The sequence below is a fragment of the Oncorhynchus tshawytscha genome, linkage group LG33 (assembly GCF_018296145.1).
Source record: "Oncorhynchus tshawytscha isolate Ot180627B linkage group LG33, Otsh_v2.0, whole genome shotgun sequence".
Taxonomy (NCBI): Eukaryota; Metazoa; Chordata; class Actinopteri; order Salmoniformes; family Salmonidae; genus Oncorhynchus; species Oncorhynchus tshawytscha.
In genome coordinates this window covers 44,759,455-44,824,647 of record NC_056461.1, presented here as the reverse complement: position 1 = coordinate 44,824,647, position 65,193 = coordinate 44,759,455, and the positions used below count along the sequence as shown (strand labels likewise).

Below are 65,193 nucleotides of genomic sequence, written 5' to 3'. Positions count from 1 at the left end.
GGAGTCTCCGACTGACCTCTGAAGACCGAAACTCTGACCTACCATCTCCGACTGACCTCTGAACACCTAAACTCTGACCTGCAGTCTCCGACTGACCTCTGAATACCGAAACTCTGACCTGCCGTCTCCGACTGACCTCTGAAGACTTAAACTCTGACCTGCCGTCTCCAACTGACCCTTTGGAGAGTCACCTTCATCAAGACTCTAAGTAACACCCCTTGTCCTCCTAACCCTAGTCCTCCTCTTCCTCCTTCTCTTCTGCTCCTCCTCCTCTCCTCCTCCTCCTCTTCCTCCACTCCTCCTCTTTCTCTCCCTCCTCCTCTTCCTCCTCGTCCTCCTGCTCCTCCTCTTTCTCCTCTCCTGCTTTTCCTCTCCCTCCTCCTCTTCCTCTTCCTCAACCTTCTTCCTCCTCTTCCTCCTCCTCCTGGTACCTCCTCCTATTCCTCCTCCTCTTCTTCCTGCTCCTCCTCTTTCTCCTCTCCTGGTACCTCCTCTTCCTCCTCCTGCTCCTCCTACTCTTCCTCTTCCTCCTCCTGCTCCTCTTCCTCCTCACCCTCCTCCTGGTCCTTCTTTCTCCTGCTTCTGCTCCTCCTTTTCACCCTCCTCCTGAGATTCATCCTCTTCCTCCTCCTCAATTCAAACTGTATAGTCCTTGTGGGAAATCTGTTGTTCAGCCAGGAGTCCAAGACATTTCCAGATCCTCTAAACACAGTGGTTGATTTTGTGCTGGATAACCCTGAAAGAGAACACTTTGAATTCTCTACTGCTTGACTTCCTGCACCTCTAATCGAATATTAGTTTCCAAAGTTCCAACGCCTAAATATAAACATTACTGGCACCCAAAATGAGTACTGTCACCTAGTTCAGTCCAAGTCAAAAGCACAGTGTAGGGGAGGGAGAGTGGGGTAATTTGAGCCTAAGGGTTAGTTGAGTAACCCCTGTTTTCTAGGAAACCAAACACAAAATTATTAATTTGACCAAATATTTAGGAAGAGGTCACCATTTCATGGAGTCTGTGAAAAAAAACTCATGGAAAAAAGGTAGGTCCAAAAAACAGACTTTCACCAAGTCTTGTGTTAGAGGTTACATGATGCTTGGTTATAGTCAGAATATACAAGACCTCAACCAGGGTTGTCTTGTGTTAGAGGTTACATGATGCTTGGTTATAGTCAGAATATACAGGACCTCAACCAGGGTTGTCTTGTGTTAGAGGTTACATGATGCTTGTATCTAAACCGAAGTAGATAATTGTAAGATTGTTCTATACAGGACCTCAACCAGGGTTTTAGTCAGAATATAAGACCTCAACCAGGGTTTTAGTCAGAATATACAGGACCTCAACCAGGGTTTTAGTTTTAATCAGAATATACAGGACCTCAACCAGGGTTTCAATCAGAATATACAGGACCTCAACCAGGGTTTTAGTCAGAATATACAGGACCTCAACCAGGGTTTTAGTCAGAATATAAGACCTCAACCAGGGTTTTAGTCAGAATATACAGGACCTCAACCAGGGTTTTAGTTTTAATCAGAATATACAGGACCTCAACCAGGGTTTCAATCAGAATATACAGGACCTCAACCAGGGTTTTAGTCAGAATATACAGGACCTCAACCGGGGTTTTAGTCAGAATATACAGGACCTCAACCAGGGTTTTAGTCAGAATATACAGGACCTCAACCAGGGTTTTAGTTTTAGTCAGAATATACAGGACCTCAACCAGGGTTTCAATCAGAATATACAGGACCTCAACTAGGGTTTAAGTCAGAATATAAGACCTCAACCAGGGTTTTAGTCAGAATATACAGGACCTCAACTAGGGTTTAAGTCAGAATATAAGACCTCAACCAGGGTTTTAGTCAGAATATACAGGACCTCAGCCAGGGTTTTAGTCAGAATATACAGGACCTCAACTAGGGTTTTAGTCAGAATATAAGACCTCAACCAGGGTTTTAGTCAGAATATACAGGACCTCAGCCAGGGTTTTAGTCAGAATATACAGGACCTCAACTAGGGTTTTAGTCAGAATATAAGACCTCAACTAGGGTTTTAGTCAGAATATACAGGACCTCAACCAGGGTTTCAGTTTTAGTCAGAATATACAGGACCTCAGCCAGGGTTTTAGTCAGAATATACAGGACCTCGGCCAGGGTTTTAGTCAGAATATACAGGACCTCAACCGGGGTTTTAGTCAGAATATACAGGACCTCAACCAGGGTTTTAGTCAGAATATACAGGACCTCAGCCAGGGTTTTAGTCAGAATATACAGGACCTCAACTAGGGTTTTAGTCAGAATATAAGACCTCAACTAGGGTTTTAGTCAGAATATACAGGACCTCAACCAGGGTTTCAGTTTTAGTCAGAATATACAGGACCTCAACCAGGGTTTCAGTTTTAGTCAGAATATACAGGACCTCAACCAGGGTTTTAGTCAGAATATACAGGACCTCAACCGGGGTTTTAGTCAGAATATACAGGACCTCAACCACGGTTTTAGTCAGAATATACAGGACCTCGGCCAGGGTTTTAGTCAGAATATACAGGACCTCAACCGGGGTTTTAGTCAGAATATACAGGACCTCAACCAGGGTTTCAGTTTTAGTCAGAATATACAGGACCTCAACCAGGGTTTTAGTCAGAATATACAGGACCTCAGCCAGGGTTTTAGTCAGAATATAAGACCTCAACTAGGGTTTTAGTCAGAATATACAGGACCTCAACCAGGGTTTCAGTTTTAGTCAGAATATACAGGACCTCAACCAGGGTTTTAGTCAGAATATACAGGACCTCAACCAGGGTTAAAAGCCTCTAAATGCTGTTTGGAGAACAGCAGAAAGAAGCCGAAATGAGCCCAGCCATTATCACCTTGGCAGCTGTATGTTCGTTCAACTCAGTCCATCTACACACACATAGCCTATTAGCTATACATATGTAATGTCATACCCCTGAACACATAGCCTATTAGCTATACAGCTGTAATGTTATTAAAACCTCTTGAGGCTAGGGGGCAGTATTTTGATGTTTGGATGAAAAAAGTGCCCAAATACGTGCCTCTTTCTCAGACCCAGAAGCTAGAATATGCATATAATTGGCAGATTAGGATAGAAAACAATCTAAGTTTCCAAAACTGTCAAAATATTGTCTGTGAGTATAACAGAACTGATATTGCAGGCGAAAACCTGAGGAAAATCCAACCAGGAAGTGCTGCTTTTCTGAACCCTCTCTTTTCCATTGCAAGCCTCCATTTAAAGGGATATCAACCAGATTCCTTTCCCTATGGCTTCCACAACAGTCTTTAGGCATAGTTTCAGGCTTTTATTCTGAAAAATGAGTGAGAGTGATCACATCGCGTCAGTGGATAGCCAGATGTCCTTAGATTTGTTCATGCGCGCGCCTGGAGCGAGACCTTTTCTTTCTCTCTTCTATTGAAAAAGCTACCGTCCGGTTGAAATATTATCGATTATTTATTGTAAAATATTTTATTGTATAAAAACATTTGACACGTTTCTACGAACTTTACGGATACTATCTGGAATTTTCGTCTGCCCGTCGTGACCTGCATGAGCAGATTACTAAACAAAATGCGCCAACCAAATGGAGGTTTTTGGATATAAAGAGAATCTTTATGGAACAAAACAATATTTATTGTCTAACTGGGATTCTCGTGAGTGCAAACATACGAAGATCATCAAAGGTAAGCTATTAATTTTATTGCTTTTCTGACTTTCGTGACCAATCTACTTTGCTGCTAGCTGTTTGTAATGTTTTGTCTGCTGAGAGCTGTCCTCACATAATCGCATGGTTTGCATTCACCGTAAAGTTTTTTTAAAAATCTGACACGCCAGGTGGATTAACAACAAGCTAAGCTGTGTTTTGGTATATTGCACTTGTGATTTCATGAAAATTAAATATTTTTAGTAATTTCTGCAATTCACCGGATGTTGAAGAAAATGATCCCGCTAAAGGGATCGGTGCGTCAAGAGGTTTTAATGTCATACACATAGCCTATTGGTTATACAGCTGTAATGTCATACCCCTGAACACATAGCCTATTAGCTATACAGCTGTAATGTCATACCCCTGAACACATAGCCTATTGGTTATACAGCTGTAATGTCATACCCCTGAACACATAGCCTATTAGCTATACAGCTGTAATGTCATACCCCTGAACACATAGCCTATTAGCTATACAGCTGTAATGTCATACCCCTGAACACATAGCCTATTAGCTATACAGCTGTAATGTCATACCCCTGAACACACAGCCTATTAGCTATACAGCTGTAATATTATTAATGTCATACCCCAAAAAGAGGGGAAAATATGAGACAAGATTCACACTGACACATAGCCTGTAGGACTGTTGAAGAATTGCATAAAATCATCAATTCTTTACATACAGTACCAGTCAAAAATTTGGACACACCTATATTTTTTACTGTTTTCTACATTGTTGAATAATAGTGAAGTCGTCACACCTATGAAATAACACATGGAATCATGTAGTAACCAAAAAAGTGTTAAACAAATCAAAATATATTTTCTACTTTAGATTCTTCAAAGTAGCCACCCTTTGCCTTGATGACAGCTTTGCACACTTTTGGCATTCTCTCCACAAGCTTCATGAGGAATGCTTCCCACATATGCTGAGCACTTGTTGGCTGCTTTTCCTTCACTCTGCAGTCCAACTCATCCCAAACCATCTCAATTGGGTTGAGGTCGTGTGATTGTGGAGGTTAGGTCATCTGTTTCAGCACTCCATCATCAGCAATTAGACCATGAAGGCCTGATTCATGCATTCTCCTCTGAAAAGTTGATGTTGAGATGTGTCTGTTACTTTAACTCTGCAAAGCATTTATTTGGGCTGCAATCTGAGGTGCAGTTAACTCTAATGAACTTATCCTCTGCAGCAGAGGTAACTCTGGGTCTTCCTTTCCTGTGGCGGTCCTCATGAGAGCCAGTTTCATCATAGCGCTTGATGGTTTTCGCGACTGCACTTGAAGAAACTTTCAAAGTTCTTCAAATGTTCCGTATTGACTGACCTTCATGTCTTAAATTAATGATAGACTATAATTTTTCTTTGCTTATTTGAGCTGTTATAATATGGACTTGGTCATTTACCAAATAGGGATATCTTCTGTAAACAACCCCTACCATGTCACAACACAACTGATTGGCTCAAACACATTAAGAAAGAAAGAAATTCCACAAATTATCTTTTAAGAAGGCACACCTGTTAATTGAAATGCATTCCAGGTGACTACCTCATGATGCTGGTTGAGAGAATGCCAAGAGTGTGAAAAGTTGCCATCAAGGCAAAGGGTGGCTACTTTGAAGAATCTGAAATATAAAAAAGATTTTGATTTGTTTATAATTTTTTTGGTTACTACATGATTCCATATGTGTCATTTTATAGTTTTGATGTCTTCACTATTATTCTACAATGTAAATTAAAAAATTAAAACTTGAATGAGTAGGTGTTCTAAAACTTTAGACTGGTACTGTAGTACATATATCTTTTCTCTAATTTACCTAGCATTCACATTTGTATTTTTAGGCATTACTAATCAAGCTCCGCACAAACAGACATCAATGGATGATCGTATTATCAAATTCACATGAATTCTTAGAATACACCCAGACATCGTCATTTCCGGTCACAACTTGTAGACTTGTTTACGTGCTGCTGTGCGGTTTGTTGCTGACGTTTCTTTGCGGCCTGCCAACTTTACGATTTGTACTTTTTAATGACCGTTTTATTTTTATTTACTTTTTCCTCTTTGTTTATTGAACTTTTTCACCTTGGACGCTTTATCTGGACATGGGCAGACTAAATAACAGGCAGACTAAATAACAGGCAGACTAAATAACTTTTTTGCCCGCTTTGAGGACAATACAGTGCCACTGACACGGCCTGCAACGGAAACATGCGATCTCTCCTTCACTGCAGCCGAAGTGAGTAAGACATTTAAACGTGTTAACCCTCGCAAGGCTGCAGGCCCAGACGGCATCCCCAGCCGCGCCCTCAGAGCATGTGCAGACCAGCTGGCCGGTGTGTTTACGGACATATTCAATCAATCCCTATACCAGTCTGCTGTTCCCACATGCTTCAAGAGGGCCACCATTGTTCCTGTTCCCAAGAAAGCTAAGGTAACTGAGCTAAACGACTACCGCCCGTAGCACTCACATCCGTCATCATGAAGTGCTTTGAGAGACTAGTCAAGGACCATATCACCTCCACCCTACCTGACACCCTTGACCCACTCCAATTTGCTTACCGCCCAAATAGGTCCACAGACGATGCAATCTCAACCACACTGCACACTGCCCTAACCCATCTGGACAAGAGGAATACCTATGTGAGAATGCTGTTCATCGACTACAGCTCGGCATTCAACACCATAGTACCCTCCAAGCTCGTCATCAAGCTCGAGACCCTGGGTCTCGACCCCGCCCTGTGCAACTGGGTACTGGACTTCCTGACGGGCCGCCCCCAGGTGGTGAGGGTAGGCAACAACATCTCCTCCCCGCTGATCCTCAACACTGGGGCCCCACAAGGGTGCGTTCTGAGCCCTCTCCTGTACTCCCTGTTCACCCACGACTGCGTGGCCATGCACGCCTCCAACTCAATCATCAAGTTTGCGGACGACACAACAGTGGTAGGCTTGATTACCAACAACGACGAGACGGCCTACAGGGGAGTTGAGGGCCCTCGGAGTGTGGTGTCAGGAAAATAACCTCACACTCAACGTCAACAAAACTAAGGAGATGATTGTGGACTTCAGGAAACAGCAGAGGGAACACCCCCCCATCCACATCGATGGAACAGTAGTGGAGATGGTAGCAAGTTTTAAGTTCCTCGGCATACACATCACAGACAAACTGAATTGGTCCACTCACACAGACAGCATCGTGAGGAAGCAGCGCCTCAGGAGGCTGAAGAAATTCGGCTTGTCACCAAAAGCACTCACAAACTTCTACAGATGCACAATCGAGAGCATCCTGGCGGGCTGTATCACCGCCTGGTATGGCAACTGCACCGCCCTCAACCGTAAGGCTCTCCAGAGGGTAGTGAGGTCTGCACAACGCATCACCGGGGGCAAACTACCTGCCCTCCAGGACACCTACACCACCCGATGCTACAGGAAGGCCATAAAGATCATCAAGGACATCAACCACCCGAGCCACTGCCTGTTCACCCCGCTGCCATCCAGAAGGCGAGGTCAGTACAGGTGCATCAAAGCTGGGACCGAGAGACTGAAAAACAGCTTCTATCTCAAGGCCATCAGACTGTTAAACAGCCACCACTAACATTGAGTGGCTACTGCCAACACACTGTCAATGACACTGACTCTACTCCAGCCACTTTAATCATGGGAATTGATGGGAAATGATGTAAATATATCACTAGCCACTTTAAACAATGCTACCTTATATAATGTTACTTACCCTACATTGTTCATCTCATATGCATACGTTGATACTGTACTCTATATCATCGACTGCATCCTTATGTAATACATGTATCACTAGCCACTTTAACTATGCCACTTGGTTTACATACTTATCTCATATGTATATACTGTACATCGATATCATCTACTGTATCTTGCCTATGCTGCTCTGTACCATCACTCATTCATATATCCTTATGTACATATTCTTTATCCCCTTACACTGTGTATGACAGTAGTTTTTTTGGGGGAATTGTTAGTTAGATTACTTGCTCGTTATTACTGCATTGTCGGAACTAGAAGCACAAGCATTTCGCTACACTCGCATTAACATCTGCTAACATCTGCTAACCATGTGTATGTGACAAATAAAATTTGATTTGATTTGATTTGGTTTGTCAGGACCTCCACCAGCTGAAGCTAAGTAGTACATTATGCCTTCTAATTGCAGTCGCTGTACTCATAATATACAGGAGAACAATCTCCTTATGTCGAGGATAGCAATGCTGCAAGCCCAGCTTCAGACGCAATCTTTAGGCAAGGGTAATTTAAGTGTAGGAAAGATGAAACAGCGTCTATGCCCGCCAATAAGTACAGATAGTAGTATAAATCCCCTCACACGATCCCCGCAGCCGGCCAACTTTCTCATGGCTTATGGAAGGAAATGCTGTAGGAATGCTTAACCAGTGTCGCTCATTCAGCCGACTGAAACATTCAACCGATTCTCCCCGTTAAGCATGAAACACTAGTGACCATATCCCCCGCGGTTGTCATAAGAGTCAGAGTCCAAGTCTTCTCTGGTCTCTCCTCCAGCCGTTACGGGGTCTGAGACACCGAAGCCTCCCAGCATTAGCTCTGACAAATTGAACACCCTAGTCATTGGTGACTCCATTACCCGCAGTATTAGACTTAAAACTGGTGCTGGCTGAGGCTAAAACTGGCGAGTGTAGAGAGTATAGGGATATTGTTATCCACGTCGGCACCAACGATGTTAGGATGAAACAGTCAGAGGTCACCAAGCGCAACATAGCTTCAGCGTGTAAAGATAGAAAGCTAGAAAGATGTGTCGGCATCGAGTAATTGTCTCTGGCCCCCTCCCAGTTAGGGGGAGTGATGAACTCTACAGCAGAGTCTCTGACCCACTCCCAGTTAGGGGGAGTCTCATAACTCAATCACTGGTTGAAAACGATTTTCTTCCCCTCCCAAAAGATAGAATTTGTAGATAATTGGCCCTCTTTCTGGGACTCACCCACAAACAAGACCAAGCCTGGCCTGTTGAGGAGTGACAGACTCCATCCTAGCTGGACTCCATCCTATCTTATCTACCAACATAGACAGGTCTCTAACTCATCTAGCTCCACAATTAAATAGGGTGCAGGCCAGGCAGCAGGCTGTTAGTGGAGTCTGCCACTAACACAGTCAGTGTAGTCAGCTCAGCTATCCCCATTGAGACTGTGTCTGTGCCTCGTTCTAGGTTGGGCCATAAAACTAAACATGGCGGTGTTCACCTTAGCAATCTCACTGGAATAAAGACCTCCTCCATTCCTGTCATTATTGAAAGAGATTGTGATATCTCACATCTCAAAGTAGGGTTACTTAATGTTAGATCCCTGACTTCCAAGGCAGTTATAGTTAATGAACTAATCACTGATCATAATCTTGATGTGATTGGCCTGACTGAAACATGGTTTAAGCCTGATGAATTGACTGTGTTAAATGAGGCCTCTCCTCCTGGTTCCCTTGCGGTTGTCATAAGAACTGGACCAAGGCACAGCGTACGTAGAGTTCCACATCTTTATTACTAAGTGAAACTTCAGCAAAACCAAAACAATAAACGAACAACGAAACGTGACTACGTGGTGCACATGCACAAACACAAAACAATATCCCACAAACACAGGTGGGAAAAATAGCTACTTAAATATGATCCCCCCAATTAGAGACAACGATTACCAGCTGCCTCTAATGGGGAATCATACAAAACACCAACATAGAAAATATAAACTAGAACACAACATATAAATTATAAACTAGAATACCCCGTAGTCACGCCCTGACCTACTACACCACAGAGAAACAAGGGCTCTCTATGGTCAGGGCGTGACACCAACTCACTAAAAGTGGCAGTAATAAAGCCTCTCTTGAAAAAGCCAAACTTTGACCCAGAAAATATTTTTAAAACTTTCAGCCTATATCAAATCTCCCATTCCTCTCAACATTTAACAAAAAGCTGTTAGAGCAACTCACTGCCTTCTTGAAGACAAACAATGGATACAAAATGTTCAACAGCTTTTTCAAAAACATTTTAAAGGGAGGGAACTTTTGGGGTTTCATCGAAATGTACAGCTGTGTCTGTATAGCAGTGAATGTTAACTTTCAAATGTTTTTGAAAAAGCTGTTACACAGCAACTCACTGTCTTCCTGAAGGCAAATAATCTATACGAAATGCTCCAATCTGGTTTTAGACCATCATAGTACAAGAGGCCGCATTTGTAAAGGTGGTAAATTAACATTTTTATGGTGTCAGACCAAGGCTCTACGTCTGTACTTTTGCGCCAAGAACTTAGTACCACTTTTGACACCATCGATTATCACATTGGAGAGATTGGAAACCCATATTAGTCTATGAGGACAAGTCCTTGCTTGGTTTGGATCTTATCTTTCGGAAACATATCAGTTCATCTCTGTTTGTCCTTTGACAAATCAATGGTACGTTTCGATATTCCTCAAGGCTCTGATATTCCTCAAGGCTCCGTTTTAGGACCATTATTGTTTTCACGATATATTCTACCTCTTGGTGATGTCAACTTTCACTGCTGTGCAGACGACACACATTTCAATGAAACATGGTGAATCCCCAAAATGGCCTCCCTGGAAGCCTCTGTTTCAGACATGAGGAAGTGGATGGCGGTAAATGTTACACTTTTAAACTCGGACAAAACAGAGATGCTTGTTCTAGGTACATAGAAACAAAGAGATCTTCTGTTGGATCTGACAATTAATCTTGATGGTTGTACAGTCATCTCAAATAAAACTGTGAAGGACCTTGGCGTTACTCTGGACCCTGATCTCTCTTTTGATGAAACATATCAAGACTGTTTCAAGGACAGTTTTTTTCCATCTTTGTGACATTGCAAAAATCAGAAACTTTCTGGCCAAAAAATTATGCAGAAAAATGAATCCATGCTTTTGTCACTTCTAGGTTAGACTATTGCAATGCTCTACTTTCCGGCTACCTGGATAAAGCACTAAATAAACATCAGTTAGTGCTAAAAACGGCTGCCAGAACCTTGACTAGAACCAAAACATTTTATCACATTACTCCAGTGCTAGCCTCCCTACACTGGCTTCCTGTTAAGGCATGGGCTGAGTTCAAGGTTTTACTGCTAACCTACAAATCATTACATGGGCTTGCTCTTACCTATCTTTCCGATTTGGTCCTGCCGTATATACCTACAAGTACGCTACGGTCACAAGACGCAGGCCTCCTAATTGTCCCTAGAATTTCTAAGCAAACAGCTGGAGACAGGGCTTTCTTCTATAGAGCTCCATTTTATGGAATGGTCTGCCCATCCATTTTAGAGATGCAGACTCGGTTTCGACCTTTAAGTCTTTATTAAAGACTCATCTCTTCAGTAGGTCCTGTGATTGAGTGTAGTCTGACCCAGGGGTGTGAAGGTGAACGAAAAGGCACTGGAGCGACGAACCGCCCTTGCTGTCTCTGCCTGGCCGGTTCCCCTCTCTCCACTGGGATTCTTTGCCTCTAACCCTATTACAGGGGCTGAGTCACTGGCTTACTTGTGCTCTTCCATGCCGTCCCTAGCAGGAGGGGTGCATCACTTGAGTGGGTTGAGTCACAGAAGTGATCTTCCTGTCTTGGTTGGCGACCCTCTCGGGTTCGTGAAGTGGGGGAGGTCTTCATGGGCTATACTTGACCTTGTCTCAGGGTAGTAGGTGGGTGGTTGAAGATATCCCTCTAGTGGTGTGGGGGCTGTGCCTTGGCAAAGTGGGTGTGGATATATTCTGCCTGTTTGGCCCTGTCCGGGTGTATCGTTAGATGGGGTCACAGTGTCTCCCGACCCCTCCTGTCCCAGCCTCCAGTATTTATGTTGCGATAGTTTATGTGTCGGGGGGCTTAGGGTCAGTCTGTTATATCTGGAGTATTTCTCGTATCTTATCCGGTGTCCTGTGTGAATTTATGTATGCTCCCTCTAATTCTCTCTCTCTTTCTTTCTCTCTCTCTCTTTCTCTCTCTCTTCTCTCGGAGGACCTGAGCCCTAGGACCATGCCTCAGGACTACCTGGCCTGATGACTCCTTGCTGTCCCCAGTCTACCTGGTCATGCTGCTGCTTTTGGGGCGTCCAAGATGACGTCCAAGATGGCGTAGCAGTAAGTCGCCCTGTCTCGTCGTGTCCCTTGTATATATCGTCTATTTTTCGTTTTTACATATTTTCTTCAAAAACATTTTGCCAAACCTAAGCTTCCAAATACTTCCAAATACTCTCCTGCACCATACCCCTGTCTGCGCATTATGCCCTGAATATATTCTACCATGCCCAGAAACCTGCTCCTCTTATTCTCTGTCCCCAACGCTCTAGGCGACCAGTTTTGATAGCCTTTAGCCGCACCCTCATACTACTCCTTCTCTGTTCCGCGGGTGATGTGGAGGTAAACCCAGGCCCTGCATGTCCCCAGGCACCCTCATTTGTTGACTTCTGTGATCGAAAAAGCCTTGGTTTCATGCATGTCAACATCAGAAGCCTCCTCCCTAAGTTTGTTTTACTCACTGCTCTAGCACACTCTGCTAACCCTGATGTCCTTGCTGTGTCTGAATCCTGGCTCAGGAAGGCCACCAAAAATTCAGAGATTTCCATACCCAACTATAACATCTTCCGTCAAGATAGAACTGCTAAAGGGGGAGGAGTTAGCCTGCAAAGTAATGTCATACTTTCCAGGTCCATACCCAAACAGTTCGAACTACTAATTTTGAAAATTACTCTCTCCAGAAATAAGTCTCTCACTGTTGCCGCCTGCTACCGACCCCCTCAGCCCCCAGCTGTGCCCTGGACACCATTTGTGAATTGATCGCCCCCCATCTAGCCTCAGAGTTTGTTCTGTTAGGTGACCTAAACTGGGATATGCTTAACACCCCACCAGTCCTACAATCTAAGCTAGATGCCCTCAATCTCACACAAATCATCAAGGAACCCACCAGGTACAACCCTAACTCTGTAAACAAGGGCACCCTCATAGACGTCATCCTGACCAACTGGCCCTCCAAATACACCTCCGCTGTCTTCAACCAGGATCTCAGCGATCACTGCCTCATTGCCTGTATCCGCTACGGAGCCGCAGTCAAACGACCACCCCTCATCACTGTCAAACGCTCCCTAAAACACTTCTGTGAGCAGGCCTTTCTAATCGACCTGGCCCGGGTATCCTGGAAGGACATTGACCTCATCCCGTCAGTTGAGGATGCCTGGTCATTCTTTAAAAGTAACTTCCTTACCATTTTAGATAAGCATGCTCCGTTCAAAAAATGCAGAACTAAGAACAGATACAGTCCTTGGTTCACCCCAGACCTGACTGCCCTCGACCAGCACAAAAAAATCCTGTGGGGGACTGCAATAGCATCGAATAGTCCCCGGGATATGCAACTGTTCAGGGAAGTCCGGAACCAATACACGCAGTCAGTCAGGAAAGCTAAGGCCAGCTTCTTCAGGCAGAAGTTTGCATCCTGTAGCTCCAACTCCAAAAAGTTCTGGGACACTGTGAAGTCCATGGAGAACAAGAGCACCTCCTCCCAGCTGCCCACTGCACTGAGGCTAGGTAACACGGTCACCACCGATAAATCCATGATTATCGAAAACTTCAATAAGCATTTCTCAACGGCTGGCCATGCCTTCCGCCTGGCTACTCCAACCTCGGCCAACAGCTCTGCCCCCCGGCAGCTCCTCGCCCAAGCCTCTCCAGGTTCTCCTTTACCCAAATCCAGATAGCAGATGTTCTGAAAGAGCTGCAAAACCTGGACCCGTACAAATCAGCTGGGCTTGACAATCTGGACCCCCTATTTCTGAAACTTTCCGCCGCCATTGTCGCAACCCCTATTACCAGCCTGTTCAACCTCTCTTTCATATCGTCTGAGATCCCCAAGGATTGGAAAGCTGCCGCAGTCATCCCCCTCTTCAAAGGGGAGACACCCTGGACCCAAACTGTTACAGACCTATATCCATCCTGCCCTGCCTATCTAAGGTCTTCGAAAGCCAAGTCAACAAACAGGTCACTGACCATCTCGAATCCCACCGTACCTTCTCCGCTGTGCAATCTGGTTTCCGAGCCGGTCACGGGTGCACCTCAGCAACACTCAAGGTACTAAACGATATCATAACCGCCATCGATAAAAGACAGTACTGTGCAGCCGTCTTCATTGACCTTGCCAAGGCTTTCGACTCTGTCAATCACCATATTCTTATCGGCAGACTCAGTAGCCTCGGTTTTCGGATGACTGCCTTGCCTGGTTCACCAATTACTTTGCAGACAGAGTTCAGTGTGTCAAATCGGAGGGCATGCTGTCCGGTCCTCTGGCAGTCTCTATGGGGGTGCCACAGGGTTCAATTCTCGGGCCGACTCTTTTCTCTGTATATATCAATGACGTTGCTCTTGCTGCGGGCGATTCCCTGATCCACCTCTACGCAGACGACACCATTCTATATACTTTCGGCCCGTCATTGGACACTGTGCTATCTAACCTCCAAACAAGCTTCAATGCCATACAACACTCCTTCCGTGGCCTCCAACTGCTCTTAAACGCTAGTAAAACCAAATGCATGCTTTTCAACCGATCGCTGCCTGCACCCGCATGCCCGACTAGCATCACCACCCTGGATGGTTCCGACCTTGAATATGTGGACATCTATAAGTACCTAGGTGTCTGGCTAGACTGCAAACTCTCCTTCCAGACTCATATCAAACATCTCCAATCGAAAATCAAATCAAGAGTCGGCTTTCTATTCCGCAACAAAGCCTCCTTCACTCACGCCGCCAAGCTTACCCTAGTAAAACTGACTATCCTTCCGATCCTCGACTTAGGCGATGTCATCTACAAAATGGCTTCCAACACTCTACTCAGCAAACTGGATGCAGTCTATCACAGTGCCATCCGTTTTGTCACTAAAGCACCTTATACCACCCACCACTGCGACCTGTATGCTCTAGTCGGCTGGCCCTCATTACATATTCGTCGCCAGACCCACTGGCTCCAGGTCATCTACAAGTCCATGCTAGGTAAAGCTCCGCCTTATCTCAGTTCACTGGTCACGATGGCAACACCCATCCGTAGCACGCGCTCCAGCAGGTGTATCTCACTGATCATCCCTAAAGCCAACACCTCATTTGGCCGCCTTTCATTCCAGTACTCTGCTGCCTGTGACTGGAACGAATTGCAAAAATCGCTGAAGTTGGAGACTTTTATCTCCCTCACCAACTTCAAACATCAGCTATCTGAGCAGCTAACCGACCGCTGCTGCTGTACATAGTCTATTGGTAAATAGCCCACCCATTTTCACCTACCTCATCCCCATACTGTTTTTATTTATTTACTTGCTCTTTTGCACACCAATATCTCTACCTGTACATGACCATCTGATCATTTATCACTCCAGTGTTAATCTGCAAAATTGTAATTATTCGCCTACCTCCTCATGCCTTTTGCACGCATTGTATATAGACTCCCCCCTTTGTTTTCTACTGTGTTATTGACTTGTTAATTGTTTATTCCATGTGTAACTCTGTGTTGTCTGCTCACACTGCTATGCTTTATCTTGGCCAGGTCGCAGTTGCAAATGAGAACTTGTTCTCAACTGGCCTACCTGGTTAAATAAAGGTGAAATAAAAAATAAATAAAAAATTTCTACTTTGCACATTCTTCAATTGCAAAACTACCATTCCAGTGTTTTACTTGCTATATTGTATTTACTTTGCCACCATGGCCTTTTTTGCCTTTACCTCCCTTCTCACCTCATTTGCTCACATTGTATATAGACTTGTTTATACTGTATTATTGACTGTATGTTTGTTTTACTCCATGTGTAACTCTGTGTCGTTGTATCTGTCGAACTGCTTTGCTTTATCTTGGCCAGGTCGCAATTGTAAATGAGAACTTGTTCTCAACTTGCCTACCTGGTTAAATAAAGGTAAAATAAATAAATAAATGTAAGAATGCTGTTCATTGAAAAGTCAGCATTCAACACCATAGTACCCTCCAAGCTCATCATTAAGCTTGAGGCCCTTGGTCTGAACCCCGCTCTGTGCAACTGGGTCCTGACGGACCGCCCCCAAGTGGTGAAGGTAGGAAACAACACCTCCACTTCGATGATCCTCAACACTGGGGCCCCACAAGGGTGTGCGCTCAGCCCCCTCCTGTACTCTCTGTTCACCCATGACTGCGTGGCTACTCACGCCTCCAACTCAATCATCAAGTTTGCAGATGACACAACAGTAGTAGGCCTGATTACCAGCACTCAGTGTGTGGTGCCAGGAAATAGCCTTTCACCCAATGTCTACAAAATAATGGAGCTGATCGTGGACTTCAAGAAACAGCAGAGAGAGTACCCCCCTATCCACATCGACGAGACCACAGTGGAGAAGGTAGAAAGCTTCAAGTTCCTTGGCGTACACACCACTGACAAACAGAAATGGTCCACCCACAGTAGGGGCCATGGGCTCTGTTCTAAAGTAGTGCACTATATTGGTAATAGGGGCCATAGGTCTGTGGTTTAAAGTAGTGCACTATATTGGTAATAGGGGCCATAGGTCTGTGGTTTAAAGTAGTGCACTATATTGGTAATAGGGGCCATAGGTCTGTGGTTTAAAGTAGTGCACTATATTGGTAATAGGGGCCATAGGTCTGTGGTTTAAAGTAGTGCACTATATTGGTAATAGGGGCCATAGGTCTGTGGTTTAAAGTAGTGCACTATATTGGTAATAGGGGCCATAGGTCTGTGGTTTAAAGTAGTGCACTATATTTGGAATAGGGGCCATAGGTCTGTGGTTTAAAGTAGTGCACTATATTTGGAATAGGGGCCATAGGTCTGTGGTTTAAAGTAGTGCACTATATTGGTAATAGGGGCCATAGGTCTGTGGTTTAAAGTAGTGCACTATATTTGGAATAGGGGCCATAGGTCTGTGGTTTAAAGTAGTGCACTATATTGGTAATAGGGGCCATAGGTCTGTGGTTTAAAGTAGTGCACTATATTTGGAATAGGGGCCATAGGTCTGTGGTTTAAAGTAGTGCACTATATTTGGAATAGGGGCCATAGGTCTGTGGTTTAAAGTAGTGCACTATATTGGTAATAGGGGCCATAGGTCTGTGGTTTAAAGTAGTGCACTATATTTGGAATAGGGGCCATAGGTCTGTGGTTTAAAGTAGTGCACTATATTGGTAATAGGGGCCATAGGTCTGTGGTTTAAAGTAGTGCACTATATTTGGAATAGGGGCCATAGGTCTGTGGTTTAAAGTAGTGCACTATATTGGTAATAGGGGCCATAGGTCTGTGGTTTAAAGTAGTGCACTATATTTGGAATAGGGGCCATAGGTCTGTGGTTTAAAGTAGTGCACTATATTTGGAATAGGGGCCATAGGTCTGTGGTTTAAAGTAGTGCACTATATAGGGAATAGGGTTCCGTTTGAAACACAGCATCGTGGATTGCAGGGTTGGGACAATTCTATTTCAATTCCAGTCCATTCAGGAAGTACACTGAAATCACAATACCAATTCTGTTGAATGGTTTAAAATGAGGAAACCTTCTGAATTTACTGGAATTGAAATGTAAAAATTGAAAAATCTGGAATTGAAAAATCTAACCCTGGTGAAGATCACAACGGTAAACATGGAGATTGTTCCTGTTCAGCATAAAAACACAGTTGACCTTGATTCATTTAATCAAAATGCCGTTAAAGCAATGGATAATAACAACACCAAAACTCATGAGTTAAAACGCCTTTACTGTTCAAAACAGAATAATAGAAGTACATTATTAAGTCATTAATTAATTGATTGATTGATTGATTGATTGATTGATTGGATGGATGGATGGAGGGATAGAGAGAGAGATATATATATAGTGAGAGTAGAGCAGGAAGCCAGGGAAGAGACTGTTCCCTTCAGGTTAGTGAGAGTAGAGCAGGAAGCCAGAGAAGAGTCTGTTCCCTTCAGGTTAGTGAGGGTAGAGCAGGAAGCCAGAGAAGAGACTGTTCCCTTCAGGTTAGTGAGAGTAGAGCAGGAAGCCAGGGAAGAGACTGTTCCCTTCAGGTTAGTGAGGGTAGAGCAGGAAGCCAGGGAAGAGACTGTTCCCTTCAGGTTAGTGAGGGTAGAGCAGGAAGCCAGGGAAGAGACTGTTCCCTTCAGGTTAGTGAGGGTAGAGCAGGAAGCCAGAGAAGAGACTGTTCCCTTCAGGTTAGTGAGAGTAAAGCAGGAAGCCAGAGAAGAGACTGTTCCCTTCAGGTTAGTGAGAGTAGAGCAGGAAGCCAGAGAAGAGACTGTTCCCTTCAGGTTAGTGAGAGTAGAGCAGGAAGCCAGAGAAGAGACTGTTCCCTTCAGGTTAGTGAGGGTAGAGCAGGAAGCCAGGGAAGAGACTGTTCCCTTCAGGTTAGTGAGAGTAAAGCAGGAAGCCAGAGAAGAGACTGTTCCCTTCAGGTTAGTGAGGGTAGAGCAGGAAGCCAGAGAAGAGACTGTTCCCTTCAGGTTAGTGAGAGTAGAGCAGGAAGCCAGAGAAGAGTCTGTTCCCTTCAGGTTAGTGAGAGTAGAGCAGGAAGCCAGAGAAGAGACTGTTCCCTTCAGGTTTTCCCGTCATGCCGTTGTAATCGTTGGTCTCTAACCACACCTCCTGATCCTTCTTCAAGTACGTAGCCAGACCCCCCGAACTCACCTGGAGAGGGGAGGAGAGGGGGAGGAGAGGGAGAGGAGAGGAGCGGGAGAGGGGAGAAGAAAAGAGGAGGAGAGGTAGAGGGAGAGGGAGAGGGAAGGGTTAACATTGTGTTTGTGCATGTGTGCGTGCGTGCGTGTGTGTTTGTGCATGTGCGTGTGTGTGTGTGTGTGTGTGTGTGTGTGTGTGTGTGTGTGTGTGTGTGTGTGATTTTGTGCGTGTGTTTGTCCATGTGTGTGTTTGTCCGTGTGTGTGTGTTTGTACGTGTGTGTGTGTTTGTACGTGTGTGTGTTTGTGCTTGTGTGGGGGGTGTGTGTGTGTGTGTGTGTGTTTGTGTGTGTGTGTGCGTGTGTGTGTTTGTGTGTGTGTGTGTGTGTGTGTGTGTGTGTGTGTGTGTGTGTGTGTGTGTGTGTACCTGTCTCTTCGTGCCCCGTACGTCAGGTCACAGAAGGAGGCCAGACTGGTTCCATCCAGTTTGAACACCAGACACAGTCTCTCCTCAGACGAGACGTGGTACACAAAGTAGTACGTCCCCGGCACGCGGCACCTACAGCCAGAGAGAGGATGGGTGGATGGATAGACGAACGGACTGACAAGCTGACTGACTGCCTGACTGACTGACTAACTGACTGACTAGGTAACTGACTAACTGACTAGCTGACTGACTGACTGACTAACTGACTAGCTGGTTGACTGACTGACTGACTGACTAGCTGACTGACTGACTGACTAACTGACTAGGTAACTGACTAACTGACTAGCTGGTTGACTGACTGACTGACTGACTAACTGACTGACTGACTGACTGACTGACTGACTGACTGACTGACTGACTGACTGACTGACTGACTGACTAGCTAGCTAGCTGACTGACTAGCTGACTGGCTGACTGACAGACTGACTGACTAACTGACGAGGTAACTGACTAACTGACTAGCTGACTGACTGACTGACTGACTAGCTGACTGACTGACTGACTGACTAGCTGACTAACTGACTGACTGACTAACTGACTGACTGGCTGGCTGACTGGCTGACTGACTAGCTGGCTGACAGACTGACAAGCTGACTGACTGACTGACTAACTGACTAGGTAACTCACTAACTGACTAGCTGACTGACTGACTGACTAGGTAACTGACTAACTGACTGACTGATTGACTAGGTAACTGACTAACTGACTAGCTGACTGACTGACTGACTAACTGACTAGGTAACTGACTAACTGACTAGCTGACTGAGTGACTGACTAGCTGACTGACTGACTGACTGACTGACTGGCTGACTGACTGACTGACTGACTGACTAGCTGGCTGACGGACTGACAAGCTGACTGATGGACTGACAAGCTGACTGGCTGACTGACTGACTAGCTGGCTGACTAGCTGGCTGGCTGACTAGCTGATTGACTGACTAGCTGACTGACAGACAGTTAACAGACACAGACAGTTTCTAGTTGTATCAGTCGTATGTACATGATAAACATAATAAACACCGTCCAATGAAATGCTGACTGCAGGCTCCTTCGTGACAGTGCAAAAAAATAAAAGAATTACATTTAAGAATTTGAACAAAAAGTAAATGGCTCAGTAGAATAGAATAAACATTTTAGCATCGGTATAATACAGAAAGGCACAATTTATAGTATAATATTTACACTATTGGGGAGGAGGTGGAAGGCCCGTTTTTAAAATGTGCAGTATTTAGTATATCATAATACCAGTCTGGTAGCATCAGTTGTGATGTGTGTGTAGCATCCCTCAGAGCCTGGTTCCTCACTAGGTTCCTGCCTTTCTAGGGAGTTTTTCCTAGCCACTGTGCTTCTACATCTGCATTGCTTGCTGTTTGGGATTTTAGGCTGGGTTTCTGTATAGCACTTTGTGATATCAGCTGATGTAAGAAGGGCTTTATGAATACATGTGATTTGGTGTGTGTGTGTGTGTGTGTGTGTGTGTGTGTGTGTGTGTGTGTGTGTGTGTGTGTGTGTGTGTGTGTGTGGGGATGTGTGGATATCTGTGTGGGTGGGGATGAGTGGATATCTGTGTGGGTGGGGATGAGTGGATATCTGTGTGGGTGGGGATGAGTGGATATCTGTGTGTGGGTGGGGATGAGTGGATATCTGTGTGGGTGGGGATGAGTGGATATCTGTGTGGGTGTGTGCTAAGGTGTGGAGAATCAGAGCAGGTGGTCAGTCCAGATCAAGTGTTCAGCAGTCTGATGGCTTGTAGATAGAAACTGTCTGTGAGCCTTTTGGTATCAGACCTCATGCTCCGATACCGTCTGCCCAACGGCAAGGGAGAGAACAGCTCTTGGCTGGGGTGTGTGATGATGCTGGGTGCCTTCCTCAGGCACCATTTCAAGTAGTTGTCCTGGATGTGTGGGAGCATGGTCTTCACCACCCACTGGAGGGCCTTGCAATTGTGGACGGAGCAATTCCCGTACCAGGCTGTGATGCAACTGGTCAGGATGCTCTCGATGGTGCAGCAGTAGTATTTGGAGAGGACCTGGGGCGGCATGCATAATATCTTCACCGCCTTAAGAACTAGAGATGCTGTTGCCCCCTCTTGACCAGAGTGGTCGTGTTGTTGGTCCATGACAAGTCCTTGGTAATGTGGACGCCAATGTGGATGCCAAGGAACTTCAAACTGCTGACTCTCTCTACTGCAGTCCTGTTGATGTGGAACGGAGCATGTTCCCTCCTCACTAGTGTGTCCAGTGTGCCTGGCATGCTGGCCTTGATGTGGGCTATGACCAGCCTCTCGAAGCACTTCATGATGACCAGGTCAGCGTGACAGGGAGTGTCTCCTTGAAGCGTGACGGGGCATGTCTCCTTGAAGCAAGTGGGGACTACAGCCTGGGACAGGGACAGGTTGAAGATGTCTGAGAAGAGGCCAGCCAGCTGGTCAACACACATTCTGAGGATTCGGTAAGAGATGTCATCTGAGCCGGCAGCTTTGTGAGTATTCACTCTTTTGAGAGTTTTCCTCACGTCAGTCACGGAGAGGGAAAGCACCTGGTCGCCTGGAGCAGCGAGAGTCTTCATGGATGGCTCGGTATTGTCTGCCTCGAAGCGGGAATAGAATGTGTTAAAGTCGTCTGGGAGGGAAGCTTCGGTGGGCACCACACAGCTGGATTTATCTTTGCAGTCTGTTAAAGTCTTCAGTGCCGCAAGTCTGAGTTGAACATCAATTCAAGTTTGAGTCTATTGTGTTTTTGCAGCCCTAATGGATTTGCGGAGCTCGTACCTGCTTACACGTCGCGAGCCACCGAGGTTCATTCTGCTGACATTAAATGCTGCAGTACGGGCTCTCAGCATTGAAAGGACAGTCAGACAGTACACTACATGATTTTGGCCCTGATTTTAACTTTCCTAGACACATTTTTAAGATCAGAGACAAAATCCCAATGTTGTTGCCTACTCGGCCATGCAGACAGCACAGAGCAGGTCAGAGATGCTGAGAGATCCCCTTTTTGAGCAGTCCCACACGGCCCAAAATGTTCAAATCTGCAATGCTCTTGTAGTGTGATATATGTAGCGACACGTTTTGAGAACAGTGAGCAGCGATAGCCAATGAGAGCTCAGAAAAGAAGCCAGTGAGATGATGCCGTTGTTTCCCCCAGAATGTGGAGACGTGTGTACTAGAAGAGCACTATGGGTATTTGCTTTAGCCAGTGTGTCAAATGGTTACAACTCTGATATTCACAGGCAATGATATTCAATTCAAAATGTATTGGCTAGATATTTCAACTTTGTATGGCAAGCGTGAATGTCTGACTCGTCACAGCTCGTTCTAGCTAGGTAAGAGCTTGGTATCGAGAATCCTCAGAACCAAGAGAAGACTTATGTGCGCACCACTACGTACGTTGGCAAGACAAAACTACAGGAGAGGCTGTCGTTGTGAGAGCCTCAGCAATGTTAGGATTTAGAAAGTTGTGTAGCCCGGCATTACCTGAAGCGTCCAGTCTCTGTGTTGTAGTCCTTGTTAACATCAGTGATGACAGAGGTAAATCTGATGGGGCTGGCCTTCTCTGGAGGGCTGGCGGTGCCTCTGGCCACGCTGAAGGCTGAATGGAACAGAGACCCTGCTGAGCCCGACTCCCCTGGCTCTCCCTGGGGTCCCTCTGACCCTGGAGATCCCTTATCTCCTCTCACACCACTACGACCTAGCTTCCCAACCGCTCCCTTCACACCCGGCTCCCCCTTCTGGCCCCTCTCTGGTATCTGGCCTGGTCCAGATACAACACCTGGACAGAAGAGGGAACGTTTTGAGATGTGATCATGTACCCTGGAATGTACCAGGTGGGGGGGGGTGGGTGGGGGGGTGGGTGGGTGGGTGGGGGGGTGTACCTGGCACTCCCTTCTCCCCCGTCTCTCCATCTCGTCCGTCCCTTCCTGGTAACCCTGGGAAACCATGCAGTCCAGGCGTCCCCGCCGATGTACACGTCTCCATGGTAACCAGGTCAGGCAGAGCCAATGAGAGCATAGCTCCCATAGCAATGCAAAAACAGACCATAGCAACCACTGAAGAGAGACCTGGAAAAGAGAGGAGAGAGGAAAGCGTGGAGAGTTGAGAAGAGACGGGACAGGAGAAAAGTAGAGGAGAGGAGAGGAGAGGAGAGGAGAGGAGAGAGAGGAGAGGAGAGGAGAGGAGAGGAGAGGAGAGGAGAGGAGAGGAGAGGAGAGGAGAGGAGAGGAGAGGAGAGGAGAGGGAGAGGAGAGGAGAGGAGAGGAGAGGAGAGGAGAGGAGAGGAGAGATAAAACGATCAACACCAGCTGAAATTTGTTTTTAATTATGTCTACAACACAAAAACCTGTGTATATCCAAAGACAGAAAGTCATACTGATTTAACAACTTTATCAACAAGTTCAGTTCAACTGTTGTGACACAAACTACAGCGGCAGAGGACAGAAGTGAATATATTATAACAGGTTATATCTGGTTATATCTCAGATAAAACAGACTTACCTGCAGTAGAGAAGATGCACAATACTGTACAATACTGTATGCTGTGTGATTGTAGTATGAGGAGACAGACAGAGAGAGAGCGAGAGAGAGAGTCACAGAGAGAGAGAGAGAGAGAGAGAGAGAGAGTGAGGGAGAGAGAGAGAGAGAGAGAGAGAGAGAGAGAGAGAGAGAGAGAGAGAGAGAGAGAGAGAGAGAGAGAGAGAGAGAGAGAGAGAGAAACAGAGAGAGAGAAAGAAACAGAGAGAGAGAGAGAAACAGAGAGAGAGAGAGAGAGAGGGAGGGAGAGGAGGTGTTATGTCCTCAGGGAACTGGAACCAAAGCGGAACCTTTGGTCACATCTGCATCCTCAGCAGGTTTCACATCTCCAGGGCCATGGTCACGTGTGTGTATTTGTCTGTGTGTGTGTGTGTGTACTGTATGTGTGTATGTGTGTGTGTGTGTGTGTGTGTGTGTGTGTGTGAAAAAATAAAACTCTATCCATTAGGTTTTCAGAAGAATGAGGCAGGTCTTCTTCTAACTTAGCTCCTTTCTAGATCCTGACAAACACCCTAGTCCCTGGCAGTGACAGTCATACCCATAACATGATGCTGATGATCAATAAATATATGAAAGGAGCAACGTGTGTCTGTGGTCTCTCACCAAGGTTTTTTAGATCAACTGTAACATTGTATTGTAGCTTCCATCAATGTAATGCACCATTTCCAATCCCCCATCTATACTGTATTTTTTGTAAATATATTTTCCTTTATTATTTTCCCCTAACCCAACACCCCTGCCCTAATTGGACTAAACTAATGGACAACAACACTTAGGCTTCTACTTCCAGTTAATATCGACTATATACATTTTACGGACCCACTATATTTTACATTAGTTATCTTGTTGTTTTTAGTCCCATTCTTCAGCTCCATTCAACCCCTCCCATCTATCTCTGAACACCATCCAGTCCCATCCTTCAGTTCCCCTCAACCCCTCCCATCTATCTCTTAACACCATCCAGTCCCATTCTTCAGCTCCATTCAACCCCTCCCATCTATCTCTGAACACCATCCAGTCCCATCCTTCAGCTCCCCTCAACCCCTCCCATCTATCTCTGAACACCATCCAGTCCTTCAGCTCCCCTCAACCCCTCCCATCTATCTCTGAACACCATCCAGTCCCATCCTTCAGCTCCCTCAACCCCTCCCATCTATCTCTGAACACCATCCAGTCCTTCAGCTCCCCTCAACCTCTCCCATCTATCTCAAAACACCATCCAGTCCCATCCTTCAGCTCCATTCAACCCCTCCCATATATCTCTAAACACCATCCAGTCCCATCCTTCAGCTCCATTCAACCTCTCCCATCTATCTCTGAACACCATCCAGTCCCATCCTTCAGCTCCATTCAACCCCTCCCATCTATCTCTAAACACCATCCAGTACCATCCTTCAGCTCCATTCAACCCCTCCCATCTATCTCTGAATACCATCCAGTCCTTCAGCTCCATTCAACCCCTCCCATCTATCTCTAAACACCATCCAGTCCCATCCTTCAGTTCCATTCAACCCCTCCCATCTATCTCTAAACACCATCCAGTCCCATCCTTCAGCTCCCCTCAACCCCTCCCATCTATCTCTAAACACTGTCCAGTCCCATCCTTCAGCTCCACTCAACCCCTCCCATCTATCTCTTAATTAACACCATCCAGTCCCATCCTTCAGTTCCCCTCAACCCCTCCCATCTATCTCTGAACACCATCCAGTCCCATCCTTCAGTTCCATTCAACCCCTCCCATCTATCTCTAAACACCATCCAGTCCCATCCTTCAGCTCCCCTCAACCCCTCCCATCTATCTCTAAACACTGTCCAGTCCCATCCTTCAGCTCCACTCAACCCCTCCCATCTATCTCTTAATTAACACCATCCAGTCCCATCCTTCAGTTCCCCTCAACCCCTCCCATCTATCTCTGAACACCGTCCAGTCCCATCCTTCATCTCCCTCAACCCCTCCCATCTATCTCTAAACACCATCCAGTCCCATCCTTCAGCTCCCCTCAACCCCTCCCATCTATCTATAAACACTGTCCAGTCCCATCCTTCAGCTCCACTCAACCCCTCCCATCTATCTCTTAATTAACACCATCCAGTCCCATCCTTCAGTTCCCCTCAACCCCTCCCATCTATCTCTAAACACCATCCAGTCCCATCCTTCAGCTCCATTCAACTCCTCCCATCTATCTCTAAACACCATCCAGTCCCATCCTTCAGTTCCATTCAACCCCTCCCATCTATCTCTAAACACCATCCAGTCCCATCCTTCAGCTCCCCTCAACCCCTCCCATCTATCTCTAAACACTGTCCAGTCCCATCCTTCAGCTCCACTCAACCCCTCCCATCTATCGCTGAACACCATCCAGTCCCATCCTTCAGCTCCATTCAACCCCTCCCATCTATCTCTAAACACCATCCAGTACCATCCTTCAGCTCCATTCAACCCCTCCCATCTATCTCTGAATACCATCCAGTTCTTCAGCTCCATTCAACCCCTCCCATCTATCTCTAAACACCATCCAGTCCCATCCTTCAGTTCCATTCAACCCCTCCCATCTATCTCTAAACACCATCCAGTCCCATCCTTCAGCTCCACTCAACCCCTCCCATCTATCTCTTAATTAACACCATCCAGTCCCATCCTTCAGTTCCCCTCAACCCCTCCCATCTATCTCTGAACACCGTCCAGTCCCATCTTTCATCTCCCTCAACCCCTCCCATCTATCTCTAAACACCATCCAGTCCCATCCTTCAGCTCCCCTCAACCCCTCCCATCTATCTATAAACACTGTCCAGTCCCATCCTTCAGCTCCACTCAACCCCTCCCATCTATCTCTTAATTAACACCATCCAGTCCCATCCTTCAGTTCCCCTCAACCCCTCCCATCTATCTCTGAACACCATCCAGTCCCATCCTTCAGTTCCATTCAACCCCTCCCATCTATCTCTAAACACCATCCAGTCCCATCCTTCAGCTCCCTCAACCCCTCCCATCTATCTCTAAACACTGTCCAGTCCCATCCTTCAGCTCCACTCAACCCCTCCCATCTATCTCTAAACACTGTCCAGTCCCATCCTTCAGCTCCACTCAACCCCTCTCATCTATCTCTTAATTAACACCGTCCAGTCCCATCCTTCAGTTCCCATCTATCTCTTAATTAACACCATCCAGTCCCATCCTTCAGTTCCCCTCAACCCCTCCCATCTATCTCTGAACACCGTCCAGTTTTGATTTCTATGTTCCATACATTTTCTCACTGTACTGTGATGTTTCACAAAACTTCTGAACCTTTCTATTCTCATAGCTTCTACAGATTGTAAATGAAAGACAAAACATTTTGCAAAAAGTATTACTATATTATTAGAGTATTACTATATTATTAGAGTATTACTATATTATTAGAGTATTACTATATTATTAGAGTATTACTATATTATTAGAGTATTACTATATTATTAAAGTATTACTATATTATTAAAGTATTACTATATTATTAGAGTATTACTATATTATTAGAGTATTACTATATTATTAAAGTATTACTATATTATTAAAGTATTACTATATTATTGATAAATTGACTATGACTTTTTAAATCACTCTGCAGAGTTAGCTCCAGGTAAATGTTGCCATTTTTTTGCCATTCCTGAACCAGGAATGACATGTTACATATGGACAGTACCAAAACAAATGATCTAATGATTCTGTCTCTTCGCAGCTAAATCTGCAGAGCTGGGATGGTTGTATCTCCCATATAAACTCAACAAAAAATAAAAAGTCAATTTTTCAGGTCCCTGCCTTTCAAAGATAATTCATAAAAATCCAAATAACTTCACAGCTCTTCATTGTAAAGGGTTTAAACACTGTTTCCCATGCTTTTTCAATGAACCATAAACAATTAATGAATATGCACCTGTGAAATGGTCTATGAACGTGCCTTAGGCATGCTGCAAGGAGGCATGAGGACTGCAGATGTGGCCAGGGCAATAAATTGCAATGTCCATACTGTGAGACGCCTAAGACAATGCTACAGGGAGACAGGACGGACAGCTGATCGTCCTTGCAGTGGCAGACCACGTGTAACAACACCTGCACCGGATCGGTACAACCGAACATCACACCTGCGGGACAGGTACAGGATGGAAACAACAACTGCCCAAGTTACACCAGGAACGCACAATCTCTCCATCAGTGCTCAGACTGTCTGCAATAGGCTGAGAGAGGCTGGACTGAGGGCTTGTAGGCCTGTTGTAGGCCTGTTGTAAGGCAGGTCCTCACCAGCAACAACGTCGCCTATGGACACAAACCCACCGTCGCTGGAGCAGACAGGACTGGCAGAAAGTGCTCTTCATTGACAAGTCGCGGTTTTGTCTCACCAGGGGTGATGGTCGGATTCGCGTTTATCGTCGAAGAAATGAGTGTTACACTGAGGCCTGTACTCTGGAGCGGGATCAATTTGGAGGTGGAGAGTCCATCATGGTCTGGGGCGGTGTGCCACAGCATCATCGGACTGAACTTGTTGTCATTGCAGGCAATTTCAACTCTGTGTGTTACAGGGAAGACATCCTCCTCCCTCATGTGGTACCCTTCCTGCAGGCTCATCCTGACATGACCCCCCAGCATGACAATGTCACCATCCATACTGCTCGTTCTGTGTGTGATTTCCTGCAAGACAGGAATGTCAGTGTTCTGCCATGGCCAGCAAAGAGCCCGGATCTCAATCCCATTGAAAACGTCTGGGACCTGTTGGATCGGAGGGTGAGGGCTAGGGCCGTTCCCCTCCAGAAATGTCCGGGAACTTGCAGGTGCCTTGTTGGAAGAGTGGGGAAACAGCTTACAGCAAGAACTGGCAAATCTGGTGCAGTCCATGAGGAGGAGATGCACTGCAGTACTTAACGCAGCTGGTGGCCAGATTCTGACTGTTGCTTTTGATTTTGGCCCCCTTTTTGTTCAGGGACACATTATTCCATTTCTGTTAGTCACATGTCTGTGGAACTTGTTCAGTTTGTGTCTCAGTTGTTCAATCTTGTTATGTTCATACAAATATTTACACATTTGTTTATGCATTCTTTTTATTTCACCTTTATTTAACCAGGTAGGTCAGTTGAGAACAAGTTCTCATTTACAACTGCGACATGGCCAAGATAAAGCAAAGCAGTGCGACAAAAAACAACAACACAGAGTTACACATGGAATAAACAAACATACAGTCAATAACACAATAGAATAATCTGTATACAGTGTGTGCAAATTAAGTAAGGAGGTAAGGCAATAAATAGGTCAATAGTGGCAAAGCAATTACAATATAGCAATTTACACTGGAGTGTAATATGTGCAGATGAGGATGTGCAAGTAGAAATACTGGGGTGCAAAAAAGCAGAAAAACAAAATCAAATATGGGGATGAAGTAGGTAGTTGGTTGGATAGGCTATTTACATATGGGCTGTGTTCAACTGCAGCGATCGGTAAGCTGCTCTGACAGCTGACGCTTAAAGTTAGTGAGGGAAATATAAGTCTCCAACTTCAGTGATCTTTGCAATTCATTCCAGTCATTGGCAGCAGAGAACTGGAAGGAAAGGCGGCCAAAGGAGGTGTTGGCTTTGGGGATGACCAGTGAAATATACCTGCTGGAGCACGTGACACGGGTGGGTGCTGCTATGGCGACCAGTGAGCTGACATAAGGCGGGCTTTACCTAGCATAGACTTATAGATGACCTGGAGCCAGTGGGTTTGGCAACGAAAATGTAGCGAGGACCAGCCAACGAGAGCATATAGGTCACAGTGGTGGGTAATATATGGGGCTTTGGTGACAAAACAGATGGCACTGTGATAGAATGCATCTAATTTGCTGAGTAGAGTGTTGGAGGCTATTTTGTAAATGACATCGCTGAAGTCAAGGATCGGTAGGATAGTCAGTTTTGCAAGGGTATTTTTGGCAGCATGACTGAAAATTTTGATTTTGGATTGGAGGTGCTTAATATGAGTCTGGAAGGAGAGTTTACAGTCTAACCAGATGCCTAGGTATTTATAGTCCACATATTCTAATTCAGAACCGTCCAGAGTAGTGATGCTAGTCGGGCGGGCAGCAATCGGTTGAAGAGCATGCATTTCGTTTTACTAGCATTTAAGAGCAGTTGGAGGCCACGGAATGAGTGTTGCATGGCATTGAAGCTCATCTGGATGTGTGTTAGGGATCCAGATTTTGCAGCTCTTTCAGAACATCAGCTGTCTGGATTTGGGGGAAGTAGAAGCAGGGGGTCTTGGACCAGTTGTTGTGGGGGTGCAGAGCTGTTGGCCGGGGTTTGGGTAGCCAGGTGGAAAGCATGGCCAGCTGTAGAGAATTGCTTGTTGAAATTCTCAATTATCGTGGATTTATTGGTGGTGACAGTGTTTCCTAGTTTTAGTGCAGTGGGCAGCTGGAAGGAGGTGCTCTTATTCTCCATGGACTTTACAGTGTCCCAAAACGTTTTGGAATTAATGCTGCAGGATGCAATTTTCTGTTTGAAAATGCTAGCCTTTGCTTTCTCAACTGACTGTGTGTATTGGTTCCTGACTTCCCTGAAAAGTTGCATATCGCGGGGACTATTCGATACTAGTGCAGTACGCCACAGGATGTTTTTGTGCTGGTCAAGGGCAGTCAAGTCTGGAGTGAACCAAGGGCTATATCTGTTCTTAGTTCTACATTTTTTGAATGTGGCATGCTTATTTAAGATGGAGAGGAAAGCACTTTTAATGAACAACCAGGCATCCTCTACTGAAGGGATGAGGTCAATATCCTTCCAGGTCGATTAGAAAGGCCTGCTCGCAGAAGTGTTTTAAGGAGAGTTTGACAGTGATGAGGTGGGGTCGTTTGACCGCGGACCCATAACGGACGCAGGCAAAGAGGCAGTGATCGCTGAGATCTTGGTTGAAAACAGCAGAGGTGTATTTAGAGGGCAAGTTGGTCAGGATGATGTTTATGAGGGTGCCCATATTTACAGATTTGGAGTTGTACCTGGTAGGTTCCTTGATCATTTGTATGAGATTGAGGGCATCTAGTTTAGATTGTAGGACAGCCGGGGTGTTAAGCATATCCCAATTTAGGTCACCTATCAGTATGACCTCTGATGATAGATGGGGGGCAATCAATTCATATATGGTGTCCAGGGCACAGCTGGGAGCTGTGGGGGGTCTATAACAAGCAGCAACAGTGAGGGACTTATTTCTGCAGAGATGGATGTTTAAAAGTAAAAGCTCGAACTGTTTGGGCACAGACCTGGATAGTATGACAGAACTCTGCAGGCTCTCTCTACAGTAGATTGCAATTCCGCCCCCTTTAGCAGTTCTATCTTGACTAAAAATGTTGTAGTTGGTGGATGGAAATTTCAGAAGTTTTGGTGGCCTTCCTAAGCCAGGATTCAGACATGGCTAGGACATCAGGGTTGGCAGAGTGTGCTAAAGCAGTGAATAAAGCAAACTTAGGGAGGAGGCTTCTGATATGAACATGCATGAACCCAAGGCTTTTACGGCTTCAGAAGTCAACAAATGAGAGTGCCTGGGGAATAGGAGTGGTGCTGGGGGCTGCAGGGCCTGGATTAATCTCTACATCACCAGAGGAACAGAGGAGGAGTAGGATGAGGGTACGGCTAAAGGCTATAAGAACTGGTCATCTAGTGCTTTGGGAACAGAGAATAAAAGGAGCAGATTTCTGGGTGTGGTAGGATAGATTCAGGGCATAGTGTACAGACAGGGGTATGGTAGGATGCGAGTACTGTGGAGATAAATCCAGGCATTGAGTGACAATGAGAGAGGTTGCATCTCTGGAGGCACCAGTTATGGTGAGATCTCCGCATGTGTGGGGGGTGGGACAAAATGGCCTATCTGAGGCATGTTGAGCAGGACTAGGGCCTCCGCAGTAAAATAAAACAAAGACAGCTACCCTAAACAACAGTATACAAGGCATATTGACATTAGAGAGAGACATAAAGCAATCACAGGTGTTGATTGGGAGAGCTAAGACAACGGGTGAGACAACAACAGGTAAACAGCTAAGACAACAGCAACGGGTCAATGGCGATGAATGGGCAGAGAGGGTCAGTTAGCTACACACAGGGCCTGAGTTCGAGGCTAGGGCCGACAGTTAAACCAAATTAAGTACCGTGTTAATGAACAGTCCAGCAGGCATCAGCTGTGTAGCCGAGTGATCACAGGGTCCAATGAGCGGGCTGGGGCTAGCAGATGAATCTTCACTAACATCCACGACGCAGAGGCCGGTTGAGAGCACATCGGTCGAATTACGTCAGCAGACGAGCAGACCAGTCGTGATGGATCGGCGGGGCTCCGTGTCGAGAAAGTGTCCAGGCCAATTGGCAGGAGAGGTATTGTAGATGGTTTGCAATGGTTTGCAACTGCACATGGGGACAAAGATTGTACTTTTTGGAGAAATGTCCTATGGTCTGATGAAACAAAAATATAACTGTTTGGCCATAATGACCATCGTTATGTTTGGAGGAAAAAGGGGGAGGCTTGCAAGCCGAAGAGCACCATCCCAAAGCACGGGGGTGGCAGCATCATGTTGTGGGTGTGCTTAGCTGCAAGAGGGACTGGTGCACTTCCCAAAATAGATGGCATCATGAGGGAGCAAAATGATGTGGATATATTGAAGCAACATCTCAAGACATCAGTCAAGAAGTTAAAGCTTAGTCGCAAATGGGTCTTCCAAATGGACAATGACCCCAAGCATACTTCCAAAGTTGTGTCAAAATGGTTTAAGGACAACAAAGTCAAGGTATTGGAGTGGCCATCACAAAGACCTGACCTCATTCCTATAGAACATTTGTGGGCAGAACTGAAAAACTGTGTGCGAGCAAGGAGGCCTACAAACCTGACTCAGTTACATCAGCTCTGTCTGGAGGAATGGGCCAAAATTCACCCAACTTATTGTGGGAAGCTTGTGGAAGGCTTCCCGAAATGTTTGACCCAAGATAAACAATTTAAAGGCAATGCTACCAAATACTAATTGAGTGTATGTAAACTTCTGACCCACTGGGAATGTGATGAAAGATATAAAAGCTGAAATAAATCATTCTCTCCACTATTATTCTGACATTTCACATTCTTAAATAAAGTGGTGATCCTAACTGACCTAAGACAGGGAATTTTTACTAGGATTAAATGTCAGGAATTGTGAAAAACTAAGTTTAAATGTATTTGGCTAAGGTGTATGTAAACTTCCGATGTCATCTGTAGCTGCGATGATCCGGTCCAGATCTTCCGGTGATGTAGTGAAAAGATAAAAAAATGTTAAGTGATGAAAATAAAAGCAGTTGAGCAGTGAGAGGACGTTTCTTTTCTCCAATGATCTGTAAGGTCCCTGAGTTGAGCAGTGATTTTCAAACACAGATTCAACCACAAAGACCAGAGAGGTTTTCCAATGCCTCGCAAAGAAGGCCATCCATTGTTTGATGTGTAAAAATAAAATAAGAAGCAGACATTGAATATCATTTTGAGCTGAGGTGACTTTCTTAATTACACTCTAGATGAGGATAATGTATCAATACACCCAGTCACTACAAAGATACAAGCGTCCTTGCTAACTCAGTTGCTGGAGGGATTTCATAGTTTAATGGCTGTGATAGAAGAGAACTGAGGATGGATCAACAACATTGTAGTTACTCCACAATACTAATATTAACCTAAATGACATAATAAAAATATTCCATATCATGCATAGCACTAAAGTAATACTGCAAAAAAAAGTGGCGAAGAAATTAACTTTTTGTCCTGAATAGAAAGTGTTATGTTTGGGGTGTTTGTTTCCAATACAACACATTACTGAGTACCACTCTCTCACATTCTGACCATAGTTCTTTTGTGTTTGCTTTGTTTTAGTGTTGGTCAGGACGTGAGCTGAGTGGGCATTCTATGTTGTGTGTCTAGTTTTCCAGTTTCTATGTTTGGCCTGATATGGTTCTCAATCAGAGGCAGGTGTTAGTCATTGTCTCTGATTGGGAACCATATATAGGTAGCCTGTTTTGTGTTGGGTTTTGTGGGTGGTTGTCTTCTGTGTCTGCACCAGACAGAACTGTTTCGGTTTTTGTTCCACATTTGTTGTTTTGTATTTTGTAGTGTTAAGGTTTATGGTCTTTATTAAACATGATGAACTCTAACCACGCTGCACTTTGGTCCTCTCCTTCGTCCACAGAAAAAATCTGTTACACACTCTCCATACTTTCAAGCACGGTGGTGGCTGCATTATGTTATGGGTATGCTTGTAATCGTTAAGGACTGGGGAGTTTTTCATTATAAAAAAGCAACAGATTGGAGCTAAGCACAGCCAAATCCAACAGACCCTGGGAAATGAATTGAGCTTTCAGCAGGACAATAACCTAAAAACAGTAAATGTTCCTGAGTGGCCGAGTTACAGTTTTGACTTAATTCTACTTGAAAATTATTGTCTAGCAATGATCAGTAAACAATATGACAGAACTTTAATTTTTTTATAAGAAAACAGGGCAAATACTGCACAATCCAGATGTGTAAAGCTCTTAGAGATTGACCCAGAAAGACTCACAGCTCTTAGAGACTGACCCAGGAAGACTCACAGCTGTAATCACTGCCAAAGGTTATTCTACAAAGTATTGACTCACAGGTGGGAATATTTATGTCATTGTGACATTTCTGTATTTCATTTCCAATAAATGTGCTACATTAAAACACATGTTTTCACTTTGTCATAATATTGAATCCATTTTGAATCCAAGCTGTAACACAAGAAACTGTGGAATAAATCAAGGGTTATGAATCATCTCTGACAGTACTGTATGTTGCCCTAAGAGTTGGTAGAATCTTATTCACCGTGATTCACAGCTGTAATGGCTACCGGCTTCCAGTATTAACTCTTGGATGTGAAGACATACACAATCAAGACAGCTTCATTTTAAATTGTATTTTTATTATTCATTTGGAAAATGTTGTATAATTTCTTTAAAATGTGGAGTAGGATGTGTAGATTAAAGAAAAACATCACATGTAAATCCCTTTTGAGATTTAAAGCATCAAAAAGTAAAGACTGCCACAGGTGTGTGTGACTTTCACTTGGCACTGTATTTTATATCAATAATGGCAGGGTTGGTATAGAACAGTATAGATCAGTATAGAACCATATAGATCAGTATAGATCGGTATAGAACAGTATAGATCAGTATAGAACAGTATAGATCCGTATAGAACCGTATTGATCAGTATAGAACAGTATAGATCAGTATAGAACAGTATAGATCAGTATAGAACTGTATAGATCAGTATAGATCAGTATAGAACCATATAGATCAGTATAGATCGGTATAGAACAGTATAGATCAGTATAGAACAGTATAGATCAGTATAGAACCGTATTGATCAGTATAGAACAGTATAGATCAGTATAGAACTGTATAGATCAGTATAGATCAGTATAGAACCATATAGATCAGTATAGATCGGTATAGAACAGTATAGATCAGTATAGAACAGTATAGATCAGTATAGAACAGTGTTAGTAATGGTTGGTTCCCAGGGACAACTCATGTGACGAGGTCACTGCATGGCGTTGTGACATCACTTCCCAGTGGGGAAGAGCAGGAAGCCGTTGAACACGATCTTCTTGTCCTTCTTGTCATCCTTCACATTCTCCGGCTGCTCGTCTTTAAACGGCTCCAGCCACACCTGGTTATATTAACACACCTGGTTACACACCTGTTTATAGAATCATTGTGTGTTGTTGGTATGGACGATGCTACACAAAGACAGCAGTCACATCCCATTCAATCTGACATAATAAGCCAACAGGCCCCAATCATGACAATAAAAATACAACCCTTTAGCATTTCCAAATCAAAATGTACTACTATTAGCTAGCTACATCCCATTGATAACTTATTTCATCAAGTTCTGCACACAAAGTAACCGGTGATCTAAAGTTGAATGCAGTCGTGTTTCACCCAGTCATGGTCACCCGTGTTTCACCCAGTCATGGTCACCCGTGTTTCACCCAGTCATGGTCACCCGTGTTTCACCCAGTCATGGTCACCCATATTTCACCCAGTCATGGTCACCCGTGTTTCACCCAGTCATGGTCACCCTGGTCACCCGTGCTTCACCCGGTCATGGTCACCCGTGTTTCACCCAGTCATGGTCACCCGTGTTTCAGTCTCTGTGAATGACTGGACCAAGGCACAGCGTAATGATCCTCTTCCTGTGAATGACTGGACCAAGGTGCAGCGTAATGATCCTCTTCCTGTGAATGACTGGACCAAGGCGCAGCGTAATGATCCTCTTCCTGTGAATGACTGGACCAAGGCGCAGCGTAATGATCCTCTTCCTGTGAATGACTGGACCAAGGCACAGCGTAATGATCCTCTTCCTGTGAATGACTGGACCAAGGCGCAGCGTAATGATCCTCTTCCTGTGAATGACTGGACCAAGGCACAGCGTAACAGTCCTCTTCCTGTGAATGACTGGACCAAGGCGCAGCGTAACAGTCCTCTTCCTGTGAATGACTGGACCAAGGCGCAGCGTGAGACGTGTTCATGATATTTTATTAAAATCAGAACACTAGAACAAAAAAATAACAAAGGAAAACGAACAGTTCTGTAAGGAAACTAACAATACAGAAAACAACTACCCACAAAACCCATGTGGGCAAGAGCTACCTAAGTATGGTTCCCAATCAGAGACAACGATAGACAGCTGTCCCTGATTGAGAACCATACCCGGGGCATCCCGGGTGGCGCAGTGGTTAAGGGCGCTGTACTGCAGCGCCAGCTGTGCCATCAGAGTCCCTGGGTTCGCGCCCAGGCTCTGTTGTAACCGGACGCGACCGATAGGTCCGTGGTGCGACCGCACAATTGGCCTAGCTCGTCTGGGTTAGGGAGGGCTTGGTCGGTAGGGATGTCCTTGTCTCATCGCGCACCAGCGACTCCTGTGGTGGGCCGGGCGCAGTGCGCGCTAATCAAGGTTGCCAGGTGCACGGTGTTTCCTCCGGGTTGGATGCGCGCTGTGTTAAGAAGCTTGGTTGGGTTGTGTATCGGAGGACACATGACTTTCAACCTTCGTCTCTCCCGAGCCCGTACGGGAGTTGTAGCGATGAGACAAGATAGTAGCTACTACAACAATTGGATACCACGAAATTGGGGAGAAAAATGAGTAAAAAATACAAATAAAATAAAATATATATATATAGAAAAGAGAACATAGAATGCCCACCCTAGTCACACCCTGGCCTAACCAAAATAGAGAATAAAAGCCTCTCTATGGCCAGGGCGTGACAGCATCCTTTCAAGCACACCCTTCTCATTAACCTGTGGGGAGTTATTCACCATTTTCTATGAACAAATAAGGTTTTATATATAAGATGGTTAAATAAAGAGCTAAATTATTGATTATTATTATATTATTATAAGAGCTCATTGTCACTTCCCACGAGTTGGGTTTTGGCAAAAACTCACAATCATTCTTCTGTTTAATAAATGTATCGTATATTGTGTGTGTGTGGCAGGATTACAATGAGGGCAAACAACAACATTTGAGAGTGCTCTGACCCTGGTGATAGATGGGGTACAGCTGACCCTGGTGATAGATGGGGTACAGCTGACCCTGGTGATAGATGGGGTACAGCTGACCCTGGTGATAGATGGGGTACAGCTGACCCTGGTGATAGATGGGGTACAGCTGACCCTGGTGATAGATGGGGTACAGCTGACCCTGGTGATAGAGGGGTACAGCTGACCCTGGTGATAGAGGGGTACAGCTGACCCTGGTGATAGAGGGGGTACAGCTGACCCTGGTGATAGAGGGGGTACAGCTGACCCTGGTGATAGAGGGGTACAGCTGACCCTGGTGATAGAGGGGGTACAGCTGACCCTGGTGATAGAGGGGTACAGCTGACCCTGGTGATAGAGGGGTACAGCTGACCCTGGTGATAGAGGGGGTACAGCTGACCCTGGTGATAGAGGGGTACAGCTGACCCTGGTGATAGATGGGGTACAGCTGACCCTGGTGATAGAGGGGGTACAGCTGACCCAGGTGATAGAGGGGGTACAGCTGACCCTGGTGATAGAGGGGGTACAGCTGACCCTGGTGATAGAGGGGGTACAGCTGACCCTGGTGATAGAGGGGGTACAGCTGACCCTGGTGATAGAGGGGGTACAGCTGACCCTGGTGATAGATGGGGTACAGCTGACCCTGGTGATAGAGGGGGTACAGCTGACCCTGGTGATAGAGGGGGTACAGCTGACCCTGGTGATAGATGGGGTACAGCTGACCCTGGTGATAGATGGGGTACAGCTGACCCTGGTGATAGAGGGGGTACAGCTGACCCTGGTGATAGAGGGGGTACAGCTGACCCTGGTGATAGAGGGGGTACAGCTGGAGGTTGAATGTTTGAAGGAGTACGGGACTATAAAAGGTTTGGGAACCACTGGTATGGAGAATGCTGTGTGGTGATTGGTTAATATGGATGATACTATGTGCTGATTGGTTAGTATGGAGGATGGTTCCCACCTTGTTGCCGCGTGATAGGTCCAACACCACACCTCCTGACAGAACCTACACATCATGGAATTAACAATAAAATAGTGTTATTAGGAAGAAAAATCTATGTTGTTAAACTCTTTACCCGGTGTCGTCATAGTAACCCAACCTGGTGTCGTCACAGTAACCCAATTTGGTGTCATCAGTCCCTACTTGGTGTTGTCATAGTAACCCTACCTGGTGTTGTCATAGTAACCATACCTGGGTAGTGGCTCTGTTGTTGTAGTCACAGAAACCTAGCATCCTCTCTCCCAGGGCGTCACTTTTCAGATGCAGACACATGCCCACCTATACACACACACACACACACACACACACACACACACACACACACACACACACACACACACACACACACACACACACACACACACACACAGTTTTACAAGATATCGAAAGAGAGAGTAATACCTGTCTGTCTGTCTGTCTGTCTGTCTGTCTGTCTGTCTGTCTGTCTGTCTGTCTGTCTGTCTGTCTGTCTGTCTGTCTGTCTGTCTGTCTGTCTGTCTGTCTGTCTGTCTGTCTGTCTGTCTGTCTGTCTGTCTGTCTGTCTGTCTGTCTGTCTGTCTGTCTGTCTGTCTGTCTGTCTGTCTGTCTGTCTGTCTGTCTGTCTGTCTGTCTGTCTGTCTGTCTGTCTGTCTGTCTGTCTGTCTGTCTGTCTGTCTGTGTGCTGTCTGTCTGCCTGTCTGTCTGTCTGTCTGTCTGTCTGCCTGTCTGTCTGTCTGCCTGTCTGTCTACCTTGGCCTCTGAGTGGAAGACGAAGTAGTAGACTCCAGGTATGCTGCAGGTGAAGATTCCAGAGTTCAAACTGATCAGGTTGCTGCTGGTGATGGCGGAGTTATAGGTCAGGGTTCGTTTGTAGGGGGGGTAGGAGATGTCTGTCCGGGACACGGAGAAGGCCGCGCGGTGTTGATGGGATTGGTCCCCGCCTCTCCCTGCGGGGCCAGGGGGGCCAGGGGGCCCAGAGGGACCCTCAGGTCCCAGGTCTCCACTTAAGCCTTTAGGCCCCATGTCCCCGGGAATCCCCCGGCTCCCTTTCGTCCCTTTCAGTCCATGGGGCAACCCCGCATCCAGCTGCAGTGCTGGGAGAAAGATGAGGGAGGGACCGAGGTTTACTAAACAGCAACCATTAGATGTAGACTTTTCAGCTCAATACCACAGACCCTGACCACCAGACTGACCACCAGACCCTGACCACCAGACTGACCACCAGACCCTGTCCACCAGACTGACCACCAGACCCTGACCACCAGACTGACTACCAGACCCTGACCACCAGACCCTGACCACCACACCACACAAGCATTTCGCTACACTCGCATTAACATCTGCTAACCATGTGTATGTGACAAATAAAATTTGATTTGATTTGATAACAGACCCTGACCACCACACTGACCACCACACTGTAACAGACCCTGACCACCAGACCCTGACCACCACACTGTAACAGACTCTGACCACCACACTGACTACCAGACCCTGACCACCACACTGACCACCAGACCCTGACCACCACACTGTAACAGACCCTGACCACCAGACTGACCACCAGACCCTGTCCACCAGACTGACCACCAGACCCTGACCACCAGACTGACCACCAGACCCTGTCCACCAGACTGACCACCAGACCCTGACCACCAGACTGACTACCAGACCCTGACCACCAGACCCTGACCACCACACTGTAACAGACCCTGACCACCACACTGACCACCACACTGTAACAGACCCTGACCACCAGACCCTGACCACCACACTGTAACAGACTCTGACCACCACACTGACTACCAGACCCTGACCACCACACTGACCACCAGACCCTGACCACCACACTGTAACAGACCCTGACCACCACACTGACCACCAGACCCTGACCACCACACTGACCACCAGACCCTGACCACCAGACCCTGACCACCACACTGACCACCAGACCCTGACCACCAGACCCTGACCACCACACTGACCACCAGACCCTGACCACCAGACTGACCACCACACTGACCACCAGACCCTGACCACCAGACCCTGACCACCAGACCCTGACCACCAGACTGTAACAGACCCTGACCACCAGACTATAACAGACCCTGACCACCAGACTATAACAGACCCTGACCACCAGACTGACCACCAGACCCTGACAAGACTGTAACAGACCCTGACCACAAGACTGACCACCAGACCCTGATCACCAGACTGTAACAGACCCTGACCACCAGACTATAACAGACCCTGACCACCACACTGTAACAGACCCTGACCATCACACTATAACAGACCCTGACCAGAGGAGGAGGGAGAGGAGGGAGAGGAAGAGACAGTAGGGAGAGGAAGAGAGAGAAGGGAGAGGAAGGAGAGGAAGAGAGACAAGGGAGAGGTGGGAGATGAAGAGAGAGAAGGGAGAGGAAGAGAAAGGCGGGAGAGACCCTGACCACACTAACCACACAGTCCTCTTTACTGACAGGTTATGTAACATGCTCTTTCTTCTCTCTCCCTGTCTCCCTTATCTCCCTCCTCCCTCCTCTCTCCTCTTCTCCCTTTCTCTCCCTCTCTCTACTTATTTCTCCCCCCTCTCCCTCTCCCCCTCTCCCTCCTCTTTCCTCCTCTCCCTCCTCCCTTCTCCCTTCTCTCTTCTCCCTTCTCTCCCTCCCTCCTCTCCTTCCTCTCCCTCCTCTCCCTTCTTTATTCTCTCTCCAATCCCTCCATCTCTCTGTTACCTGGCTCTCCTTTTTCTCCCTTTGCTCCTTGTCGCCCATCCCGGCCTGGAGTTCCTTGCGCTCCTGGTGTTCCGTCCTGGACCAAGCATCTGTTCTGGCATCGCCCCAAGGAAAGGAGCACCGCCACACACACCGCAGACAGTGAAAACCCTGACATCATCCTCAGGAACCCTGAGAGGACAGGACGCAGAGACATGACATCATAGAGGGTCAAATATGACGTCACAGGAGAAATGACTCTAGAATACTTTCCCTCCTTCCCAGACAACTCCAGATGACTGCTCAAGTTATATTATTCCACCAACACACCTGAACCCAAAGGCTTGATGGTTAGTTGATTGGTTCACCCAAAGGTTTGATGGTTAGTTGATTGGTTCACCCCAAAGGTTTGATGGTTAGTTGATTGGTTCACCCCAAAGGTTTGATGGTTAGTTGATTGGTTCACCCAAAGGCTTGATGGTTAGTTGATTGGTTCACCCAAAGGCTTGATGGTTAGTTGATTGGTTCACACAAAGGTTTGATGGTTAGTTGATTGGTTCACCCCAAAGGTTTGATGGTTAGTTGATTGGTTCACCCAAAGGCTTGATGGTTAGTTGATTGGTTCACACAAAGGCTTGATGGTTAGTGTATTGGTTCACCCAAAGGCTTGATGGTGATATGCTGCTATTGGCTCCCGCCCCAAGAGGTTTGACAGGTTTCCCAACCCTCTCCTCCCCCCCAAGAGTTTTACAGGTTTCCCAACCCCCTCCCCTCCACCAAGAGGTTTCACAGGTTTCCCAACCCCTCCCCTCCACCAAGAGGTTTCACAGGTTTCCCAACCCTCTCCTCACCCCCTCCCCCAAGAGGTTTCACAGGTTTCCCAACCCCTCCCCTCCACCAAGAGGTTTCACAGGTTTCCCAACCCTCTCCCCCTCCCCTCCCCCAAGAGGTTTCACAGGTTTCCCAACCCCTCCCCTCCCCCAAGAGATTTCACAGGTTTCCCAACCCCCTCCCCTCCCCAAGAGGTTTCACAGGTTTCCCAACCCTCTCCACCTCCCCTCCCCCAAGAGATTTCACAGCTTTCCCAAACCTCTCCACCTCCCCTCCCCAAGAGGTTTCACAGGTTTCCCAACCCTCTCCCCCTCCCCTCCCCCAAGAGGTTTCACAGGTTTCCCAAACCTCTCCCCTCCCCTCCCCCAATAGGTTTCACAGGTTTCCCAACCCTCTCCCCTCCCCTCCCCCAAGAGGTTTCACAGGTTTCCCAACCCCCCCCCCCCCCCTCCCCTCCCCCAAGAGGTTTCACCGGACAGAGGAGAGAGTTGGGGAAACCTGGGTTAGAGCATGGAGCTGGTAACTCTTTTCACCTCTGATCCTCTCCTGCTCTCCAAAAAGACAAAAATCATTGACTAAACTCTATTGCAAATAAATCTCTATATAACATGTCTATTTAATATGTGTAGATATGTGTCACTCACCAGTGTTTTTGATCAGCATAGAACAGGGACGTCTTGTCTGTCTGTTCCGTCTTTTTAGTTATGTTGAATAAAGTCCATCCTGCAGTTATTACATTGATCACACACACACACACACACACACACACACACACACACACACACACACACACACACACACACACACACACACACACACACACACACACACACACACACACACACACACACACACACACACACACACAAGCCTGCAGCGTACACACACACACTGAAACACATGAGTCAGTAGCTTTATTTCCTCAAACTCTGTTTTGACTGTCTTTCTCTGTTGGTGGTTTTGATCCAAACACTAAAACCACTTCTTTCTGTAAAAACGGACAGTTATTCTGCTAAATAAGAACAGTAAAGCCCCCTTTACTGGCTCAAATAGCCGACCAATCAGCCTGTTACCAACCCTTAGTAAACATTTGAAAAAAATGGTGTTTGATCAAATACAATGCTATTTTACTGTACACAAATTGACAACAGAATTTCAGCATGCTTATAGGAAGGACATTCAACAAGCACAGCACTTACACAAATATCTGATGATTTGCTGTGAGAAATTTATAATAAAAAGATTGTGGGAGCTGTTTTGTTAGACCAGTGTGGCTATTGACATTACATTATGCTGGAAAAACGTAGGTGTTATGGCTTTACTGCTATATTGTGGATAAAGAGTTACCTGTCTAACAGAACACAGAGGGTGTTCTTTAATGGAAGCCTCTCCAACATAATCCAGGTAGAATTAGGAATTTCCCAGGGTAGCTGTCTAGGCCCTTTACTTTAAAAAAATCTTTACTAATGACATGCCATTGACTTTGAGTGAAGCGGATGACTCAACACTGTACACGTCAGCTACTACAGAGATTGAAATGACTGCAACACTTAACAAAGAGCTGCAGTTAGTTTCAGAATGGGTGGCAAGGTATAAGTTAGTCCTAAGTTTTTCCAAAACTAAAAGCATTGTATTTGGGACAAATCATTCACTAAACCCTAAACCTCAATTAAATCTGGTAATAAATAATGAAGAAATTGAGCAAATTGAGGTGACAAAATTGTTTGGAGTAACCCTTGGATTATAAACTGTCATGGTCAAAACATATTGATACAACAGTAGCCAAGATGGGGAGAAGTCTGTCCATAATAAAGAGCAGTCTGTTTAAACGACTAGCACACAGCTCAGACAGCCATACCCCACAAGACATTCCACCAGAGGTCTGTTTAAACGACTAGCACACAGCTCAGACAGCCATACCCCACAAGACATTCCACCAGAGGTCTGTTTAAAGGACTAGCACACAGCTCAGACAGCCATGCCCCACAAATCAAATCAAATTGTATTTGTCACACACACATGGTTAGCAGATGTTAATGCGAGTGTAGCGAAATGCTTGTGCTTCTAGTTCCGACATTGCAGTAATAACCAACGAGTAATCTAACCTAACAATTCCAAAACTACTACCTTATACACACAAGTGTAAAGGGATAAAGAATATGTACATAAAGATATGAATGAGTGATGGTACAGAAGGGCATAGGCAAGATGCAGTCGATGGTATCGAGTACAGTATATACATATAAGAAGAGTAGTGTAGGGAATGTAAACAAAGTGGCATAGTTTAAAGTGATACACGTATTACATAAAGATGCAGTATATGATAGAGTACAGTATATACATATACATATGAGATGGATAATGTAGGGTATGTAAACATTATATGAAGTAGCATTGTTTAAAGGGGCTAGTGATATATTTTACATCAATTTCCATCAATTCCCATTATTAAAGTGGCTGGTTTTGAGTCAGTGTGTTGGCAGCAGCCACTCAATGTTAGCGGTGGCTGTTTAACAGTCTGATGGCCTTGAGATAGAAGCTGTTTATCAGTCTCTCAGTCCCAGCTTTGATGCACCTGTACTGACCTCGCCTTCTGGATGATAGCGGGGTGAACAGGCAGTGGCTCGGGTGGTTATTGTCCTTGATGATTTTTATGGCCTTCCTGTGACATCGGGTGGTGTTGGTGTCCTGGAGGGCAGGTAGTTTTCCCCCGGTGATGCGTTGTGCAGACCTCACTACCCTCTGGAGAGCTTTATGGTTGTGGGCGGAGCAGTTGCCGTATCAGGCGGTGATACAGCCCGACAGGATGCTCTCGATTGTGCATCTGTAGAAGTTTGTGAGTGTTTTTGGTGACAAGCCGAATTTCTTCAGCCTCCTGAGGTTGAAGAGGCGCTGTTGCGCCTTCTTCATGATGCTGTCTGTGTGGGTGGATGAATTCAGTTTGTCTGTGATGTGAACGCCGAGGAACTTAAGACTTACTACCCTCTCCACTACTGTTCCATCGATGTGGATAGGGGGGTGCTCCCTCTGCTGTTTCCTGAAGTCCACAATCATCTCCTTAGTTTTGTTGACGTTGAGTGTGAGGTTATTTTCCTGACACCACACTCCGAGGGCCCTCACCTCCTCCCTGTAGGCAGTCTCGTCGTTGTTGGTAATCAAGCCTACCACTGTTGTGTCGTCCGCAAACTTGATGATTGAGTTGGAGGCGTGTCTGGCCACGCAGTCATGGGTGAACAGGGAGTACAGGCGAGGGCTCAGAACTCACCCTTGTGGGGCCCCAGTGTTGAGGATCAGCAGAGTGGAGATGTTGTTACCTACCCTCACCACCTAGGGGCGGCCCGTCAGGAAGTCCAGTACCCAGTTGCACAGGGCGGGGTCGAGACCCAGGGTCTCGAGCTTGATGACGAGTTTAGAGGGTACTATGGTGTTAAATGCTGTAGTCGATGAACAGCATTCTCACATAGGTATTCCTCTTGTCCAGATGGGTTAGGGCAGTGTGCAGTGTGGAGGCATATAGCAGAGTAGTGGGGGGGTAAATGTACTACATCACTGATGGTGTAGAGTGGGAGGGTAAATGTACTACATCATTGATGGTGTAGAGTGGGAGGGTAAATGTACTACATCACTGATGGTGTAGAGTAGTGGAGGGTACATGGCATTCTGAGAAAACATCAATAACATTACACTGTTCATACATACACATTATGTTAGCTAGCCAGCCAGCCATCTAACGTCAGCTAGCCAGCTAATCAATTAACCATTAGGCTATAACTATCAATACAAACTGATTATCATAGCTAGCTAAAGTTAACAAAATAGGTTAAATGTTAGCTAGCTAACATTAGGCTATAACTAGTAATGCAAAATGGCTGAGAAAACATCACTAACGTTACACACTTCATACACTTAAGGTAATGTTAGCTAGCAAGCCAGCCATCTAATCTCCGCTAACGTTAGCTAGCTAATAGCAAGCTTTAACTTGGGGTCTTTTGTTTAGACATATAACGTTAACTAGCTAGCTAAAAAAAAACTAAAATCCCAAACCATAGAGTAACGTTACTAGCAATACAAACCGATTGTCATAGCTTGCTAAAGTTAACCAAATAGGTTCAATGTTAGCTAGCAAGCCAGCCATTGAACTCCAGCTGGCTAGCTAACAGCAAGCTTTAACTTGCAATGAAAACAACTTTCTGTACTGCAAACTTAGAAACGTATAGTACCTGAATCTATAGCTAGATTCTTACTCATGTACATGGATGAAAGCTTCACAGCAGACTGCAACACCTCGGTTACGTTCAGTTTGCACATCTTTTTTGGCCCATTATGCCAAGTCACTCTGAGCATTAAGGAGGGAGGAGACGGCGGGAAAGAGTTCACTGGGGTTAGATTCAGAAGCTTGACATTTTGAAAGTGGCTTTAGCAGCAAATACAGAGGAAGACAATGTACAGAGGAGGGAGTGAAAGGATGATAGGTCCTCCGGAAATTTTGTTTTTCTCCATTTTCACTCAGCTGCCTGTTCTGTAAGTTCGCAATGAGTCACTCAGCCACAGAGCAGGGCCCAGAGGGGACTAACTATCCTTCTGGGACAGTTACAGCCCTCGAGGGGCCTAACTATCAGTCTGGGACAGTTACAGCCCTCGAGGGGCCTAACTATCAGTCTGGGACAGTTACAGCCCTCGAGGGGCCTAACTATCAGTCTAGGAAAGTTACAGCCCTCAAGGGGCCTAACTATCAGCCTGGGACAGTTTTTTTTTTTTTGATTTCAACTTTATTTAACCAGGTAGGCTAGTTGAGAACAAGTTCTCATTTACCATTGCGACCTGGCCAAGAGAAAGCAAAGCAGTGCGACACAAACAATAACACAGAGTTACACATAAACAAACATACAGTCAATAATACAATAGAAAACGTCTATATAGTACACTATATTCAGCATGTGCAAATGAGGTAGGATAAGGTAGGTAAGGCAATAAATAGGCCATAGTGGCGAAATAATTACAATATAGCAATTCAACACTGGAGTGATAGATGTGCAGAAGATGAATGTACAAGTAGAGATACTGGGGTGCAAAGGAGCAAAATAAATCAAATAAATAACAATATGGTGATGAGGTAGTTGGATGGGCTATTTACAGATGGGCTGTGTAGAGGTACAGTGATCTGTGAGCTGCTCTGACAGCTGGTGCTTAAAGCTAGTGAGGGATATATGAGTCTCCAGCTTCAGTGGTTTTTGCAGTTCGTTCCAGTCATTGGCAGCAGAGAACTGGAAGGAAAGACGACCGAAGGAGGAATTGGCTTTGGGGATGACCAGTGAAATATACCTGCTGGAGCGAGTGCTGCGGGTGGGTGCTGCTATGGTGACCAGTGAGCTGAGATAAAGCGGGGCTTTACCTAGCAACGACTTACAGATGACCTGGAGCCAGTGGGTTTGGCGACAGATATGAAACGAGGGCCAGCCAACAAGAGCATACAGGTCGCAGTGGTGGGTAGTATATGGGGCTTTGGTGACAAAACGGATTGCACTGTGATAGACTGCATCCAATTTGCTGAGTAGAGTGTTGGAGGCTATTTTGAAAATGACATCGCCGAAGTCAAAAATCTGTAGAATAGCCAGTTTTCCTAGGGTATGTTTGGCAGCATGAGTGAAGGATGCTTTGTTACGAAATAGGAAGCCGATTCTAGATTTAATTTTGGATTGGAGATGCTTAATGTGAGTCTGGAAGGAGAGTTTACAGTCTAACCAGACACCTAGGTATTTGTAGTTCTCCACATATTCTAAGTCAGAACCGTCCAGAGTAGTGATGCTGGACGGGTGGGTAGGTGTGGGCAGCGATCGGTTGAAGAGCATGCATTTAGTTTTGCTTGCATTTAAGAGCAGTTGGAGGCCACGGAAGGAGAGTTGTATGGCATTGAAGCTTGTCTGGAGATTAGTTAACACAGTGTCCAAAGAAGGGCCAGAAGTATACAGAATGGTGTCGTCTGTGTAGAGGTGGATCAGAGAATCAGCAGCAGCAAGAGCGACATCATTGATGTATACAGAGAAAAGAGTCGTCCCGAGGATTGAACCCTGTGGCACCCCCATAGAGACTGCCAGAGGTCAGACAACAGGTTCTCCGATTTGACACACTGAACTCTGTCTGAGAACCAGGCGAGGCAGTCATTTGAGAAACCAAGGCTGTTGAGTCTGCCGATAAGAATGTGGTGATTGACAGAGTCGAAAGCCTTGGCCAGGTCGATGAATACAGCTGCACAGTATTGTCTCTTGTCGATGGCGGTTATGATGTCGTTTAGGACCTTGAGCGTGGCTGAGGTGCACCCATGACCAGCTCTGAAACCAGATTGCATAGCGGAGAAGGTATTTGGGGGATTTGAAATGGTCGGTGATCTGTTTGTTAACTTTGCTTTCGAAGACCTTAGAAAGGCAGGGTAGGATGGATATAGGTCTGTAGCAGTTTGGGTCTAGAGTGTCTCCCCATTTGAAGAGGGGGATGACCGCAGCAGCTTTCCAATCTTTGGGGATCTCAGACAATACGAAAGAGAGGTTGAACAGGCTAGTAATAGGGGTTGCAACAATTTCGGAGGATAATTTTAGAAAGATAGGGTCCAGATTGTCTAGCCCGGCTGATTTGTAGGAGTCCAGATTTTGCAGCTCTTTCAGAACATCAGCTATCTGGATTTGGGTGAAGGAGAAATGGGGAAGGCTTGGGCTTGTTGCTGTGGGGGGTGCAGGGCTGTTGACCAGGGTAGGGGTATCCAGGTGGAAAGCATGGCCAGCCGTAGAAAAATGCTTATTGAAATTCTCAATTTTCGCATATTTATCGGTGGTGACAGTGTTTCCTAGCCTCGGTGCAGTGGGAAGCTGGGAGGAGGTGCTCTTATTCTCCATGGACTTTACAGTGTCCCAGAACCTTTTTGAGTTTGTGCTACAGGATGCAAATTTCTGCTTGAAAAAGCTAGCCTTAGCTTTCCTTACTGCCTGTGTATATTTGTTCCTAACTTCCCTGAAAAGTTGGGTGGCTATTCGATGCTAATACAGTGCACCACAGGATGTTTTTGTGCTGGTCAAGGGCAATCAGGTCTGGAGTGAACCAAGGGCTATATCTGTTCCTGGTTCTACATTTTTTGAATGGGGCATGCTAATTTTAGATGGTGAGGAAAGCACTTTTAAAGAATAACCAGGTATCCTCTACTGACGGAATAAGGTCAATATCATTCCAGGATACCCGGGCCAGGTCGATTAGAAAGGCCTGCTCGCTTGACCGCAGACCCTTTACGGATGCAGGCAATAAGGCAGTGATCGCTGAGATCTTCGTTGAATATAGCAGAGTTGTATTTGGAGGGAAGGTTGGTTAGGATGATATCTATGAGGGTGCCTGTGTTTACGGATTCGGGGTCGTACCTGGTAGGTTCATTGATAATTTGTGTGAGATTGAGAGCATCAAGCTTATATTGTAGGATGGCCGGGGTGTTAAGCATGTCCCAGTTTAGGTCACCTAACAGCACGAGCTCTGAAGATAGATGGGGGGCAATCAATTTGCATATGGTGTCCAGGTCACAGCTGGGGGCAGAAGGTGGTCTATAGCAAGCGGCAACAGTAAGAGACTTGTTTCTGGAGAGGTGGCTTTTTTTTTTTTTTCAATTTAAAGTTTTATTAAGTTTTCTTGTTTTTCAATCAACCAACAACACACATTCCACATTCACAGATGTGACAGGCTTTAAAAAAAGAAAAAGTCAAAAAATAATAATACATTTGAAAAAATAAAAATAAAAATACAATTAAAAGTCAAATAAAAGCATTTATTTTTCTTAATCTATTTATTTTCCTTGGTACATACATACATACATACATACATACATACATACATACATACATACATACATACATACATACATACATACATACATACATACATACATACATACATACATACATACATACATACATACATACATACATATATACATACATACATACATACATACATACATACATACATACATATATACATACATACATACATACATACATACATACATACATACATACATACATACATACATACATACATACATATATACATACATACATACATACATACATACATACATACATACATACATACATACATACATACATACATACATACATACATATATACATACATACATACATACATACATACATACATACATACATACATACATACATACATATATACATACATACATATATACATACATACATACATACATATATACATACATACATACATACATACATACATACATACATACATACATACATACATACATACATACATACATACATACATATATACATACATACATACATACATACATACATACATACATACATACATATATACATACATACACATATACATACATACACACATATACATACATACACACATATACATACATACATACATACATACATAGGTACATACATACACACATATACATACATACATATATACATAGGTACATACATACACACATATACATACATACATACATACATATATACATACATACATACATAGGTACATACATACACACATATACATACATACATATATACATAGGTACATACATACATACATAGGTACATACATACATATATACATACATACATACATACATATATACATAGGTACATACATACATACATACATACATACATACATACATACATACATACATAGGTACATACATACATATATACATACATACATACATACATATATACATACATACATACATATATACATACATATATACATACATACATACATACATATATACATACATACATACATAGGTACATACATACACACATATACATACATACATACATACATAGGTACATACATACACACATATACATACATACATACACACATATACATACATACATACATAGGTACATACATACACACATATACATACATACATACACACATATACATACATACATACATACATAGGTACATACATACACACATATACATACATACATACACACATATACATACATACATACACACATATACATACATATATACACACACACACACACACACACACACACACACACACACACACACACACACACACACACACACAAACTAAATTAAAATAAAAACCCACAGAAAAACATAGAACACTTGCAGCAGCACTATCAAGGTTCTTATCAGCTATTTCAAGCATTCGCTGAGACGACGGGCCAATCATTCGTTTTTAGGTTTTACAGTACCTTACACAACATGTATCTGCGCATTTCCCTAGTCACCCCGTTCACTCTGTCCAGTTTGAAATATAGTTGAATAGTGGAGACCAGAGTCTATCAAACTTGGGCTGTCTCTTGTGGAGGTCATAAGTGAGCTTTTCAATTTCAATCCACATTTTAAATGTAGGAGGGGTATTAGAGGCCCACAATAGAAGAATACATTTCTTAGCAAAGTATGTAATAGTCATAAGCAAATTTTCTCTGTCAGGATCAAGAACAAAGTCCTGCTGGGCATTAAGAAGATAGATATCATATCAAACTGTACCTCTAGTATTTTCTGTGCCGCAGTATGTACAGATTGCCAGAATCTGGCAATCTCCCTACAGCTCCAAAATACATGCATATAGGTTCCACTTTCAGAGGTACATCTTTTACAGTTAGGAGACATATCTGTTTTCATTCTATGGAGTCTCAAAGGAGTATAATAAAATTTGTACAAAAATGTGTAATTAGATTCTTTCATTTTTACACTGGTAGAGGAGCAGTATACCCTGTCGCAAACCTCCGCCCATAACTCATCACTGATAGTCAGACCAAGGTTCTTTTCCCAGATTATTTTCAAAGGAGTAAAGGAGGAGCTTCCTTTCTCAGAAAGGAGTCTATAGCTGTAAGATATTTTGCCTTTAATGGATTGTGCTGTGACAAGAAGGGTTTCAACTTCAACATTCAACTGAGTTCTAAACTCAGTCCCATCTCTTTAGTAAGAGAGTTCAACATCTTTGCAGATCTAGGATTTGTGGTGGGGACTTGAGATGATTTGTCTAGGGTTGGGTTAAGGGTACAATTAAAATCTCCGGCCACCACGCCAAAGGAGACACAATGCTCATTGAACAGGGTTATAATTTTTGACATGAAGGCAGGAGTATCTGTGTTAGGGGCGTATATGTTTAATATAGTAATTGGTTGACCATATAGTGACCCAGTTATCAAAATAAATCTCCCCTCCGGATCAGATATGTTTTTGTCAATTATGAATGGAACATTTTTATGGATAAGTATGGCTGTGCCTCTACTGTTTGATTTGAAAGATGAGAAATACACCTGTCCCACCCAAGCTCTGCGGAGTTTGGCATGTTCAGCATCACAGAGGTGTGTCTCTTGTAATAGCGCGATGTCTGCTTTTTCCTTTTTTAGAGCACATAGTATCTTTTTTCGTTTTATTGCATGCCCTAGACCATGGCAGTTCCATGTCAATAGATTTAAGGTACTAGTCATCGTCATCGAGCAGTAATGGAACTTTAGTGCAAGTCATCTCTGGGTAAAAGTGGATAGTAGTTACAGCTGTGTTCACATAAAAGGAAAATAAATGGTGTACATAAAATAATAATCTCTGAACACCCCAGCCGAGTTCCCAAACAACTCGACACATCCCGTTGGATCTATTACCCCCCCGCTCAGTCTCAATTCTGTGTTCCGAATAAAACAATAACCGGGAACAGTTAGCAATGCACAACGTCTCCCTCTCCCCACCAAAGAAATGCCTCATCCTCTCCACCCCGCATTGAGTAAATAACACAGTTGCCCTCGTCCAGACAACAGTAAAAGAGGGGAGAAAAATAAAATCAATAGCCCAGCCTACATATACCTCCCCCAAGGGACATAGGGAACCCCAAGTAATAATAGCAACAAAACAAAAAAAACAGGGAAATAAAAGTAGGCTGAAACATTAGTAGGCCTAGGTTAGGCTATACAGCCCATCCCTCTCAGTTAAAGGAAAATAAATATAAATTGGACGGCTATAATGACATTCAGGGGGTGGGTTCCTGGATATCGGCTATATGTCGTCTTACCTCCTTTAGTAATGGCATTAATCGCATTTAGTCATTGGTCTGTTTCTCATTGGCCAGGATTGTCTTTCAAAAAATGTTTTGCCTCTTCTGGAGTTTTGAAGTGTCGCAAGGCTCCTTGGTGAAGAATCCTGAGCTCGTTTGGGTATTTGAATCCCCTGAAGATGCCTCGGTCAATGGAGTATTTCTTCACTTCGTCAAATTCTCGGTGCTTTCGGCGTATTCCAGCTGACAGGTCCTGGTGTAATGTGAGTTTGGCGTTTCCCACTGTGATGGTGTTGCTTTTCGCCGCCTGTAGGACTCGTTCCTTGTCGGTGAATCTCAGGAAACGTATGGTGATTGGGCGCGGTGGTTGTCTGGCTGCTGGTGGGGGCCTCAGTGCTCGGTGAGCTCTCTCGAGTTCTATGGGCCTGTCGGTGGACATGTGGAGCCACTCGGGAAGTTTGTCTTGCAGGTAGCGGATCAGTGGCATGTTTCCCTCTTCTTTTTCGCCCAGATTGAATAGAACACAATTATTCCTTCGCCCCCTGTTTTCCAGGTCCTCTGTTTTCTCTTCCAGATGCTCGATTTTCTTTTTAGCATATGCTATTGTTTCCATGGCATCTGTCAATAAGTTTTCCATGGATAGGATTTGCCACTCTGCCTCGTCCAGGCGCCCCGCGTTTATGGTTATCTTGTTGTTGATGTCAGGCAAAGCGTTTTCCAGGATTGTCACCTTGCCCCCTATCGCACTGAGCTGAGAGTTAATGGCATCTAATTTAGTGTTTAGTTCTGTACGTTGGGATCTCAACTCAGAAAGGATGTCTTCGACAGAGTGCGAGGTTGGCATTCGTTGTGCCTCGTGGGGGAGCGGGTTCTCTTGCTCCTGGCTAATGGCGCTAGTTTTTTCTGAAGCTAGTTTCTTCTTGGAGCCTTTTTCCGTCGCTAATACTCGAGTCCGGGTAAAAATGTCACCTGTAGTGTCGCCTTTTGTAGCCGCCATGACTTTTTCTTACTAAAGCTAAATGAGTTTGAACTTGGAGTGGAGGTAAGATTAGGAATTGGAAACTACTTGTGCGGAGCTCTTAGTTCATGTGGCCATCTCGTCCAAGGGTCACGTGATCCCCCCAGAGGTGGCTTTTTAAAGTAGAAGCTACAATTGTTTGGGCACAGACCTGGATAGTAAGACAGAACTCTGCAGGCTAACTCCGCCCCCTTTGGCAGTTCTATGTTGTTGGAAAATGTTATGGTTAGGGGTGGAAATTTCAGGGTTTTTGGTGCTCTTACTAAGCCAGGATTCAGACACGGCTTGGACATCCGGGTTGGCAGTGTGCTAGGGCAGTGAATAAAACAAACTTAGGGAGGAGGCTTCTAATGTGAACATGCATGAAACCAAGGCTTTTACAGTTACAGAAGTCAACAAATGAGAGCACCTGGGGAATGGGAGTGGAGCTAGGCACTGCAGTGCCTGGATTAACCTCTACATCACCAGAGGAACAGAGGAGGAGTAGGATGAGGGTACGGCTAAAGGATAAAAGAACTGGCCGTCTAGTACGTTCAGAACAGAGAGTAAAAGGAGCAGATTTCTGGGCACGGTAGAATAGATTCAAGGGATAATGTACAGACAAAGGTAATGGTAGGATGTGAATACAGTGGGGGTAAACCTGTACATAGAGTAATGATGAAAGAGATATGGTCTCTAGAAATATCATTTAAACCAGGTGATGTCACCGCAAGTGTTGGAGGTGGAACTAAAGTGTTAACTAAGGCGTATTGAGCAGGGCTAGAGGCTCTACAGTGAAATAAGGCAATAATTACTAATCAAAACAGCAATGGACAAGCCATATTGATGTTAGGGAGAGGCATGCGTAGCCAAGTGATCACAGCAGTCCAGTGAGTGGCTTCAGGCAGCTAGCGGGCTGGGGCTAGCAAGCTAGCAGAAGGGCCTTTGAGGGACGTCGCGACGGAAGAAAGTCTGTTGTGGCCCCCTCGTGCTGTGACGTGGGCAGACGGATCAATAGGGTTCCGTGTGGTAAACCAGGCCAAATGGCAAAATAGGTATAGTGGCCAAAGAATTTGTCCGATTGGCCTCTTAAGCTAACAGTCCGATGTGCTCTAGACAGCTAGGGTCCGTGGCTAGCAGGCTAGCAGATGGGCCTAGCAAGGCTAGAATATGAATGTCATCTGTTACTAGCAAATTATTGATTTCATGAACCTTGTTTCATAAACTATGTATGTTAACATTTTGAGCACTTATCTTCTCGAATGTTTACTTGTTTTCATTGCTTTACTGGGAAATGTAGCGAAGTAAATAGCAGAAGTACGTTTCTTATGTTAGTGCAGGTTGAGCTGCACACAGTGGATTTCCTACTAGGGCACACCGGTTTAGCGCTAACAGTATAACTCTGGTTCATAGGCACATGATTACTGAATACAATAGCTGTGGGATCAGCAGAGGCATTCAGGGCAGTTAGAGGGACATATATTAGGTTATTTACATTGTGTCTACCAACACCCCTGGTATAATGTACATTTGCTGACGCATTATGACAACTCAGCGACACAATGGTAGGGATTAACTGAGATGGACTTGGGTCATTGATAAGTCATTGCCTCAATGCAGCCTTATAATGCTGTGAAAGGATCCAGGAACCCAAATGATTTGGGTGGTTCCCATCGTCCTTATAAAACGTGTTTTGTTTCCAAAAAGTATCGAAATTATCAACAAAAGTTACACCCATTGAGCTACAATAATCACATAGCCAGTTGTGAAGAGAAAGAATCCTGCTGAAGCGTACAATGCCACGACTCAGAGAGGACACAGGGCCAGATATGATGGGTCTTTATTAGTGTCTTGCAGAGTCAATCAGCTCTTTAAAACTGTTCAGAGCTGCCCTTCAGAATGTCATTAAAACCAACATGGACTACGATAGAATCGATTTCCATGTTCTGACATAGTACATTTGGGAGCAGCTTAGTAATGTCACTTATTCAAGCCAGGACATTGTTTTTTGCACCAGGAACGGTCATATTTATTACCATGGAGCTGCCCAAAATCACGGCTGGCGTTTAGGCCTCCTGAATGGCGTAGTGGTCTAAGGCACTGCATCGCAGTGCTAGCTATGCCACTAGAGATTCTGGGTGTGAGTCCAGGCTCTGTCGCAGCCGGCCACGACCGGGAGACCCTAAGGGCAGCGCACAATTGTCCCAGCGTCATCCGGGTTAGGGGAGGGTTTGGCCGGCAGGGATGTCCTTGTCCCATTGCGCACTAGCGACTCCTGTGGCTAGCCGGGCGCAGTGCACACTGACACGGTCGCCAGGTGTATGGTGTTTCCTCTGATACATTGGTGTGGCTGGCTTCCAGGTTAAATGGGCATTGTGTCAAGAAGCAGTGCGGCTTGGTTGGGTTGTGTTTCGGAGGATGCACGGCTCTCAACCTTCGGCTCTCTCGAGTCCGTATGGGAGTTGCAGCGATGAGACAAGACTGGAACTATCAATTGGATACTATGAAATTGGGGAGAAAAAGGGGTAAAAAAAATCTAAATAATCATTTAAAAATCACGGCTGGCGAGAAGGACGAGGACATCTGCCCACTCTTCACAGGATTCGTAGAACCCTTTATGGACGGGCGAGAGGCAGGATAACTTGAGCCCGTTGCTCCCGGCGCCTGGTGCAGGCCTCCGACAGATGGAGAAGCCCCACTCGATCCAGAGTAGGGATGGAAGGTTTCTGACGTCGACTTTGAAATCGTAGGAGTGGGCACTGCGGCCGCAGACACAGGTACCCCCTGTGATGAATGTGCAGGAAGATCAGGCTCCAGGACGGCGCAACTATTAGTTGTTTGTATCCTCTCCGGGCCTCTGGCTTTGCGAGAGGCCGCTGTCTATGGCTTCCACGGCTTGTTACATGTCTATGGCTTCCACGGCTTGTTGCCCTTTGTTGATTGCCATGCTCCTCTTACTCTGCTATCAGATGGAGGATGAGAGGCTCCCCTGGTGAATGGAAACACCGGGCAGTCGGACAACAAACAACAAGGCGGAGATGCATCTGACAAGTGCGAATGCACGTGTATTTGCAATATGTTTCAATGGGCATTTACCATCACGAATTTGGCATGCTCAAAAATCCTGCAGGAATGCGAAATTGACTGGCCCGATGAACTCGGGATGGCTGGGCAGTGATTCTGGTTCCTCTCCATCGCTCGTTAGGGTTGATTTCAGATTGTCACTTTGGTGATGGTACCTCACTGTTTAAACATATTGAAAATGGACAAAAGTCACCAGCAAGTCACCGTCCATCAGTCAATTAGATATCATTCTGACACCAAACTGATACAAACTGACACCAAACCCACTTTTTCCAAGTCGTTTAGAAGCCAACTATCACATACTTCAGAGCTGGCCCAAAATTCACAATGCCTTCTGTTCAAACCATAATAAAAACGTAAAACACGTAGTTACGTTCTAGCTGCGGGTCCAGTTCTGACGTTATGTGTAGGCCTAGCTGAGGCGAACCCCGAATCCCGAATCCCAAGTTGCGGCTCGATAGGTCATTTGCTGCCCGAGCAAGACCCTAATTGGTTCTGAAAATCCACTTTTTTTCCATGCCTTCCTACGGGGTTCTTGAATGAGCTATCGGATAGAAACTTTGGGGTCCGTCTATTTGGGCCGAGGCGGTCGCAATGCACCTAGTCTTGCGACTCTGGGACGTTTCTAAATGTCGTCATTTTCGTGATGCAAAAATGAATTGAAGTTATTGCAAATGTACGAGGCTGTTTCTCGGTCCGAGAACCTTCTAGAGCCAAGTAACTCACCACGCTCTATTGACCTGAGGTCTAGAACAGGTTTCTAAAGTTTCAGAACTCTAGGTCTGACGGTTCTTTAATAGTTCGAACAAGGTTAACTAATGCAGGCAGTGTCTGTCTCTACGCACCCCAATATGTCCCTCCTTCCAAGCTGTGTGTGTGTGTGATTTAGTTTTTCTTTGAAATTTTATGGGAGAAATGACTGACTTACAGTTCATGGGGGTTGCCTAATCACACATATGAAGTTTTGAAAAGATCTGACCTTTTTAACCCTTCGAAACAGCACCTATGACACCATTTTAAGGCACTTCCGGTTTACACAGGAAGCTGAAAGTTTACACATATCCTCATAGGCCTAGACGCCATCTTGTTCAGGGCCAACTGCCCATTATGCCAAACCTATACTCACCAAGTTTCGACTTCAAAATATTTTCTGTTTAGGAGATAAGGCCACGTCGTGATTCGTGATGTTTTGTACATTTGCAATATGATTGCATTCGCCCTCTTGTGGGATTTACCGGGACAGCGGAAAAATGACCAAAAATTGATTATTTTATCAAATGGAAACCGAATGTCCGAGAGAGTTCGTTTGATGACTTCCCGGAAGATCCGGCCCTGCCGCACGGCCCGGCGCGTCCGCAAATTTTACAAACGTTTTCGGACGTCTAGTAAAGGACCGTACATTTGCAATGTGGTCTTTCTCACTAACCATATGGTGAATGTCAAAATGTTCCCTTAAGGTATGTTTAGTAACCTAGCTAAGTTTTATTTTCCCTTAGGTAGTCGGCTGTTGTTGTATGTAGATTTTTTGTGAGAAATTGAACACAACAAGGCTGTGAAATTGATATAATATATATATTATTATATTATGTTGTTGAATAAGGTTATAAAGTTAGCAAGAATAACTTTAATAATGGTAGACTTATGTTAAGTATTTAGGACATATTCTAAGCCAACAAGACAGGGATATATGACATCTGTGGAGATCAAGGATCATTGAGAGTATTGAGATAAACTTGATCAACTATGTAATAATCTTAGTGATTACTACCATAGACATGTTGATTTTTTATTTTTTTATCCATGAGTGCAAACAGTGAGGCAGTTAGTATATTTGGAAACAGAAACCATATTTGACACTGACTGTTATGGGAAAGAAAATATACGTAAGAAAGAACAGAGAGAAAGAGTGTCAGACAGATAGAAGGAAGGGCAGACGGAGAAGGGCTCCCCCGCAAGATGCTGAGACCTTGATGGTTTGGGAGTAGTAGGAAGAGGGGGAGGGGGGCAGGAGGAGGAGGAGATAGAGAGCAGAAGGTTAGAATCTCATAATAAGCCAGGACTGAGAGAAGATAGAAGTGACACACAATGGGTAGATAACAGTTACTGAGTGGAGACCAGCATAGTTAAATTATAGACAGGATTAGATGACAGAAAGTGTTTTAATTGTGATAAAACAGGACACCTGGTATGAGAGTGTAAGGCTCTCCCGAGAAATGAGTGGCAGAGATAATACTGTGATAGACAGAAAAGACAGAATAAGAATAGGAGGAGACAGGAAGACTCCGAGTAAGAGAGAGAGAGCAAGGACTTATTGGATCTAGACTGAAATGTTTGAATTAGATGTAGATTCAGCACTGCAGCAGGAGCAGAAATTAAATCTGACATTGACAATGTTAGAGAAAATTGTTTAAATATTGAGTGATATTGGCACTTGAAGGAAGGAATAAGAATAAAAGAGGAAGAGAATTTGATTCGCTTAGCTTTAGGATATTAATGACTGTCTACTCCATTAGTTTTAAAAATATGAAAAGTTAGGAGGGCAGGCAGGTATTTTAGTTTTTATTTTAAGTTTATGTTTAGTAAATTCGCTAGGAAGAGATATGATGATATTGTTGAACGTATGAAAGCTTTCAGGAAGGTGTTAGACACTGAACCATTGCCCATTATTCTGCACAGCAGGCCGAAATAGTAGCATTGACTAGAGCCTGCGAAATAAGAAAGGAGAGAAAGGTTACTATTTACACAGACAGCACATATGCATTTAAAACCATACAAAGCAGTGCAGATAAATCTTAAAAAGATAAGACAATTGACAGAGAATTGTTACAGGATAAGAACACCCCAGAAAGAATTGGACATGTGGAAAAAGAATGGGGCAATCCTACAAGATAATGTTTGACATAAGGATAATTGACTAATCTTACCAAAGACACTGTTTAGATATGCGGCAATATTGACACATGGGCAGAGCATTGTGTCAACAGGGAGGATGGGAGAGCAGGTGGTAGAGCAGGTTAGGAAACACTGCAGGTTAGGAAAGACTTATGGGATGACTACTTTAAAAAAAAAATTGATAGAGTATCTATTCCAACAATTGGAAATGGACTTCATTGAACCCCGAAGTGGTGTTTAACAATAATAGATAAGTATATTAACTTCACTAGGGTATGTGGGACGTCCAACCTCGTCAACAGCCAGTGAAACTGCAGGGCGCCAAATTCAAAACAACAGAAATCCCATCATTAAAATTCCTCAAACAAAAAAAGTATTTTACACCATTTTAAAGATACACTTGTTGTAAATCCAACCACAGTGTCCAATTTCAAAAAGGCTTTACGATGAAAGCACACCAAACGATTTTGTTAGGTCAGAGCCAAGCCACAGAAAAACACAGCCATTTTTCCAGCCAAAGAGAGGAGTCACAAAAAGCAGAAATAGAGATAAAATGAATCACTAACCTTTGATGATTTGATGATCTTCATCAGATGACACTCATAGGACTTCATGTTAACCAATACATGTATGTTTTGTTCGGTAAAGTTCATATTTATATCCAAAAATCTCAGTTTACATTGGCGTGTTATGTTCAGTAGTTCAAAAACATCCGGTGATTTTGCAGAGAGTCACATCAATTTATAGATATACTCATAATAAACATTGCTAAAATATACAAGTGTTATGCATGGAATTTTAGATCCACTTCTCCTTAATGCAACCGCTGTGTCAGATTTCAAAAAACTTTACGGAAAAAGCACACCATGCAATAATCTGAGTACAGCGCTAGTAGTAGCATGACCAATGTCTGTCAGTTGTCACCAGAGGGTTCTGTTGGGTTCTGTTTGTGTGTCAGTTATCACCAGAGGGTTCTGTTGGGTTCTGTTTTTGTGTCAGTTGTCACCAGAGGGTTCTGTTGGGTTCTGTTTGTGTGTCAGTTGTCACCAGAGGGTTCTGTTGGGTTCTGTTTGTGTGTCAGTTATCACCAGAGGGCTCTGTTGGGTTCTGTTTTCATGTCAGTTGTCACCAGAGGGTTCTGTTGGGTTCTGTTTGTGTGTCAGTTGTTACCAGAGGGTTCTGTTGGGTTCTGTTTGTGTGTCAGTTGTCACCAGAGGGTTCTGTTGGGTTCTGTTTGTGTGTCAGTTGTCACCAGAGGGTTCTGTTTGTGGCCTGGTATTCAGTATGACAGCTTTTCAGCTAAGGCCCTGTCTAGACTTGACAGTTCATGTAGCTTTAGTATTCTGGTAATCAATCAAATGTATTTATAAAGCCCTTCTTACATCTGCCGATGTCACAAAGTGCTGTACAGAAACCCAGTTTAAAACCCTAGTGGGCGAAACTGGCATGGCGGCTTGGTGGACAAAATGGGGAGTCAGCTGAGAAGTCACGACAGAGTTGATAATTATAACAATTGAAATGCTAATCCTTTGCACATGAACGCTCACTCATTCGGAAACAATTGCAATTAATATATACAGTATATTTACGCTCAGTGTGTCAGTCTTGATCGCTGTTGAAAAGGTTTTTTTGTAGAAAAAAAAATGTTCCCGAATTCCTAGCTGCAGAGTAGTAATTAATATCAAAGACTTGTTCTCATTCTGTCGGTATCGATAGTCTAAGAGTTTAACCATGTGGTATGGTTAAAAGATTCAGCAATGGTCTACACCCTCAGGGGTGGTCCTCTGATTTAGTTCAACTCAAAAGGGAATTGGAGTTTCCTTCATTAAACAGTCCAAAATCACATTGTAAAATTGTGTCAACAGTATCATAGTCACTCATTCATCTCATACAACAATTAGATGTAAACCTCATATCTGAGGCTATTATATAAACAGCGTTATCTCCCATGAGTTTCCCCAAGTTGTAGCTGGATTCTTCACCGATCTTTTATACCTTCTCCGGAACATGAAATTTGATCGGACCTCAAGTTCTGTGAGGTGGAAGAAATTCCTTTGTTCTCTATGAAAATTCACTCTGACTCTTATAGTGTGTGGCCATAAGGCAGGGTCTTCTCCTCAGGAATTGACAACCTCTCTCTGACCACAGCAGCCTAGTTGAAGGAGGTAGGGGGAGGCAGGGAGAGGGGGGTGGGGCTTGCTGTACCCAAGGAGTGCAACGTCATGACACATCTTTATAATGAACATGACGAGCGTTCCCAACTTACTTGGCAGACACGATTAGGGTAGCTAAAATATTAGCTCCAGATATTATCCCTAGAGTTGGTTTACTAGGATCTATTTCTTTAAACAATGGATTACATTTTAGCTAATCAGGTAGACCATGTAGAATGCCAGAGTTAGAGAGACCAGAACAGGCAGACATAGAAGTTGAAGATATACTAGTAGAACACATGAGAAGACTGTTTGTTAACCATACCCGTATGTCCAAGATTTTGTGTCCAACAGGTGAATTACAGAAGAAAGTGATTCACTCAATCCAACCAGGAGACTGGTATAAAGGCTACCATAGAATTCTGAAACATAATTTGAAATATCTTTGGGGTTTTCATTTTCTTTGCCATCTATATTAAGCTTATGAATAGAATAGAATATCATTTTTTCTAAATTGTAAAAGTATTTTGTATGTTTTCACCTTCCTCCAACCATCTCCTTCTTGATCTTACAAATGCCCCTTTGGCTCTCTCTTCATACATTGGGTCCATTTCTAATTGTAAAGAGAATAACTGAGCCTTTCCTTCTTCATCAAGGACCTCCATAAAGATTAGAGAAAGTATTTCCTTAACAAGTTTATCTTCCCTCAATCTTTTAAGTTCAGCAATTTCTTTACCTCTCTTCATGGCTGTTTGTCTTATTTCATACTTCATTAATTCCCAATATTTCCCATAAGACTTAAGTAGTTGGGCTTTCCTCCAATTTGTACAATTGTCTTGTATAATATCTTTGGCATCCATCTTGAAATTATCATCTTCCAACAGTCTACTATTGAGTTTCCAATAACTCTGATTCGGTTTAACTTCAGATCCATTAATATTTAAAGATAACAATATAACTTTATGGTCAGTAAGAATTGATGGTTCAATGGATACCTTGACTACAGAATGATCTAATGAATTAGAAATCAACCAGAAGTCAGTTCTTGACATGTCCTTGTTACTCCAAGTTTTTTTAATCAGGATATTTAGATCTCCAAGTATCGACTAATCCAAGACCAAGACAGCGGTTATTAAACTCAGGATTAACTAACTAATCCAAGATCAAGACATAAGTTATTAAACTCAGGATTAACTAACTAATCCAAGACCAAGACATAGATTATTAAACTCAGGATTAACTAACTAATCCAAGACCAAGACATAGATTATTAAACTCAGGATTAACAATGCTGGATCTGTTAGGAGGGGGATATCTGTCAATCAGCACATTAGATACAGAATTAAAATCTCCACCTAAAATAATCTTGAAATACACCTATAACTCTATTAATCTCTTCTTCAAATTCTTGAAATAATATCCTGTTGTTTTGTTTGTTGTTTGGATGCATAAATATTCCCTAATAAAAACTAACCAATGTCCAGAGTGTTGAGTCTTACTAGTGATGACCTCCCCTTTAAATGCACCTCCTAAAACGGCTACACCTGTAGAGTGGGGAGTCTTACGACTGATGACCTTCCCTTTAAATGCACCTATTAAAACGGCTTCGCCTGCAGAGTGGGGAGTCTTACTACTAATGACCTCCCCTTTAATCCCCTTTAAATGCACCTCTTAAAACTGCTACACCTGCAGAGTGGTGAGTCTTACTACTGATGACCTCCCCTTTAAATGCACCTCTTAAAACTGCTACACCTGCAGAGTGGTTGTTGCCATATGATAACCAGATATCGTTACCCCATTGAGTTTTCCAAAAAGATAGATCGGAAGAACAAGCATGAGTCTCTAGTAGAAAGTAAAAGTCTGCATTAAACCGTTTGCAATACAGAAAAATAGCCTTACTCTTGAGTAAATTACGAATACCCCTGACATTAATTGAACAAAGAGATTAAGACAAACTTCAAACAACAACCTTGTTATGCTAATATGAGCTTTTCCTAAGGATATGTAACTCAAAAGGATTTACATCCCATTATTATCCCCTCCAACAAAAAACAAATATTGGTCATAAAGTATTGTTACTCCCACAAGGGGGTGACATTGTGTAGACTTTACAATAAGCAGTTTTTCACCAACAGTTAGTGTTCAGTTTACCAGTTCTCAGGTCAGCCTTTTCTCATTCAAGTGTTTGTGTAAAAAATTGTATATAAAAGGCTGCTTTTCACCTGGCAATCAGTTTTTTGGTCTGACAGTTCTGTCCGAGTTATACTCTGTCTCAAATGTTCTGATTTGGCCACATTTCTTTCCCATCTATGATCATTCTTGCATCGATAAAAATTGCAGTTTTCCCTGCCTTTCAGGCTACAGCCACCATCGGCCACAGTTTCTCTCTTATCACCTTGTCTGCTGAGGTCAGATCCTCCGTGAACCTCAATTTTAGCTTGATGAGGAATTCACAATTCTTCGCTCGCCTCCAGAGAAGATCCCGTGTAGATCTGTTCTTCGCTCGCCACCAGAGAAGATCCCGTGTAGATCTGTTCTTTGCTCGCCTCAAGAGAATATCCCGTGTAGATCTGTTCTTCACTCGCCTCCAGAGAAGATCCTGTGTAGATCTGTTAGTGAACCGGGTGATGGTTGTCCTCGGTCTCTTGATCCTTGAATCTTCCCAAACGATGAACGAAGTCTACATTTTCCTTAAGTTTAGCTTTTGATTCGGGAATGACAGCTCCACAGATGTCAACAACTCTGGAATGACAGCTCCACAGATGTCAACAACTCTGGAATGACAGCTCCACAGATGTCAACAACTCTGGAATGACAGCTCCACAGATGTCAACAACTCTGGAATGTCAGCGCCACAGATGTCAACAACTCTGGAATGTCAACAACTCTGGAATGTCAGCTCCACAGATGTCAACAACTCTGGAATGTCAACAACTCTGGAATGACAACAACTCTGGAATGTCAGCTCCACAGATGTCAACAACTCTGGAATGACAGCTCCACAGATGTCAACAACTCTGGAATGACAGCTCCACAGATGTCAACAACTCTGGAATGACAGCTCCACAGATGTCAACAACTCTGGAATGACAGCTCCACAGATGTCAACAACTCTGGAATGTCAGCTCCACAGATGTCAACAACTCTGGAATGACAGCTCCACAGATGTCAATAATTCTGGAATGACAGCTCCACAGATGTCAACAACTCTAGAATGACAACTCCACAGATGTCAACAACTCTGGAATGTCAACAACTCTGGAATGACAGCTCCACAGATGTCAATAACTCTGGAATGTCAACAACTCTGGAATGTCAACAACTCTGGAATGACAGCTCCACAGACGTCAACAACTCTGGAATGTCAACAACTCTGGAATGACAGCTCCACAGATGTCAACAACTCTGGAATGTCAACAACTCTGGAATGTCAGCTCCACAGATGTCAACAACTCTGGAATGACAGCTCCACAGATGTCAACAACTCTGGAATGACAGCTCCACAGATGTCA

General features: G+C 44.5%; 2 protein-coding genes across 3 annotated transcripts; both read right to left on the bottom strand.

Annotated features, from left to right (window-relative positions):
- Positions 1-17,442: 17,442 nt before the first annotated feature.
- On the bottom strand, positions 17,443-23,500 carry c1qc (complement component 1, q subcomponent, C chain). The gene is given in 6 exon segments (XM_042311452.1): positions 17,443-18,385; positions 18,798-18,814; positions 18,817-18,929; positions 22,333-22,627; positions 22,731-22,916; positions 23,350-23,500. Coding segments are annotated over 5 exon segments (726 nt in total). The 5' UTR covers positions 22,897-22,916; positions 23,350-23,500; the 3' UTR covers positions 17,443-18,250.
- A 10,795-nt stretch (positions 23,501-34,295) lies between these two features.
- Positions 34,296-42,259, bottom strand: c1qa (complement component 1, q subcomponent, A chain). Of its 2 annotated transcripts, none has more exons than XM_042311541.1 (6): positions 42,114-42,259; positions 40,660-40,830; positions 38,672-39,015; positions 38,135-38,221; positions 37,904-37,948; positions 34,296-35,068 (listed from the first exon to the last, which is right to left on the bottom strand). In XM_042311541.1, the coding sequence occupies exons 1-6, from the start codon at positions 42,130-42,132 to the stop codon at positions 34,961-34,963; spliced, it is 774 nt and encodes a 257-aa protein (XP_042167475.1). In that variant the 5' UTR covers positions 42,133-42,259; the 3' UTR covers positions 34,296-34,960. The 2 variants fall into 2 exon arrangements, with proteins under 2 accessions (XP_042167475.1, XP_042167476.1); XM_042311542.1 differs by lacking the exon at positions 42,114-42,259 and adding an exon at positions 42,003-42,015.
- Positions 42,260-65,193: the final 22,934 nt, after the last annotated feature.

Coding starts and splice junctions, on each gene's coding strand:
- c1qa (XM_042311541.1), bottom strand. Junction 38,222..38,671: donor TCTTCCACTCAGAGGCCAAG/GTAGACAGACAG, acceptor GTGTGTGTATAG/GTGGGCATGTGTCTGCATCT. Junction 37,949..38,134: donor ACAACAGAGCCACTACCCAG/GTATGGTTACTA, acceptor CATGATGTGTAG/GTTCTGTCAGGAGGTGTGGT.